This window comes from Manis javanica, chromosome 9 (genome assembly GCF_040802235.1).
Source record: "Manis javanica isolate MJ-LG chromosome 9, MJ_LKY, whole genome shotgun sequence".
NCBI classification, from domain to species: Eukaryota; Metazoa; Chordata; class Mammalia; order Pholidota; family Manidae; genus Manis; species Manis javanica.
This window is the reverse complement of record NC_133164.1, coordinates 72,856,763-72,917,710: the sequence shown is the minus strand read 5'-3', so window position 1 is coordinate 72,917,710 and position 60,948 is coordinate 72,856,763. Positions and strand designations below refer to the sequence as shown.

At 41.2% G+C, this 60,948-nt stretch overlaps 1 protein-coding gene and 1 long non-coding RNA gene across 7 annotated transcripts; one reads left to right on the top strand and one right to left on the bottom strand.

The window, feature by feature from the left end:
* The first annotated feature begins 1,222 nt into the window (after positions 1-1,222).
* Positions 1,223-24,824, top strand: LOC140843403 (uncharacterized). The gene is made up of 3 exons (XR_012121131.1): positions 1,223-1,351; positions 5,505-5,582; positions 24,690-24,824. It is a non-coding gene; the product is annotated as an uncharacterized lncRNA (long non-coding RNA).
* LOC140843402 (bromodomain adjacent to zinc finger domain protein 2B-like) lies at positions 9,749-43,147 on the bottom strand. Of its 6 annotated transcripts, XR_012121130.1 has the most exons (7): positions 42,814-43,147; positions 40,721-40,786; positions 32,549-32,688; positions 24,672-24,926; positions 22,901-22,975; positions 21,901-22,106; positions 16,827-17,320 (listed from the first exon to the last, which is right to left on the bottom strand). XR_012121130.1 is itself a non-coding variant. In XM_073212775.1 (5 exons), the coding sequence occupies exons 2-5, from the start codon at positions 24,841-24,843 to the stop codon at positions 10,020-10,022; spliced, it is 318 nt and encodes a 105-aa protein (XP_073068876.1). In that variant the 5' UTR covers positions 24,844-24,926; positions 32,549-32,556; the 3' UTR covers positions 9,749-10,019. The 6 variants fall into 6 exon arrangements, 3 of the variants coding, with proteins under 3 accessions (XP_073068876.1, XP_073068877.1, XP_073068875.1); XR_012121128.1 differs by lacking the exons at positions 40,721-40,786; positions 42,814-43,147 and adding an exon at positions 16,661-16,771 and having other exon boundaries at positions 17,258-17,320; positions 24,833-24,926; positions 32,549-32,556; XR_012121129.1 differs by lacking the exon at positions 40,721-40,786 and having other exon boundaries at positions 16,829-17,320.
* Between the last annotated feature and the right edge of the window lie 17,801 nt (positions 43,148-60,948).

The window sequence follows — 60,948 nt, the reverse complement described above, 5'->3', positions numbered from 1 at the left end:
AAAATTTACATGTTGCAGCTAAATGTGCTCAGTGGACCATGGAAGAAAATATATGCACCAGTTCCAATCTATGCATACATACCTAATTATAAAGATTTCTATGTGGAACTGTCTTTAGCTAAGGATGAGTTTATATAGATGTCTCCAGCCTCATCCAGTATCACATGGATATTGTCACCTTCTCTCCTTTTGTTTATCTGTAACTTCCCACTCCAACAGGAGAAGCCCGGCTTCTAAAGTCACAGGAGCAAAATGAAGTCACTTATGCTAAGTCTCCATGTCAGGGAACCAAGACTTAATGCCTAACCTAACTGCAGTTTTGCCAGGCCCCCAGTCCCTCCTCAATTGCAAAGTATAACCTTTAACCAGCCATATTGGAGTTTCCTGGTCAGCACTAGGGGGAAATCTGCTGACAGACCCCTTCTATTCCCTGTAGGAGGGTGACCTTGCCTAAAACAATACATTCTTTGCTTTTGTGTTTCCCCTCCCTGCCTTTATAAACTTGTCCTTTCCTGCAGCTCAGTGGATTGCCCCTCTACGTGCTAGATAGGGTTCTTCCCGGTTTATGACTCTTTTAAATAAAACTAATTTGAAATTTAAATTTACATTTGGTTTTTGTATTTTAAACATATGTAAGATTCATCTGTGTCTGGATGGGTTGGTGATTCATTTCTTTCTATGGCTGAATAGTACTGCATTGTATGTGTAGGGGAGGAAAAATAATTTTTCCTTTACTTTTCCAGGTTCTTGGCTGAGACCCTCCATAATAAAAGAGAGATTAATAGTGAGACAGGGATGGCAGGTGTAGTCAGAGTAGGGTGATGGCCTGTGGGGGGTGGGGAAGCAGGGTGGAATATTTACAGTAAGATCAATGTAACAATGGGCAAAGAAGTTCCTATTGAAAGTCTGTGTTAAGCATTATACAAAGTCAAGGTCACACTAATTCTCTAGGGTAAAGATATAGACATCTTCAGTGAGATCAGTTAAAGGTCAAAATGCCAGGAGCAACTTGGCCTGGAATGTTTGAGTGTTCTACAAGGGTATCATCATAACCCATGACTGTGCTGTCAGCCCTAGCAATCAGAGTATGACCCAGCCCACCTTGAGGACAGGGCAGGTGATGCAAGTCCACACCCCTAAGTTTTTTTTATGTTCTCGCAAAATCCTCAGCTGCCTATAAAACCAACTTGACAATGCACCACTACAGGCTCTCTTGTCCCCTCCTGGCATGAGCCAGGAGTTCTATTCCCTCACTTTATTTCTAAATAAAAGCCTATACCTTACTCTCCAAACCTTGAGTGTTTGTGAAGCTCATTCTTCAGCTTCGTGAACAAGAACCCCAGCATCAAAGGTAGGAAAAAAGTCTAGAATTTTGATAACATGAATACTGGCTGTATACACGGGGGATTCCCAGGAAAACTAGTGAACTCCAGGAAATGGCCCAGGCCATCACCTTAAATAGGATCTTCAGGTAAAAACAAAAGGAAGTTTTCCAGGCAGAGAGCCAGTTGAGGGAAGTTATCAGGCAAAGCACAGTAAATAAGGGCTTAAGTCCAGGCCTCAGGCCTCCTCTGTTGGCATGAATTTCTAGGGATTTATTCATCCTTGTATTCTTGGTACAGAGAGGGAGACACTGTACAAATGGAGATGTCCTTTATTAATGTAGACTTCTCTCACAAAAGGGCAACTTGTAGTCACTTTTTAGTGATTCCTCTGTGTCTGCTGTTTTTTAAAATTAATCAGCCCCAAATAATCCTATGCCCAAGAGGCATATTTTAGGGTGGCATATTCTGGTCCCTTTCACATGAATGTACCACAATTTACCTATTCATTCTGAATTTATTATCTACTTATTTCAAGTGTTTAGCCATTATGAATAGAGCTACTGTGTATAATTGCATGGTGGTTTTCTCAAAGCAGTTGTCTAAATACTGGAGGCATGATTCTTGGATCCTAATGTGAGACTTGTGTTGAAAGAAACTGGCAAACTCTCTTCCGAGGGACTGTCCATGCAGTGGAGGAGGCTCCCAGTGCTCCTCGCCCCACAGAGGTCGGTGTTGTCATGTTTCTGGAGCTTGGCAGTTCTCCTAGGTGTGCAGTGCTGTGTCTCCTGATTTCCCAAATCCTTTATCAAATATATACTTTGCAGATATTTTCTCCCAGTTTGTGTCTTGTCTCTGGGTTCTCTGAACAAGGTCTTTCATAATAGAAAATTTTAATTTTATAAAGCCAAGAAATTATTTTTCTTCTGTGAACATGCTTTTGGTGTAGGATCTTAACAGTTATCAGCAAATACAAGATTGTGTAGGTTTTCATTTTTTATCTAGAACTTATAATTTTGCATTTAAAATTTGCCTATGTACAATTCTGAGTGAGCTTTGGTGTAAGCTGTAAAACTTGTGTCTGTAAGATAAATTCTAGCTGAAATAAGCAGGCAAAGAGAGACAACAAAGGGCCAGGTAATTTATACGAATGCCCCCGGGTGAGGTTCTGCGGTCTGGCTATCACACACCGGGGAAGTCACATGAAAATAGACAGGCAGCGAGTTTTTAAAGAAGGTAGGGGGTGGCAGAGCTTAAATTTACAGCAGCGCAAGGATTGGCTAGCCTAAGGCACATTTTTCAGGTTGGGAGGGGGCAGCAGCTGGGGATTTTGGCACGTCATCAGTGTCTGACGTGCTCACCCCTCACTCCAGTGCCTTCAACCTTACATTTCAGCCTTTTGGTCACAATGGGCAATGACTTGATCTGGCTACTTCTGGCTGACAAGGGGTGTTGTGGGGAGGTTTCGTAGCATGTAGTTACATTGCTCTGACTGCAAATATCTTGCCTTACCTTTTCTAGAGGCTCCTACTCTACACTGCCTAAGCTCATGATCCCTGTCTCATTTTCTCTTCTATAGATAGAGGCTTTAGCTGCTGCAGGGAAAAGGGGCGATGACACCTCTGGCTGCTTCATGCTGAGAAGGGGCACAGTAAAGGGTGCAGCTAGGTTTTTATTACTGGTCAGTTGAGAGGGCTTTGGAAAGTTGGCACTTCTATTCTGGAAGGACAAACTTGATGAGATTAAGAATTCATGGCTGAATATGAGAACTAGAAATATGAAGAGTCTAATTGAGAATCATAGCCAGGTATTATGGGGAAACTAAAATTCTGGATTGAGTTTACATCTCAATGACTAGTATTAGAATGTAGTATAGAAAAGACTGGATTATTGAAACAATACTTTTTTCTAAAATCACCCTCATTTTTATTAGAAGCAACCAGGTCAAGAAAATAGTTAACACTTGGCTTAATTATTTGCATAAGTGCAGAAAGAAGAGCAATTGATTACATGGGCTCTTTTAAATGTGCTTTGCTGGAACTTTTTGTAAGGAATTTCAGATTGAACTTTTAAAGCCTCTGGAGGCCAGAAAGCCAAGCTAGACTTGCCATCACGTTGTGCCTGCAGTCCCAGGTTTTTGCACCAAATGTTAAGATAAATTCTACCCGAAATAAGCAGGCAAAGAGAGGCAACAAAGGGCCAGGTAATTTATTTAAATGCCCCCAGGAGAGGTTCCGCGGTCTGGCTGTCACAGTCTGGAGAAGTCATGTGAAAGTAGACAGGCAGAGAGTTTTTAAAGATGGTAGGGGAAGGCCAGAGCTTAAATTTACAGCAGCGGGAAGATTGGCTAGCCTAAGACACATTTTTCAGGTTGGGAGGGAGCAGCAGCCGAGAATTTTGGCAAGTCATCAGTGTCTGACGTGCTCACCCCTCCCCCCCAGTGCCTTCAATTTGATTCCTTATGGTGTCCAACGAATTGCTCCTTGACTGTTCAGAGAACACGGGGAATTCCAGCCCATTGCAGTTTGATTTTCCTGTCTGCGGGAGGACACCGCCTATTCCGAGCTGTGAGCGCTCGTCCTGCACAGCCCACTAAGGCCCGCAGGGGGGCGCCTCTGCTCACCGCGCGGACCCTTGGGGGCGCATGCGCATCCAGTCCCCGAGCGTTGCCTCAGCATCCGGCTGCCAGGTGACGGATTTGCTCAGAACCTGCCGCCGCTCTGGGACCCCGCCCGCAGCGTCTGCCAGTGACAGCTCGGTTTCCTTGGGAGCCACAGGAAGGAAAGATGAGGAGAGGCTCCCCGTGCGCCGCCTGCTGAGACGCTCCTCTTAAGGGACCGGGCGAGCAAGGGCCTGCGGCCGCAAACAGGGTGTTGGCGGAGTTTGGAGACGTGGCGGGGCGCGCGTGAGTTCAGGCTGCGAGCGCGGGCAGGCCGGTGCTCGGGGCGAGTTCGGGGCGTGGCTGAGTCCTCGCCAGGGCGGGTGTGCAGCGCCCACCGCGTCCTCGGGAGCCCGTGTCTCCGCGCTGTACGCCCCGGGCTCCGTGCGGCAGGTGGATTGGCCGCAGCTGCGGGACGCCATCCGGGCCCCAGGCATCCTTCCTGAACGAGGCTCTGAAACTGGAAGCGGGGGCGGAGGGGACTTGGTTGCTGAAGCGGCCTGGGAAGTGGGGCGCAGGCCTTGCTCTGTGCCGAGTGCACGGGGCGGGTTCCTGGGAAGGGTCCGCGGGGTGGAGGCCGCCTGGGAGGCCCCTGGGGTGCAGCGTGGCGCTGACCCAGCCCAGCTCCCTGAGGGTGGCGCCCCACCCGCGGCCGGGACCCAGGGCCTCGTCAGCCGCCTCCTCGGGGAAGGTTGGGGGGGGGGCGGAGGGTTCCCGGTGTCTGTTTCCACGCCTGCGTCTGCTTGGGTGCTGTGACGGGTCACGTTTGCTGCAGCCCCGCAGTGTAGTGGGAGGTCCTGGTGCGATGTCCCGGCTCTGCTTTCCCAAGACGTCTGTGGGGATAGGGGTCCTGTGCGGTTCTGTCCAACCTGTAGGGTGTTTGCTTCTGTGAGATGTGGACGAAATTTTGGTGGGGGTTGCACCTAGTCTGCACGTTGCTGTGGACAGATGGACTTGTAATAACCTAACCCTTCCCGTCCACATCCTCAGTATCCAGTGTTTTGGAGCTGAGGCCTCCCACCTTCCTTGGTTACATTTGTTCTTAGGTACTTGTAACTCTGGGGGAAAATTCCGGGGCAAAATACCTTTGAACCGAAATCAGTCAAAGTGAGAAATAAAGTGGGAGAAACCTGTTTCTTGCTTACTAGCCAGTGTCTCGCACAACGCAGCTGCAGAAGGGAGGTCCCACCCAACTTCTCCAGTCCAGATATGCTCTTGCTCACCCTTGTAATTACCTGTTGATAGAGATGGACTACTTCTCTCCACCCTTTGGAAACAGCCATTGATACAGAGATGCACCAAGGCCAGGCGAGAGATTCTAGAAATACTGCAGTTTTACCCACAGCACTTTATTCTCTATGATGCAATTGTAAAGAGCATTGTTTTCGTAATTTCTGTGATGGTTATTAGTGAATACAAGCAACCAACTTTTGTACCTTACAAGTTTATTTTTAGTTCTAAAAGGTCTTTGGTGGAGTGCTGTGGGAAATTGGAATTCTAAAATCCCACTGTTGGTACCTCAGGTCGTCCCAACGCCCAAGGCCCAGTGGCTACAGGGGATCCTCCCTCGTGACTTCTAGTGACCCCTGGACCCCTGCAAGGTGAGTAGCGCCCCCATCAGGTGAACTGGATGGGGAGGCCTTGGCCTCTGTTGACGGAGTGTGATGTCTGCTCTGCTTTTCTCATGGTTGTTTGGCAAAGTAATTTACTTTCCAGAAATTTCAAACATACAGAAAACTTGCAGTGTCAGTACAAATTCTCATTTTACTGAATTCCCCAGCGTCTCACTTTACCACAGTTGCCACTTCACACAAAATGCTGTAGCATCTACCCCAAACAGGGACATGATCCCAGGGAGTATTAGGGTCTCCACATGGTGATCCAATGCACAGACCCACGGTAGCTGTCACCACCCGCACCAGCTGTGTGCACACGTCTTTCTATCCTGATGCAGTTTCCTTTTTCTGGAACAGTTCCCGAGATTCTACCTCAGTTGGGCTCTCAGGGACCTTGGACAAGTGGGATCACATAATATTTGTCCTTCTTTGAGGGGCGCATTTCACTGAGCAGAACGACTTTAGGTTCCATCTGTGTAGCAGGTTCTAGGACTCCTTGTTTACTCCACTGTGTAGAGACCACATTTTTTTCATGTGTCTGTGGATACCTTCAGGCTGTTGTGAGTAATCCAGCTCTGAATATGGATGTGCAAATATCTAAGCCCCTGCTTTCATGTCATTTGGGCAAATGCCCTGAAATGGAATCGCTAATCATATGTTAATTCTATACTCTAGCTTCTGGGGATGCCCTACACACACACACACACACACACACATCACACATCACACACACACACTACACACTAGCTTCTGGGGATGCTCTACTCTCTCTCTCTCTCTCACTCTCTCTCTCTCTCTCTCTCTTCAAAGCAGCTTTGGACCACTTTATTTCTGTATTTGGCAGAATAATGCAGTTTGTGGGTCAACCCTGTTTTGTTCATCCGTTTACCCCTTAATGGGCATCAGGGTTGTTTCTGCCTTTTTGCTGTGGTGAGCAGTGCTGCCAAGAACTCTTAGGCCAGTTTCTGTTTGAACAACGTTTTCATTTCTTTGGGGTATGTATCTAGGAGTGGGTGTTAACCCACAATTAGGTAATTGCATTATATATTATGAGGAAATGGCAAGCTGTTGTACACAGGCTGCATGTTTTACATTTCCACAAGCAAAGGGTAGGGGCTCCAATTCCTCTACATACTTGACAGCATGTGGTTTTGAATTTTCCGGAGTATGGCCATTGCCGTGTGCTTGCAGTAGGTGGTCACTGTGATCTAATTTGCATTTCCATTATGACTAATGCTGTGTGATGCCTGGTCACGTGCTTGTTGAATGTTTGTGTCTTAGCTGGAGTCTTTTGTCCACTTTAAAATTTGGGTTGTCTTGTTGCCCTGTACGAGTTTGTGGTGTTTTCTGGATAACAGGCTCTTGTAAGACGTACAATGTGCAGATATTTTCTTCCATCCTGTGGCTGTTTTTCACATTATGGTTGGTGACTTTTGATGCAGAAAAGTTTTTAATTTGGGAGAACTTTATGTTTTTGTTGCTTGCCCTTTGGTGTCATATCTGAGAAACCATGGCTAAATCCAACATCATGAAGGTTTCTCCTCATGTTTTCTTCTAGAGTCTATAATTTTACATATTACATGTAAGTGCTTTATCTTGAGTTAATTTTTATATGTGGTATGCACTAAGGGTCTAGTTTCATTTCTCTGCACCGGGACAGCCATTTGCCCAGCACCATTTGCTGAAAAGACCATTCTTTCCCTAATTTAATGTTGTCCACCCTTGTCAGAAATTAAATGACTGTAGATGGTTGTGGTCATTTCTGGGCTTTCCTCTCAGTTCTGCTGATCTATACATGCAGTTGACCTTTGAACTACATGGGGGTTTGTGTAGCTCACATCCGACAGAGTCAGAATCCACATGAAACATCTGACTCTCCCAAAACTAAAGTATTATCCTAAAACTGGTTGCCTATTTTGACTGGAAGCCTTACCAATAATATAGACACCCAATTAACGCATATTTTGTACACTATACATATATTTTTGTCCTGTATTCTAACAGTAAGGCAAGGTAGAAAAAAGCAAATGTTTCAAATTGTCTTAAGTCTTTAAACACTTTTTCTATATATTTGTGGAAAACAATCCACTCAAGTGGACCTGAGCAGTTCACACCCCTGCTGTCCAAGGGCCAACTGTGTATGTTTATGCCAGTGTCACAGTGTTTTATTTACTGTTACTTTGTACTAAGATTTGATCTTGAGGGCCATGAGCCTCCAGCTTTGATTTTCTTTTTCAAGATTGTTTTCAAGGGCTCTTTGGGGTCCCTTGATATTCCATGTGTCAGGATCAGCTGGTACATTAAAGCCTGTGTGAATTTTCAAAAAAATCATGTTGACTCTGTAGGGTGTATTTGAGTCATTGCCACTTTAACAGTATTTAAGTATTTCCATCAACATGAGTTCCCTTTAAATGTATTTAGCTCTTTTTTAGTTTTTAAATTATCAATGCTTTATTATTTTCAATGTACACGATTTGCTCCTTAAGTCTATTCTTAGTATTTTATTAATGTTCACATTATTTAATATGGAATTTTAAAAAAGACAGGCTTCCCCTCTGATCACAGGGCTCTTTCCATCACCGTGGGGGAGGGGCCTTCTCTCCCCACCCAGAGCTGCAAATGGACAGTTAGAGAAACTGCCTGTCAGACCCTCACATGGCTCTGGAAGCTGACACTTGTCACTGTGGCCACATTGGCCTTTTAGTTGGAATCTCAGTCCGTACATCTTGGGGTCACAGATTATATATTTTGTATAACTCAACTTAGTTTCTGTTTTATATCCTCCTCCTCATGGGAATAGTGGAAAAACGAATTCCCAACCCTCTCCCTGGGATGCGCCATTATGAACACGGGAGTACAATAGAAAACATGCATATTGGTCTGGGCCTCGTTCCTGACATTGGGTTCCTAAAGCCCTGGGGATTTCCTGAGTAATAGTGGCATCTTTTGTTCTAAGTAGGTGGTTCTGGGTGGGTTCTGCTTGGTTGTCTGACAGGCAGAAAGCCCAAGCCATGATGAGAAGTTTGGGATTTTCAGCGTCACCCCTCCATTCTCCAGAGAAAGGGGAGGGGATAAAAATGGAGTCAATAATACACCATACCTGTGTCTCAAAATATGGAATTTGGAGAGCTTCCAGGTTGGCGAACACATCCATGTGGTGTACTGGGAGGGTGATGGCGCTCCAACTGCACAGGGAAGAATGAAGCCTTCTGCTGGCCCAAGGCTGATGCCTTCGTAATCCCAAAGAAGCTGTTAGAAACCATTTCTCACACCAGACCTGTAACCTCCAGTGATCAAGGCACCAAATTCACTGGGCAAATCACTGTACATTTCATTGTACAAGTTGTAGTGAAATGTTACGGATGTACCCCAGTTTGCCAAAGCATTCACCTACTGAAACACGTCCTGATTTCTTTAGGTTTTTAGCCTTTCTGAATAGAGCTATTGTGTAAAATTGCATGGTGGCTTTTGTTGGGGCATAGTTTTTCAAAGCAGTTGTCTAAATACTGGTGATGTAATTCTTGGATGTTAAGGTGAGACTTTTTTTAATTGTAAAATATTTGTTATGGCTCATTTTTGTTTTATGGATTTTTGTATATCTTGAGTACAAATCCTTTATCAAATATGCATTTTGAAAATATTTTCTTTCAGTTTGTGTCTTGTGTTTGGGCTCTCTGAACAAGGTCTCTTAGAGTAGAAATTATAATTCTTTTAAGCCCATGTGATTATTTTTCTTTTGTGGATAGGCCTTTGGTATTGGGTGGTGAAAGTTCAGTAAAGTTGTGTAGATTTTGCTGTTACCTACAAATTCTATAATTTTGAATAAAAAATGTGCCTATTGAGAATTTTTTAATGAGTGTATTAGAAAAAAATTTTAATTAAGGTATTATTGATATACACTCTTATGAAAGTTTTACATGAAGAAACACTGCAGTTACTACATTCACCCATATTATCGAGTCCCCTCCTTAACCCATTGCAGTCACTGTCCATCAGTGTAGTAAGATGCCAGAGTCACTACTTGTCTTCTCTGTTCTACACTGTCTTCCCTGTGATCCCCCACACCATGTGTGCCAATCATAATACCCCTCAATTCCCTTCTCCCTCCTTCCTCACCTGCCCTCCCCTCCCCTCCTCTTTGGTTAACCGCTATTACCTTCTTGGGGTCTGTGAGTCTGTTTCTGTTTCAGTCCTTCAGTTTTACTGTGCTGTTGTACTCCACAAATGAGGGAAATCATTTGGTATTTGTCTTTCTCCACCTGGCTTATTTCACTGAGCATCATATCTTCCAGCTCCATCCATGTTGCAAGTCGTTGGATTTGCAAGTAGTATTCGATGGCTGAGTAGTATTCCATTGTGTGTATGTACCACATCTTCATTATCCATTCATCTACTGATGGATATTTAGGTTGCTTCTTGCTTCTATATCTTGGCTATTGTAAATAGTGCTGCAACAAATATAGGGGTGCATATGTCATTTTCAATCTGTGAAATTATATTCTTTGGGTAAATTCCTAAGAGTGGAATTCCTGGGTCAAATGGTGTTTCTATTTTTAGTTTCCTAAGGAACAGTGTAAGTTGTAAAGCCTGTGTCTACTTCATTTCATTCCTTTCACTCTCAAAGTGCAGAAGACACAGGAAATTTGTGCGCATTGGGGCTTGAATTTCCAAAGATTTGTGGTTCATCAGTTTAGCCACAAGAGGGCACCACCTTCCCTGAGCTGTGAGCGGGGTCCTGCACCGCTCACTGTGGCCCACAGATGGCGCCTCTGCCCTCTTTGTGAACCAGCGGGGCGCATGCGCGGTCATGTCGCAGGACTTTTCTCCCAGCTCTGACTGGTGCTGGAATTGCTCCGGCTCCCCTGCAGCTCCGTGACACCGCGGGTCGCATCTGCAATGACAGCTCTGTTTTCTGAGGAGCTGCAGTAGGGAAAGGTAAGGAGAGGCTCTCCGTGCACCGCCTGCCGAGCGCTCTTCTTCAGGGCCTGGGAGAGGAAGGCCTGCGATGGGAACCACATTTGCAGAGTCTGGGCTGAGGCAGGCGCAGGTGAGTTCGGGGTATGGTGGGTGTGACTCAGGGCGAGTTTGGGGCACAGGCCGAGACTGGGCTGGGGCGGATGTGCAGCGCCCAGTGCGTCCCCGGGAGCCTGTTTTTCCGTGCTGCGCACCTCGGGCCCCATGCAGCGGGTGGATTGGCTGCACCTGCGGGATGCCCTCCAGACTGCAAGCGTCCTTCCTAACAAGGCTCTGAGATGGGAAAGGGGACAGAGGGAACTTGGCTGCTTAAGCGACCTGCTTACCCGGGCTGCAGCCCTTGCTGTGTGCCCTGCACATGGGGCAGTTTCCTGGGAAGGGTCCCCGAGGTGGGGTCCGCCTGGGAGGATCCCCGGGCACAGCATGGCACACAGCCCAGCTCCCTGAGGGTGGCCCCCACCCACGGCCTGTGCCTGGGGCCTCGTTGAGCCGATTCTTCAGCCGATCAGGTTGGGGGATGAAGGGCACCTGGTGTCCTGTTTCCACACCCACTTCTACTTGGCGCCTCACAGGGTCTCGGTTGCTACAGGTCCACAGTGAAGTGGGACGTCAGGGCATGATGCCCGGGCTCTGCTTTCTCAAGACGGCTGTGGGGATGGGGTCCTGTGCGGTTCCATTCAGCCTGTTGGGTGTTTGCTTCTGTGTGAAGTGCGGTGGAGTTTCGGTGGGGGTTCCCACGGATTCTGCAGGTTGCTGTGGGTGGAGGGGACTTGTAATAACCTAACTCTCCCATCTAGGTCTGCAGTGTCCTCAGTGTTCAAAGCTCAGGCCTCAAGCCTCCCGCATCATTGGTTAGGCTTGTCCTTAAGTACTTTATTCTTTATGATGCAGTTGTAAAGGGCATTGTTTTCTTAATCTCTTTCTGGTGGTTGCTGATTGGTGAACAGAAGCAAACAACTTCTGTATATTGATTTTGCATCCTGCAAGATTCTTGATTTTATTTTTAGCTGTAACAGGTTTTTGATGGAGCGGTGTGGAAATTGGAATTTAAAAATCCCACTGTTCCACTCCAGGTCGTCCCAACAACCAAGCCCAGTGTCTGCAAGGGAATTTTACCATGGGCCTTGTAGTGACCCCTGCAGGCTGAGTAGCGCTCCACTTTGGGTGAACTGAATGGGGAGGGCTTGGCCTCTGTGACCGGGTGTAATGCCTGCTCTGCTATTCAGGTGCAGGACTGACATGGCTGTTCTGCAAAGTAATTTACTTTACAGCAATTTCAAGCATATAGAAAACTTTCAGTGTCAGTACAGTCTTTACACTGAATTCCCCAGAATCCCACTTTACTACACCCACCACTTCACACAAAATGCTCTTGGCCTCTACCCCAAATAGGGACAAGTTTCCAGGGAGCCACCACCTGACCCTAAATGAGAGAAGCATCAGGGTCTCCACATGATAATCCAGTGCACAGACCCTGCACAGCTGTTCCCACCTACCCCAGCTGTGTGCAAATGTCTTTCCATTCTGATCCCATTTCCTTTTTCTGGAACTGTTCCAGAGACTTGAGCTCAGTTGGGCTCTGCCAGATCTCACATAAGTGGGATCACATAATATTCATCCTTCTGTGACTGGTGCATTTTACTGAGCAAAATGGCTTTAGAGTCCATCCACGCAGCAGGTGCCAAGACTCCCTTGTTCACTCCACTGTGTGGAGACCACACTTTGTTCATCCATTTGTCTGTGGACACGTGGGTCTTCTCCACCTTTTAACCATTGTGAGTCATGCAGTTGTGAACATGGGTGTCCAAATATCTAAGTCCCTGCTTTTGTGTGGTTTGGGCAGAGACCCTGAAGTGGAATTGCTGCTCATACATTAACTGTATGTTCAAGTTTCTGGAGACACCCTCCCCCCTTCCTACACTGTTTCAAATGAGGCTGTGGACCATTTTCCTTTGTTTCTTTATATGGCAGAAAAATGCAGTTTATGGATCAACCCGGTTTTATCCATCCATTCACCCCTTGATGGGCACTCAAGTTGTTCCTGACTTTTTGCTGTGGTGAACAATGCTGCCAAGATCTCGTGGGCCAGTTTCTGTTTCAACATCATTGTCATTTCTTTGTGGTATTATCTAGGAGTGGGTGTATAACCACAATTCAGTAATTGTATTTTATCTTTATGAGGAAACACCAAGCTGTTATACACAGGCTGCATGTTTTACATTTCCACAATCAAAGGTTAGGGGCTCCAATTCCTCTGCATCCTTGTCAACATGTGATTTTTCAGTTTTCCTGATTTTCAGTCATTCCCATGTGTGTGCAGGGAACTGTGTGACACCTTTCCATGTACTTGTTGTGCTTTTGTATGTCTTGGAGTCTCTCATCCATTTAAGAAATTGGGATGTTGTCTTCTTGCAGTATACAAGTTCGTGGTGCATTCTGGATAAGAGGCTCTTGTCAGATGTACAATGTGCAGATATTTTCTATTCTGTGACTGTCTTTTCACTTCTTGGTTGGTATCTTTTGATGCAGAAAAGATTTTAATTTGAAGGAAATTAATTTAATCTTTCTCTTGTTGCTTGTACTTTGGTTTCAGATGTGAGAAACCATAGCTAAATCCAAGGTCATGAACATTTATCCCCATGTTTTACCTATTACACGTAAGCCCTTACGTATTTTGAGTTAATATTTGTATGTGATATGAGTTAGGGTTCATTTTCATTCTTCTGTATGTGGACAGCTGGTTGCCAAACACCATTTACTGGAAAGACACTTTTTCTCCATAACTTAATGTTGTCCACCCTTGTCAGAAATCAACTAGCCATTGGTTAGGGCCATTTCTGGGCTTTCCATTCAGATACGTTGATTTGTATATACAGTCAACCCTTGAACAACATGGGGGTTAGTGGTGCTGACAATCTGCAGAGTCCCAATATACATAAAACATCTGACTCCACCAAAACTTTATCCTAAAACTGATCGCCTGTTTTGACTGGAAGCCTTACCAATAATATAAACACTCGATTAACAATATTTTGTATGTTATACATATTATGCGCTGTATTCTCACAGAAAATAAGCTATAGAAAAGGTAATGTTTCAAATTGTTGACTTAACATTTTTCCAATATATTTGTGGGGGAAAAAATGATTTAAGTGGACCTATGGAGTTCACATGCCTATGGTCCAAGGGTCAACTGCGTATCTTTCTAACAGTGTCACAGTGTTTCATTTAATGTTAAGTTTGTACTAAGATTTGATTTTGGGAAGCCTGTGCCTCCAGCTTTGATTTTCTTTTTCAAGATTCTTTTCAAGGGCTCATTTGGGTCCCTTGCAATTTCATATGTGACAGGATCAGCAGGGTGCATTTCCTCCCAAAAGGCTTTGGGAATTTTCACAGGAACCACGTTGAGGCTATAGGTTGCATTTGTGCCATTGCCATCTTAGAGATATTAAGTCTGCCATCACCACGGCAGGACCTTACATTTACTTAGCTTTTCTTTATTTTTCCTATTATCACTGTTTTTTAATTTTCAATGTATAATACTTGTACTTTAATTAAGTCTGTAGTCTGTTCCCAAGTATTTTAGTAATGTTGACATTTAGTAGAGAATTAAAAAATTCCTTTTGTGATTATTCATTGCTAATGTATATAAAGAAAACACGTTCGCATAATATTGTTTTTTCCTGTAACTTCACTTAGTTAATACCGATGCTTACGTTTGGAATTTAAGGGTTCAGAGCTTTGGGATTTCATAATTTAGATATTTAGGACTAAAATAATGCCTAACATTTAAGAGATGGACGATTAGAACACAGTGAAGTGTAGGGTTTGTTATAGGGGGTTTGTTTGAAATCAGGCTATAGGAAGAGAAGGAGTGAGAACTAGGGATAGGGTACAAGAACAGGTTAGGGTTAGTGTTAGGATACGGGAATGGGTTAGGTTTAGGATATGGGAACGGGTTAAGGTACAGGAACAGGTGAGGATTAGGGTATGGGAATGGGTTAGGGATAAGATTAGGATATGGGCTGGGGTATGGGTTAGGATTAGGGATCGGGTTAAAGTTAGGGTACAGGTTAGAGGTCAGGGTACAGGTACAGGTTAGGGGTTAAGATTAGGGGTTAGGATATGGGTTACGGTATGGGTTAGGTTTTAAGGTATGGGTACAGGTAGGTTACGGTAGAGTTAGTGTTCCTACCCCTGTGCTCGCCACATGGGACCCTTCATCTGCCATGGCTGGAGAGAAGGGAGGATGTAGAGTTAGTCCAAAGTGTCGACTGTGACAGACAGTAGCCCCTAAACGGGAGTTGAGGAGAGCCCCTAAGGCACCCAGGGCACACACAGAAAGGCGGGAAATGAAGGGGCGGCAGGAGCTATCCTGCGTCCACAAGCCGCAAGCTATTGGCCAGGGGGCTCAGCTAATGCCTGAGTTCTAATGGGCAGGACTACAGTGCCAGAAGCCCGTGGCCGGCCAGGCCTGTGTCCCCCTTCCTGCTCCCCCCAGCTTCTCTGGCCCTGGCTGGTGCTCCCTGGTGCCCAGCAGCTTATGTGACGTCTGCTCTTAGTTTCCCCATGATTCAGACGTTTTCTGACATCTGCTGGCATCCACTCCCTTGGCCACTGAGCTGTGTCATGATTGCTCACACCCCAGTGTCTGGGTTCCTGCAGCCTCTTCTCAGCCGAGCCAGGTGGGCTTGTGACCCTCGCGGGCCTGCACAGCCAGGGCGCCTGACTTGGCTACCCAGTCCTGACTTGCCCCCAGATCTCCCAAAGAACTTCCTCTCTGGCACTGTCTGCATGTCTCCAGGAGCCTCCCACCCTCCTGGTGGGCCTGGGCTTGTCTCACGCCTGCTGCTTCGCCATCACCCTGGCTCTGGTGGGGAACCTCCTGGGAGCTGTGTGAGGAAGTGGCACCTCCCAAGTGGGACATTCACCACTGCCTGTTTGGAGGAGGTGTGGTCCCCACTTGGCACCTCCTCTCAGCCACCCAGCCTCCTGCTGCCAAGCCCGGACTTCCAACTCGATGCCTCCATGAAGCCTGCTCTTTTTCTCTCAGGCATCTAGGGTGCTCTCATGTCCTACGTGTGGGATGTCAGAGGACGGATGCTCTGGTCCTTCCCACCCGTGCTTGCCACGCGGGACCTTCCAGGCAGGAAGCGCACCCCTTGGGCCTCCATGGCAGTTTCCTCCCCAGCCGGCAGCACCTGGGTAGGTCTCAGGGGGTCTGCCGACGCTGGCTCTCCAGAACTCCCCATCTACCTTACATTCACTCTTAGAAAGGCCCCTTGGACTCCAGCATCCCACCTTCTGTTGGCATCCACGCTTTGCTCTCCTGTGTCTAACTGCTGAACTCCTGTGAGTCCCCGGGTGCCCTGGCAGTGTGGCCCACCCTCTCTGATCCCAGCTCTGCCACCAGTTTTCTGGGGAGCCTGGCAGCTACTGCCCTCTGCACACCTGTATCCTCCTGAACCTTGCTTTGCTCCGTGAGCCCCTTTCATGAAGGGTCCCGATCCTTGTGGCAGTGGGAGCAGGACAGCCACCAGGAAGTGCAGTGCCCAGTGGCCTGGTGCCAACCCGGCACAGCAGTTCTGGTGGGGAGCCCAGATTCTGGCACCTTGGCCTTTCCCAGCATGCCAGTGCTCTGGGGCCAAGAGAAGGGCTGGGCTCAGCCCAGTGTGTGCCTTCCACCACGCTGCTGGCAGGGCCGCATGAGACCCCAGCTTCTGCTGCACAATGGCTTGGCGGCTACGGGCTTGCAGCACATTCTCAACCATCACTTGAGTCCAGGCTGAGAGGTGCTCAGCCCTCCCTTGTGCTCGTTTGGCCTCACTCTCCTTCTCCTCAAGATGAGTTGGCGTCAGGTGCCAGGCCCCCACCATCCAACAGTCTTGGAGGCTAATTCTCTTCAGTTTTCAGGAACTTGATGGGAAATTGTGACCCTATCACTAGCAGTGCCTGAATTCATGGCTTTTTCCATTTAACATTCACTCGAAATTTCTGCTTGATCTGCTGGCAACACCCCTGCCCATGCTGTGCAAGCCACCCCCGGTGTGAGCATCCCCACACCTGGGTACCCCTGGGACCTCACCTGTGTTGCCACCAGTTCACTTGATGCTCTTCCTTGAGGAGCTCAGGGTCATACCAGACATGCTGCAAAACTTAGGCAGCATATGACTGAATTTTGGAATAACTGTGTGATGAATCTAATAATGACATAAAATACAGATATCTCATAATACTAATGCTGAAATACTTCACTAATGCTACTGAAATTCCATTTTACAGGAGAAGTACATATATGTACAGTTTCCAGTGCAAATAAAACCTACAAATACACTAAAGAAAAATAAAACTCAGGATGCTGAAACTATTACCATGAAATCTGACTGAATTTAAAAAGTAATGAATTCCAAGAAATAAAACCAAGCATTTATTGATATATTGTATTTAAATAAAGAGCTAAAGAATATAGCTATTGATTAAGTTAGCACCATGTCTTAAGAGGCAGGCCTTTAACATTGGCAAGAAACTTTTATGGTTCAGTTGTGAGAATGTTTCTGTAGCTCCCCATTATAATTACTTACAAGAAGCTTGCTTTTATTTAGCAGTCAGAAAAAAGGAATCCCATACAACGTGGATTTTTAAAACATTGCAAAAATGATGTAAGCTGTAATCTGTAAAGTGCTTACTTTACTCAGCTTTTCAGTCTGTTTTTCTAGCTCTTCAAGACTTGCTGCTTGGTCACCTTCATCCTATACACGAAAAACTACAGTATGATTTGCTGGTTTTAAGATTTATTCAATCAATCAGTGAATATTTGATGAAGGCCTCCTATATGCAAAGCACTAGGATAGCCTCATCTCTTGGTTCTTTGTAAATTAATCATCTGGTAGGGAGACACATGCACATCACACTAAGAAAATAAAAACCACTACACAGAGGAAGCCATAGGGACCCCAAAAGAGGTAGAGTTTAAGAGTCATGGAGTTCAGGAGAAGGTGAGATTACTTTTAGTGGGAATCCTTACAAAGAGAGGCTACATGGAACAAGTTGTGTCTTAATTAGCTACCAAAGAGTGGTTCGGATTCGATGGATCAGAGGAAAGAGGGCAGGGCATTCCAGAAAGAGTCTGATGTATCTTGACATGAAAGGTACAAGAAGAGGTAAAACAGGAAATGAGGCAAGGATGAGTTCAGGGTTAAACGATCTAGAGCTATAAATGCTTGACCATGGTCAATAACATGATCTTTTGAGGGAGGTTAAACATGAGAACTATGCTTACAAAGATAATACGGCAATAGTTCTAAAATACTGGTACCATTCACTGAAGGAGTCATTTTTAGGGCAAAGAAGATGTTATATTTTGAACACATTGAGCTGTTAGAAGAAAATTAATACCTCCAATATATACTACTAATTTCCAAAGTGGTATTTTACTAGTGATTACATGAAATCTTTCATTCTAGAAAACGAATAGAGAAAAACAACCACGAAATTATATGTTTTAGAGGGAAGAAGCATGAAGTAAAAGGTACATGTATTTTCTTTGTATCTTAGCCACGCTACTTACTTCCTATGGGCAAACTACGTAACTCATCTAAGACTATTTCCTTATCTGTAAATTGATAAGAACATTTCCTGTAACATGGGGGCATTTGTGAGGGCTGAGAAGAACAGATGTGAAAGTAACCAGCAAACGTCCAGGCACACAGTATGCAAACTGGTTACTTTCCCTCTTTCTGAAAATTGTACCTAGAAAATGCAGGTACCTCTTAGGTTTAAAAAAATAAAATTTGTTTCTGGTGCTCACTTTCTAGAAGCATTTTTAAAAAGCCACACTGACACCAACCACTCATGACCAGATATTTCTGGATGAGTATAGTTATCTCCCCAACAAAAGGAAATGAAAAGAAAGCCTCATGAGCTTTAGTATTATCTATCATTTATCTACTTCGCATCCAATTCAGGGGAGCAAGTTACAGAGGCATTTAGGCATATTACTTGTGCTAACAGTAACACAATTTCTACTTCAGGAAAGAAACCTTAAAAGAGAACAGGCCCAATGACCCTCAAATAGATAATTACATAATTACATGTCTGTATGATTCTAAAGTGACCTTTTGACTCGCAGGGCAAATGTTTGATAATACGCTTATACAAAAATACAATTCAAGCAACAGTAATAAAAAATACTTACAAAAGACATCAAAGTAACTGTGTATCAGTCAAATAAACTTACTGCTGTTTCTAAGACTCTCCCTAAGCTGAAAAGGAAGTAAAGTGTCTACTAAGGTTTGTTTAAAGCAAAGGCGTTTTGGCTAATAGTCCTTATAATTTTAAGACATGTGTAGAACTTGACAGGTCAGAGAGAAAAGCAAGGAGACTAGGCACAAAGAACCTGTCCCTGCTGTGGTTCTCCATGATTTCCCAACCCAAAGAGAGGCCATTGTATGTCCCTATGTGTCAAAGTTCAATCATCCACATAACCCGTTACCAGGCCAACTTGTGAAGTTAAAGCCTACATAGGTTTCAACACAATTCTAAGGTTTAGGTATACAGACTCCATGTGCTGAAGGAATGAGGAGTGTGGAGAAGAGGGAATCATCTTTGAGACAAAGGGGGATGACTTAGTCAAGGGCAGGACCTTCTAACTGAAAGCCAGCACATGGGTCTCAACAGAAAGAATCCCTGAAATTAATCTTCTAGGGAGTTTTAATTCCTGGCACTGTCTCTAAACTTTAATCAAGAATCTAAACCTGCTTTTTGAGGAATAATGTATCTATCTTATCATTGGGCTCATTAAATAGTTAACATTTTTTAGGCAATTGATAAGTGGCTACCAGTTCTTCATCATAACAAATAACTCTAAAATCACTTAAAATAAATGTCATTTTGACTTGTTAGGTCCTAAAATAATTATCTTAAGAAGTTTTTAAACTGTTTTCTCACATTAATAACATATACATTTGCCAGGATTTTGATCAATGAAACCCTATAATCTAACTCTGTAATTCAGTACTCATAAAAAAGTCACTTTAAATGATACATGTGGTTTAAGAAACATTAATGATGTTTAAATAATCAGTAATAAATTTTAGTAGTGTTTATCTACCATGGCCCATTATTTTCTTTATCTCTTCAACCCCCTCTCTTACTGACTCTTTCCCTTCAACCCGAAATCAAATTTAGCCTTTCACATCTGAGTAATCCTTGGTATCTGTCCCCCTTTAGGAACCAACTTTTCCTCTGAGGCACAATGCTTACAGAAGTCATCATCACCTCACCTTCTATTGCTCTTGATCCATCACCACCCAGCTCCTGCTCGGACCCATCTAACAACTGTGCTGCCTCTGGTCCCCAGTGACCTCTGCCTTGCCCAATCCAACAGACACTAGACTCCTGCTGAATTAACATTGTTTATCACTCCCTCCTTTTTGAAATGTTCAGTGTTCTTGATTTTTGCTACTACTACATGTGTAGAAAAGAGTTGAGATTGCAGATCTGACTGCTCTCCTTTGAAAGGCCCGCGTACAAGGCTGGTTCCTGGCTGGTGTCTGGGAACTTGTCTTTCAGACGGTTTCCTCCCACGCTGATAAGATTGGCTCACTGGAACCCAACTGTGCTAACAATGGGGTGCATACTGAACACCTGTTTTTCTCCTGGGAATTTTATACTTGTCATAACCCATTCCTAGGGGACTTAAGGCCATCCTGTGTGACTCTACTTGGAAAAGACTTAACATTGTGGGTCTGGTTTCCTCTGGGCCGTGGCTCACATGCCTTTTCTCTCTGCTGATTCTGATGTGTGAGCCTTCCTAGTGAGTCACTGACTCTGGAGATGGCCTCAGAGATCCTTGACCCATTACAGACATCTCCTACCTCTACAACTGCTCCTTCTTCAACAAGGAGCCCTATGGGGTCTTCTTAAATACTGACATCCCCCGAGGTTCCAACTTCAGTCTGCTACTCTGTTCCCTAAACCAATCCAACTGTACGAAAATCACCCACCTCATGATTTTAAACTATTGTCTGTGTGAATAACTTTCAGATCTATATTTTCATGACTGAACTCATCTTTAGGCTTCATATTCTTATATCCAACTTACTGCAGAACTGCTGCATAGGCACCTCAAACTTCACATGTCCAAAATAAACCGACCATTATTTCTTGTCTCCCGTTATCTGTTCTGCACTCCCCTCCTCCTCTATCATCTATTTACTCTGTTCCTCCTGATTTCTCTAACTCAGTTCATGGCAAGAATGCAAACCAGATGGTTGGGAATCAATCCTACCCTTCCATCAACCTACCAGTTCAAATACTACTCATTCTTCTTCCTATGTATTTACTGAAATCTTTTCCTCCTTCTTCCCAACTACCATCAGGCTCATTTTGGACCCTACAACTCACTAAACTCTTGCAACATCTCCTGACTGATCTTTCCACATCTGATCTTGCCCTACCCCAAATCTATTTCTATTTTCCATGGAGCTGCCATAGTGAGCCACTAAAAAAACCCAAGTGTGACTCTGTCATTCTGTTACTTACAAAGAGGAAGCAATGGTTTCCTCTTACCAAAAAAGTATAAATACCAGTTCATAGTTGTTGCTAGGAGGCTCTCTAATAACAATGAGGCACTTGTCAGTCACTTAAAGCGCATCGTGCTCTCAGATTTCTACGTCCGTTTATGCTGTTCTTTCTGCCTGAGCACTTTTCTACCGGTTCTTCCCCAGGTTAACATTCAGCCCACCTTTTAGCCTCAGCCAATGGGCCCAGAAAGCCTTCATGAGGACCAATTTCTCATAAAGGTTCAATGCCCTTCCTTTCTGCCTGCCTAGCACAGAGTAAATACCACCAGCAAAGCAGTTAACATGTAGTACATTACATTTTCTTATGGCAAATCTTCCTCAATGAGACTGCAAGTTGAGAGAGGACTTTCAATACCTTACTCATCTTTAATCAAAAGTGCCCAGAGCTAGGCACATAATAAAGTGATGCTTGAGAAATACATCACTTTCACTAAATGTGACAATACTTTCAAGGCAGGAAGTATTGTACACATATAAGCTAGTATTTTACCAGAATGAAAGAGGATATATGAAATTAAGAATCTGCATGGTTCTTTGAAGAACTCTCAATATGTTCTATACAAAGAAAAAGTTGACTTTGTTTATTCAGTGTAAGTCCATCCTACGTGTGGGCAATTATTAAACCATCACAAAAAATTTTATGAGGTGATTGTTATAAATATTCAGTTTTCAGATGAAGAAACGGAGGCAAGTAAGCGTTCAAAATGGACTTAAAACCCAAATCCACCCAAACTTGATTACTTCACCTTCACAGACATCGATTTTCTTTCCTTTTTTGTCTTCCTTGTCTTCCTCCTCCTCCTCCTCGTCGCCGTCAGCATCACTGTCCCCGCCCTTCCTTCTTCGCTTGCATTCTGCTGTGGGGGTGGCCGACACGTGCTGCTCTTCTTCAAGATCGACACCACCTTTAGTGTCTCTCTTGCCTGCTTTCTTAGCATGAATGATTCTGAGCCTTTAAATGTAACAAAATTATTATGCACAAGAAAAGCTTCTCTTCATATTTTGAGAGAGAATAATGTGAGTTTTAAGCAAAAATGCCTTATGGGTGAGTAATAAGTCGATGGCAATAAAATTAGAATTAAGGAAATTTAAGAAATATGTTTCCAGAAATTACAGAATATATTGACTTTTAACAATTATTCTGGATCTCTTTGGGATCAGAACATATTAAAAAAAAAACTTAGAAAGCTGATAAAAAGTAACTCTAGCAATGACCAATGATAATTCTTGATCCCATGCTATCAGACTGTATAAATTTCTGTTCAAATTATGCAAAGAAATATCTTCTTACATAGAAATTGACTAATTTCAGCATTATATTTCCTGGCAGAAAGCTAAGTTTTAATTCTGAATACATTTGGATATTTTAGACTCTATGAAAGCAAACTTTAATTAGAAAGCAATTTTAAAAAGAGGTAGTTCTAAACAGATTCTACATATGACAAACATAACTTGATAGCAACAACAATCTAAGAAAACGCGATTGCTTGACTGTGAGATCAGAAAGGGAAACTGACTTTCTTCTAACTTTGAAGCATAAGATGTTCAATGACTCTAATTACAACTTTTGTCCATTGCAGACTCTCACCCTGGGTTTTATTAATTTCTTAGTTCATCTTAACTAAGCTTTAACTTTTTTTATTTCTTAGACAAATAAAGTTTAAACTCTATCTTTGCAATTTATGTTTTACTGGCGAATTTGGACAATGGGAAACAATATACTAACTTTAATAAAACAGGACTTACTTGTGGAGTTGACCTTCTACCACCCGTTTATCTCTCCTCAAGTTTGACATATAATCAATGTTCTTGTCAATTTCACTGTCAATACAAAAATTTATTAGAAGACAGAAATGGATTAATTTCTCACCATGTGAACTGTTGCCATTTCTTGCTAAGTAAAAATGATGTCAATGAGTAGCAACAACAAATAAAAAATTGTATCAATACAGTAACGCAGCTAAGAGATGTACAGAAGACTTAATATGTCCATCAATGGTAGAAATGCATGGCTCTGAAATATATGGATTGGTCCTTTTCCTAGAAAGGTAAAGAGCTAAAAGTAACATAATTAAGATAAGTAAAACAATGAATAGCAAGAACAAGGTGAATATGGATTTGTCCACCAAAACTTGAAATACTAGAGTGCAAAATTTACTTCAACTCTTAAATGTAAGTTTTTAAAAAGTACAATACATCAATAAACGAATAATATTAAATAGTTATTAGCACATAAAATAAAAAAGCTGGATAATTCTATTAATGGCTGCAAAGGAAGATCAGGTAGTTATTTATCACTGAAAAATGTCAAAGAAAGAAAAAATTCCGGGTTCTTGCAAAGGTGCTACATTCCGGTGCCATAGTAAGAAAAAACTATTTTTTATGTTTCCTTATATGAATAATTAACAGAATTATCAAGTAAACAAAATGGTTGCAAAGACAACATGGTCCTCAGGCTTTCAGTGAGCTCAGTCTGTCCACAACGGGCTTCCATAAAGATCTGCAAGGTCTCAGAAACATTGTCTCGATTCACACCAACATTCAGCAAATGTTCTCCAAGGGCTGTTTCGGCCTACAAAAGTTTGGCATTTTTGTCAGTACTAACCCTAACCATACAGAACATAAAAACAATTAAGATTTTAAAATATTGTTATTATATTATCTATATATTACTGAAAAGGGCTTTATTCACACTTTACATGAAGATAAAATAGGCAACAGATAATAGACAAGCATTTGAGTACTTGCATCTTTCCATTCCTTCTTTAGACCCTTGGTTTAACACGCGGGAAGGAGAGTATGTAAACAGATGAGTAGATACCATACCTTCTTCGACTACAGAAACTATCTCAAGCTTTCTAAGGCTTTATCTAGGCGTTCTATCAGTAGTGGTTGCGGGAGTTCCAGGGGCACTATTGTTGTGTTTTCCAGCTCTAGAGTGTCATGGACTTTATTGTCTGGTATACTAAATAGGAAAATGGAAGAACAAGCAACTGATGCATCTGGGAACATCTCTCTCCACCATATTATCTACAGCAAAGCTGACTGAAATGTGTATCTTAGCTGGAATTATGATAAATTTGAATTTCTTGAGTATCCACTGAGAGGTACAGAGCCTTAACATGCTGATCTTAGAGGTGCTGCCATTAGCCTCCATTTATTCACAGTGATTGAGAGCACACAGCATAATTTCAAAAGGCATACATAAATTTTAATTCTTTATGATCTATAAATTCTCTTTTGCTGAATATCACTTTCCTTAAGTCAGCTTGGTTTTGGCCAAAAGCTAGAGGAAAATTAGAGTAATTTGGGAATATCCACATTCCCTAGGCCTTATGAACCAGGTTTTCCTAGATGTGAACCATTTGCAACTGAATGCAAATCTACACTTAACTTTGTGAGATGTGGAAAAAACTGGATCAGTGTGTATACACTCTTCTGCTAATATGCTAAAGCCAGCTATCAATGCACTGAGGGTACAAATTAAAATTAGCTTTTGTATTTTGTTTTTTTTTACCTTGTATCCTGTAATTAGATCTGGATCACATACAGCAGCTGAGAGAAGCCTCACAAGCAAGTCTTGTACTTCACCTATGCTGTCCCCTATATTTAGCAATCCCTCTTGAAGAACACTCACGCATGGAACATCAATATTCACATCAAAGCCCAAAACTTTACCAAAGTTTCATAAGAACTGCACCACCATGAGACAGTCTGAAAATGTACTTCCAGAGAGAACAAGTCCTGGAACATGAGGCAACTCTGGCAAAGGCTGAAAAATAAAATAAAATAAAAAGCTAATTAAGTAAAAAGGCTATGACTTCAGATCTTCTGAAATAGAACAGGTTGCTATCTTTCTTTGCTCTTGAGTTCTACCAGTGGTTTTCTGTCTAGACTGTGGGTTCCCTGAGGACATTTCTGCAACCCCATAGTACTAAGCACAGGATTTTGAAACCAAGCAGCCATCAATAAATTTCAGTTGAACTCAATACGAACTCAGAACTCTGAAAAGAGAACACAAATTTTAATTAACATATACTGATAGAACATGGGTTACATGACTGGAGCAACATAAGAAATGAGTATTTCAAATTACTCGGACATGGACATCTAAGTAGGGCATGTGTACTAATTTCTTCTAATGATGGAGACTGATTAATAATTCACACTTTGTTGGTAGCTTAGAAACTACCGTGCATCTATGGGCTGATGGGAGAATGGTACCAACCTTTGGCTAATTAATGCAGATAAATTATTTGGTCCACATGACCAGAACCCATGATCCTATCAAGAACCCAGTTACACTGCAACTAATAGTCTCTAGGCTTGTAGCAAAACACTAATATTGAATTTCAATACTACAATTAGAAAGCGGCCTCTTTTGCTACTTCTCAAGTATGCTCACATATGAACATTTTAACGACTAAACTGTAGTACCAGTTGTCATGGATATTTAAGAAGTAAATAAGGTAATAAGGTCCATGAATTAGATTTAATAATAGTATCTTAAATCTTGATTTTAAAATATGAACTTTAAAATATTTCTATTTCACTGGTCTTTGTTAAACAATGTTCCTCCACCCTGCACTTACTGAAACAACTAACCAATGACCTTTTCTACTAAATACTGTGTGGAAACACAGAACTATGGATAATATCTGATAACATACAAACCTTTTATATTCCATTTGATAACCATCTAAGTCTGATCATCTTTTTAAACCATATCAGACAAACACATACCATATGATTTAAAAAATTTATATAACAAAGCTAACAAAAGTAAGGCATAACTGAGGCAGGCCACACTCACAGCAACCGTGGAGCTAAACTCCATAGTGGCCGGGCAAGAATCAGAAACCCCATCTGCACACAGCTGCCAAGCACAAGCCGCTAGAGGTCGCTGTTCTCCCAGGAGAGGAAGGCCACAAACCAAACAAGAAGGGATGTGCTCCCAGCCATCACTTGGGCCAGCTCTGCAAACTATCTCTATTGCCATGAAAAGGCAGAAGAATTTGATAAAGACCAAAACCACAACCTCTGAGGAGATAGACCTAACCAGTCTTCCTGAAAAAGAATTCAAAATAAAAATCATCAACATGTTGATGGAGCTGCAGAGAAGTACACAAGAGCTAAGGGATGATGTCCAGAGGGAGATTTCAGAAGTGAAACAATCTCTGGAAGGATTTATAAGCAGAATGGATAAGATGCAAGATGCCATTGAAGGAATAGAAACCAGAGAGCAGGAACACATAGAAGCTGAGGCAGAGAGAGAGAGAGACAAAAGGATCTCCAGGAATGAAACAATATTAAGAGAACTGTGTGACCAATACAAAAGGAACAATATCCGCATTATAGGGGTACCAGAAGAATAAGAGAGAGAAAAAGGGATAAGAAAGGGCCTTTGAAGAAGCAATTGCTGAGAACTTCCCCAAACTGGGAGAGGAAACAGTTGCTCAGACTATGGAAGTGCACAGAACTCCCAACAGAAGGGACCCAAAGAGGACAACACCAAGACACATAATAATTAAAATGGCAAAGATCAAAGACAAGGACAGAGTATTAAAGGCAGCAGGGGAGAGAAAAAAAGGTCAGCTACAAAGGAAAACTCATCAGACTATCATCAGACTTCCCAACAGAAACTTTACAGGCCAGAAGAGAATGGCATGATATACATAATGCAATGAAACAGAAGGGCCTTGAACCAAGGATACTGCATCCAGCACGATTATCACTTAAATATGAAGGAGGGATTTAACAATTCCCAGACAAGCAAAAGTTGAGGGAATTTGCCTCCCACAAAACACCTCTACAGGGTTTTTTAGAGGTACTGCTCTAGATGGAAGCACCCCTAAAAAGAGCACAGAACAAAACACCAAACATGTGAAGAATGGAGGAGGAGGAATAAGAAGGGAGAGAAATAATCATCAGACTGTTTATAACAGCTCAATAAGCGAGTTAAGTTAGACAGTAAGGTAGTAAACAAGCCAACCTTGAACCTTTGGTAACCACAATTCTAAAGCCTGCAATGGCTATTGATAATCACCCTATATGTAAATGGACAGAACGCACCAATCAAAAGACACAGAGTACTAGAATGGATAAAAAAGCAAGGCCCATCTATACGCTGCTTACAAGAGACTCACCTCAAACCCAAAGACATGCGCAGATAAAAAGTCAAGGGATGGAAAAAGATATTTCATGCAAACAACAGGAAGAAAAAAGCAGGTGTTGCAATACTAGAATCAGATAGAACAGACTTCAAAGCAAAGAAAGTAATGAGATAAAGAAGGACACTACATAATGATAAAGGGCTCGGTCCAACAAGAGGATATAACCATTATAAACACATATGCACCCAACACAGGAGCACCAATATATGTGAAACAAATACTACCAGAATTAAATGAAGAAATGGAATGCAATGCATTCATTTTGGGAGACTTTAACACACCACTCACTCCAAAGGACAGATCCACCAGACAGAAAATAAGTAAGGACACAGAGGCACTGAACAACAAACTAGAACAGATGGTCCTAATATACACATCGATACAACTCTACACCCAAAAGCAACAGGATGCACATTCTTCTCAAGTGCACATGGAACATTCTCCAGAATAGAGCACATACTAGGCCACAAAAAGAACCTCAGTAAGTTCCAAAAGATTGAAATCCTACCAGCCAACTTTTCAGAACACAAAGGTATAAAACTAGAAATAAATTGTAAAAAGAAAGCAAAAAGGCTCACAAACACATGGAGGCTTGACAACATGCTCCTAAATAATCAGTGGATCAATGACCAAATTAACATGGAGATCCAGCAATATATGGAAACAAATGACAACACAACGCCCCAACCTCTGTGGGACGCAGCGAAAGCAGTCTTAAGAGGAAAGTATATAGCAATCCAGGCATATTTAAAGAAGGAAGGACAATCCCAAATGAATAGTCTAATGTCACAATTATGGAAATTTGAAAAAGAAGAACAAATGAGGCCTACAGTCAGCAGAGGGAGGGACATAATAAAGATCAGAGAAGAAATAAATAAAGCTGAGAAGAATAAAACAATAGAAAAAAATCAATGAAACCAAGAGCTGGTTCTTCGAGAAAATAAACAAAATAGATAAGCCTCTAGCCAGACTTATTAAGAGAAAAAGAGAGTGAACCCACATCAACAGAATCAGAAACGAGAAAAGAAAAATCACGAGGGACCCCACAGAAATACAAAGAACTATTAGAGAATACTATGAAAACCTTTACGCTAGCAAGCTGGAAAACCTAGGAGAAATGGACAAATTCCTAGAAAAATACAACTTTCCAAGACTGACCCAGAAAGAAACAGAAAATCTAAACAGACCAATTACCAGCAACGAAATTGAAGCAGTAATCAAAAATCTACCCAAGAACAAAACCCCCAGGCCAGATGGATTTACCTCAGAACTTTATCAGACATACAGAGAAGACATAATACCCATTCTCCTTAAAGTTTTCCAAAAAATAGAAGAGGGGCGAATACTTCCAAACTCATCCAATGAAGCCAACATCACCCTAATACTAAAACCAGGCAAACACCCCACCGAAAAAGAAACTTACAGACCAATATCCCTGATGAACATAGATGCAAAAATACTCAAGAAAATATTAGCAAACTGAATTCAAATATACATTGAAAGGATCACACACCATGACCAAGTGGGATTCATCCCAGGGATGCAAGGATGGTACAACATTCGAAAATCCATCAACATCATCCACCACGTCAACAAAAAGAAAGACAAAAACCACATGATCATCTCCATAGATGCTGAAAAAGCATTCCACAAAATTCAACATGCATTCTTGATAAAAACTCTCCACAAAATGGGCATAGGGGGCAAGTACCTCAACATAATTAAGGCCATATATGATAAACCCACAGCTAACATCATACTGAACAGTGTTATTCAACATAGTACTGGAGGTCCTGGCCATGGAATTAGACAAAACAAAGAAATAGAAGAATCCAGATTGGTAAAGAAGAAGTCAAACTATCACTGTTTGCAGATGACATGTTATTATACATGAAAAACCCTAGACTACACTCCAAAACTACTAGAACTAATATCAGAATTCAGCAAAGTTGCAGGATACAAAATTAATACACAGAAATCTGTGGCTTTCCTATACACTAACAATGAACTAATAGAAAGGGAAATCAGGAAAACAATACCATTCACAATAGCATCAAAAAGAATAAAATACCTAGGAATAAACCTAACCAAGGAAGTGAAAGACCTATACCCTGAAAACTACAAGACACTCTTAAGAGAAATTAAAGAGGTCACTAACAAATGGAAACTCATCCCATGCTCCTGGCTAGGAAGAATTAATATCGTCAAAATGGCCACCCTGCCCAAAGCAATATACAGATTCGATGCAATCCCTATAAAATTACCAACAGCACTTTTCAATGAACTGGAACAAATAGTTCAAAAATTCATACGGAAACACCAAAGACCCTGAATTGCCAAAGCAATCCTGAGAAGGAAGAATAAAGTGGGACGGACTCACTCCCCAACTTCAAGCTCTACTACAAAGCCACAGTAGTCAAGACAATTTGGTACTGGCACAAGTAACAGAGCCACAGAACATTGGAACATTATAGACACCCCAAACATTAACCCAAACATATATGGCCAATTAATATATGATAAAGGAGCCATGGACATACATTGGGGAAATGACAGTCTCTTCAACAGATGATGCTGGCAAAACTGGACAGCCACATGTAAGAGAATGAAACTGGATCACTGTCTTTCACCATACACAAAAGTAAATTTGAAATGGATCAAACACCTGAATGTAAGCCATGAAACCATAAAACTCTTAGAAAAAAACATAGGCAAAAATCTCATGGACATAAACATGAGTGACTTTTTCATGAACATATCTCCCCAGGCAAGGGAAACAAAGGCAAAAATGAACAAGTGGGACTGTACCAAGCTAAAAAGCTTCTGTACAGCAAAGGACACCATCAATAGAACAAAAAGGTATCCTACAGTATGGGAGAATATATTCATTAATGACAGATCCAATAAGGGTTGACATCCAAAATATATAAAGAGCTCACACACCTCAACAAACAGAAAGCAAATAATCAAATAAAAAAATGGGCAGAGGAGCTGAATAGACAGTTCTCCAAAGAAGAAATTCAGATGGCCAAACAGACAGCTGAAAAGATGCTCCACATCGCTTGTCATCAGATAAATGAAAATTAAAACCACAATGAGGTATCACCTCACACCAGTAAGGATCGCCATGATCAAAAAGATAAACAACAAATGTTGGCGAGGTTGTGGAGAAAGGGGAACCCTCCTACACTGCTGGTGGGAATGTAGATTCGTTCAACCATTGTGGAAAGCGGTATGGTGGTTCCTCAAAATGCTCAAAATAGAAATACCATTTGATCCAGGAATTCCACTTCTAGGAACTTACCCTAAGAATGCAGCACTCCAGTTTGAAAAAGACAGATGCACCCCTATTGTTTATGGCTGCACTGCTTACAATAGCCAAGGTATGGAAGCAACCTAAATGTCCATCAGTAGATGAACGGGTAAAGAATATGGGGTACATAGACATAATGGAATAATACTCAGCCATAAGAAAAAAACAGATCCTACCATTTGCAACAACATGGATGGAGCTAGAGGGTATTATGTTCAGTGAAATAAGCCAGGCGGAGAAGGACAAGCACCAAATTATTTCACACATATGTGGATTATATATAAGAACAAAGCAAACCTGAAAGAACAAAACAGCAGCAGAATCACAGAACCCAAGAATGGACTAACAGTTACCAAAGGGAAAGGGACTGGGGAGTATGGATGGGAAGGGAGGGACAAGGGTGGGGAAAAAGAAAGGGGGTATTACGATTAGCATGTATAGTATGGGGGCACGGGGAGGGCTGTACAACACAGAGAAGACAAGTAGTGATTTTACAACATCTTACTATGCTGATGAACAGTAACTGTGAAGGGGTATGTGGGGGAGACTTGGTGAAGGGGGGAGCCTAGTAAAGACAATATTCTTCATGTAATTGTAGATTAATGATACCAAAAAAAGTCAAAGTGTACACCTAAAAACAAAAGAGATAATAAAAAAAAAAGTAAGGCTTAAGATGGACTTCCATATTTGATTTATTGCATATGGATTTAAACGGAAGTAACAAATTCAAGGAAAATAAAAGTCATTTAGGATTTTTAAAATTTCTCACTGTGAGCCTACTAAATGTGTCAACTGACCTATGTACCCTCCCTGGACTTCAGAAAACTTAAACATCCAGTTTTACTAAAACTAGTATTTATACTTTTATTTGTAGTTAAAAGCATTTGTGCTAAGTAAGAATATTATAACTAAATCCCCACTGGGATATTGTTCGCTTTATGTGCTTTAGAAAAAGCTGTAAAGAGACACTCAATTATTCTTTGTATTATCAGTTGAATGTGGCATATAATATAGATGCTATTGACTATAGTATTATTGACAGTATTACAGAAATAATATGCATTATTGATTTTCTAGAAATACCATCTTAACTGTAGTCAAACATAATTGATTTTTTCTGGTAAGTATGTAAATCATGCCAGTTAACATGATTATCTCGCTCTTTCCAAATTTTTACTTTTACGTATTTTAGCAACATCACACGTCTGTGGAAACAACAGGAGAGAAATCACATGAGGTACTCTGACTGGATGCATTTCTTGGCTTTCAAGGTGATAAACAGTATGGACCCTGGAGTTTAACAGATTGGAGTTTAGATTCAAGGTGTGTCATCTTGGGCAAGTTCCTTAACCCTTTGTGTCAAAGTTTCTCACTTGTAAATGGGCATAAATACCTGTTCTACAGGATTGTGGTGAGGATTAAATGGGAGAATTCATACATAAAAGCACTTAGCACAGTGCCTGGAAAGTAGTCAACATACTCAATGAAAGTTAGCTAACGAGTATAAAGCACTGAAGGAGGTTACAGATTATAAATCCTGATTTATTTAAATATCTAAGGGGGTTTGGGGAGAAGGTAGATCTTTATGTATCTAAACATCTGGGAAGGACCAAATGAAACACAGAAATCTTGTCTACTTTTATCATTCACCCTTGTAGATTTGTACAGTGTTTTTATTTCAATGAAAAAGATTTGAAGCACTCCACTTATATATTTAGAACTTCCATTTCCAGCTCAGGTCAAGAGACTTATTGGTGGACATCCAGGAGAAGCACACTGACGTAGACTTGGAAATCCACTGCTCAGCTGAAAGTGAAACCTTTCATCCTGGCAGCTCCGGCGGGCGAATGAGGTGAGAACACAGGAGAAATTAAATTTATTAAAGAAATGGTTTACATGATAAATTACCTTTCGGTCTGCTATGCACATGTCTTCATTAGACTTCTTTAGTTCTGTTGCCATTTCTATCTAATCTTCATTGCTCTACTTTATGCTCTTTCTTTAATCTTTTCTCATCATGTTTTTTCTTGCTTCAACCGTTCTTTTCCCTTAAAAAGAAAACCATGTCCACATAGTCTCTTTAACCATTATTACATTTGAAAAACCTTTAGTTAAATTTAAAAAGTGATCTGTGTATGTACATGAACAGAGCTGTGATAGCAGGTTTAGCAACAGACTAAGGATTGCATAGAGTTAACTTATTTTGCTTTTCAGTATTGTCACTCTTTGAGTTTCAAAATAATCTTATGTCTGTACATATTTTTGTGCAGTTGATCCTTGAACAGCACAGGCTTCAGCTGCATCAGTCCACTTATATGCAGGTTTAAAAAAATAAATACACTCAACTTTTCGGAGATCTGCAACAATTTGAAAAAACATTTTCTTTTCTCTAGCTTTATTGTGAGAATTCAGTATATAATACATATAACATACAAAATATGGTTGATGATCTGCTTATGTTATCAGAAAGGCTTCCCAGTCAGTGGTAGGCTACTGTAAGTAGTTAAGTTTCTGGGGAGTCAGGTGTTATATGCAGAGTTCTGTTTCCTTAATGTCACATTGTTTAAAGGCCAACTGTGTGTTCTGTGCGTGTGCGCATGTCTATTCTTGGGCATCATTTTTAACTAGTGATATGCAGTACTTTTTCCAATTAAAAAAAAACAGCTATAATATGGAACAGAAGGTAAGAGTGTGGTCAATTTTTAGGATAAAATGGAGATTTCCAAGAAATCTTTGAAATTAGTAGGATACTTAATACTTAGCGACAGGCATCCATTTTTGTTTACTAATACGGATACTTCAAGGGAAACATGGTGTCTCTAAATTCAGTAAATTTAGTGAACTTATTCACTAATTTAATTTATTATTTAGTCAAAGTATTCACTAACATATTTAGTGAATTTTAAAGAACTGTATTGGACTAATACAAATCCTGTTGTTCTGGTGTAAGATGACTCAAATAACCAGTTTCAAATGGCATACAAAGACAGTCACAATTTAGCCCCACACAAGGTCTGTCTCACATCTTATTCTCAGTGCATTCACCATGCCCTAGTCACACTGTTTGACACAGCTGGGTTGAGAAAAGTCTGCGTGACAGTTTGAGGCACTGCTTGGATGATGATGTGATGATGATGAAAATGGAGGAGGAGGAGAAAGAGAAGGAGAAGCAGCAACAAAGCTGAGACAGGTGGACACACAAGGTAAAAACTGACTCCCACTGCCCCTTCATCTTCCCCACCCCAAGGGGCCTACTCAGTCATCAGGCTGTACCTTTGTGTATGTCATCCCCGCCCTGCTTTGAATTCATAGCTCCTCCTCCACACATAAGTCTTTTCTTTTTTTACTCTTCCCACAACTACCTCAGGGACTTTAATATTTCTTTTTTGGGCTTCCACATAACACAGAATTTACTGCACTCTGGGACAATTATTTGTTTAAAGTTGATGTTACTCATGTCACTGTGAACTTAGGTCAGAAGAACTAATTTATTCACCCGGTTCTTTTTTTTTTTTTTTTGAGAGGGCATCTCTCATATTTATTGATCAAATGGTTGTTAACAACAATAAAATTCTGTATAGGGGGGTCAATGCTGAATGCACAATCATTAATCCATCTCAAGCCTAATTCTCGTCAGTCTCCAATCTTCTGAAGCATAACGAACAAGTTCTTACATGGTGAACAAATTCTTACATAGTGAATAAGTTCTCACATGGTGAACAGTACAAGGACATTCATCACAGAAACTTTCAGTTTTGATCACGCATTATGAACTATAAACAATCAGGTCAAATATGAATATTCGTTTGATTTTTATACTTGATTTATATGTGGATCCCACATTTCTCCCTTTATTATTATTATTATTTTTAATAAAATGCTGAAGTGGTAGGTAGATGCAAGATAAAGGTAGAAAACATAGTTTAGTGTTGTAAGAGAGCAATTGTAGATGATCATGTGTGTGCCTGTAGACTATGTGCTAATCCGAGCTAGACAAGGGCAATAAAACATCCATGGGTGCAGAAGCTTTATCTCAAAAAAGCGGGGGGGGGGGGGGGTGAGGTTCTAAGCTTCACCACTGTTGTTCCCCGATTTCTCACCTGATGGCCCCCCTGTGACTGTGCCTGTCTTAGGTTGTTCCTCCCTTGAGGAATCTTACCCGTCTCTGGCTAACCAGTCATCTTCCGTTCACCTGGTTCTTTATGCACCTATTCAATTCCCAGCTGTACAATTTGCCAGGCACAGTTTTTAGTGATTTTTTATCCTTTTCCCTGACTCTCAAGTCTGTATTGTTTCAACATTCCTCACCCACTGGTATAAATATTGTTTTTATTTCTGACTATAGTAATTATCATCTGACTGTAATGGACATAGTTGGTGTGCTTTAGCATATAAAACTTATTTAAGCATGAATTAATGATTAATTCTACAAACGTCACATAAAGATACATAACACCTGTACTAGTAGTCATTGAACATATTCAATAGACAGTCTTTTCTCTACTTTTTATGTTTTATATCATGGACAAACATAATTGATGTTTTCAATTTTCATTTATACACAAACCTTGTATCCAAAAGCAGAGATGAACACATTTGTTAATAATACTCAGGTTATATTTAGGAATTTTTAAGTATCTGAAATATATTTCTCACATCTACTTCAACATTTCAACAATTTCTTAACCACTTTAATTGCATTATGATTTCATGTGCTTGCAAACAGACCTCCCCCATATCAAAATTAAACAGACTTTATACTCTCTAGAATTTTTCCAGAACTAAAGTTAAAGGTGCAGTGCTACTTTATGCCAAATTTAAAGATGAAATCTGTGTAGTAGTCTCTCTTCCAGACTTGGTATACTTCTTCAAAGAGCAATACATTTACCTTTTCTTGACAAATTAAGTTGCCATGCTTGATCCTACATCTAATTTCTATATTACATTTTGTTGCTATGCCAAGTATTAAAGATTTCACAATGGACCATTCTGATTTTTTAAGGTTAGTTCACAATAGGCCTTTGACCTACCAGAGGTAAAACTAATTAAACCTATCATGATATAAAAGGAATGTTGAGACATATTTTAAATTAATATTGGTTAATGTTAGGGCAATAACTTAGAATTCCCTCAAATGACTACAAAATATAGCTCTTGACTATTTTTATTTTTAGATTGACTGTAAATAATTACAAGCAAATAACTATGCCTCCTCCCATTTTTTTTTGGCATTCACCTCACCTCCCCCATAGTTTCTAGAGGTAGAAATTCTTGAAATACATTTGGATTTCTGAAACGAAGTCATTTGTAATAATATGCCTTTTTTATCATCTTAATTATAGTAATGGAATTTTCTGTATAAAATATTACTTTTTATTAGTTAAGAAGTCATTTGAATTTGATTTCAAAGTTGGAACATCTTTTGATAGCCAATGCTTTAAATTTAGATTATATGAAACAGCCCCAAATAGACAGAGTGAAAACTTAAAAACTAGTTTTCTACTCCCAGAAAAGGTTTATTTTAGGGACTCTAAAAGCAAAAAATGGAAGTATTTCCAGAAATCTACAGTATAATAATGAATGTATGAAGTAAACTTATTCTATTTTAGAATTATAAAAGTTTAAAAACCAAACATGAATATAGTAGAATGACCTGTTACTGTAAAGTTTTACAACTTCTATGAGATTACAAAACAGGCTATTTTTAAGAGACACTGTTGCGAAGATGCCCGTATATTTTTGCATTTCACGATTTTACCGGGTCTCTTAGGTGTCTGTTCTGGGCGTAATTAGGAGAACACATTTCTTTTGACAGCAACTTGTACTTAAATTTCAAAGACATAAATATAATTTAAGACACATGGATTTAACTCAGGGTGTAGGAAGAATGCAAGTATAAATAAGATTAATAATATAAGCCATTTATAGGAGACAAGTATAGAGAGTAAAAATGATGCTGAGTATGGGTAAAACAATCAGGGTAATATTTTTAAAAAGGCCCACTATTACATTAAAATATTATGAAAATTAACAAATGAAGAAACTAGGATTGAGAAACCCTTATATTTTACATTTTAACAAAAATTTTACTTTATAGGTATATTTAATAATATTCCAGTCATATTTTCTTAAAAATCCACCAAAGAATTACTCAAAAATCTATACTTACTTTAGATTAAATATCTTTAAAAACTTCGTAGAATAGCTACTGTTACATAAATGTTTTCTAAATTAAAATCACAATTGTTAATAATCTTGAGTCAGATACTTTAGTACCCTAAATCGGTAACAATTCTTTCCAAAATGAACTGTTACATATTTAACATTTTATTGTATAGTTAATATAAAATCACTTCACGTTTGTTTTTAAAGGCAACTGAACTTTAACACTGAGATTGAGTACATTATAAATACATTGTGTTAGTATAATATACAAGCATGTCGCATATGTACATTGTCTTCAACTGAAAAATAGGATTGCTTAAACCAAACTGTACATGTAAAATCCTACATTTATTTTTATTCTTCACTGATTCATATAAATATAGGATCATAAAATATTCTCATGACTTGAATAATTGGGAGGGGTTATACTTTTTTTCTGCTTTCCAATTATTTATTAGATGACTTCTGAAGTCTGACCTACTCTCTTCTGTTTTAAGGTTTTGCGTCCTGAAGTGCTGACACAGTCATTCTGTGATAGATGCATATTTAACAACCTTTGTAGTATATTGATCCTTGGGGAGGCATACCAATGACTCTTTTACAATTACTATGGTTGATTATTTAGTTATTATGAGTAAAGTGCTTATATATTTGTGACTGGTATGGTTTGAGATTCTGTATAAATGAAACAGGAGATTAGAGGTACTTATGGTGCTTAGTCTAAATTTCCAGTCTAAAATTCCAACAATGAAAGCAGATATACTTCACACTATTATTTGAATTATACTAGGCAATAAGCCTTTTTTATTCACTAGGCTAAGGACTATTCTTTCTTACGCTTAGGAAAATATTTATGAACTATGATGATGTATCAATGACCCTTTAAAATTAATATAGTGAGTTGAAGACAGGCACTTGTTCATCTCCTAGTAGATGGATGAGATGACCGTTTCAAGGCAGGTCACACTCATCTCAGTGGTATGGTCCAGTATATTCAGACCATTGTCTCAAAGGATTCAATCATGTTCCAGGTATCAACAAGATGGAGGTTGCATTGTTTTTGTACAATGCTGTTGTTTTGTGATAAGACTGTTGTATAAGTTAACAGTCGTATCACATCAAAATTCTGAGCACGCATTTCTACAAACAGCTGCCTCTTCTCTGCCATGGTCTTCAGTCCCAGTGGCCGCAGCCTCCGCCAGCAGGAGCCAGTGGGGCTGCTGGAGTGCAAGGGCGCGAGGGCGCAGAGCTGTGCCACAGGACAGCACCGCTTGCGTGAGTGCAGCTGGGCCATGATTTTGTTTTCTTCACACTTTGCCACTCAGCTCATTCATTCATACTTTCACTCAACTCTGATTTTCTAAGCACCTATTATATACTTGGTTCTAATCCAGACACTGGTGATACCATGATAGATAAGACAGACAAGATTCCTGCCTTATAGATATTTCATTCTGGGAAGAGATAGACCACAAACAAGGAATATATGAGTAAAATGATGGAATGGAGTTTGGGAGGTAGGTCATAAGAAAAGGCAAAATCAGGTGTTCTGGGAAGACCCTTTTGACAAGTTAACATTTGTTATGACTGAACCTCTTGAGTATTTGATGGAAGAACAGCAAGGTAAAGACCCTTTGTCCAGGAATAATAAAAATACAAAATGACTGGAATATAGTAATAAGGGACGAATTGTATGAGGTAAAGACGGAGTAGAAAGCAGAAGCTGGAGCATGTGGGGCTGTTATGACATGGCGAGGAATGTGAATTTGTTACAATTGCAAAGAAGTCACTGGACAGTGTGAAGATGCAATCTGGTTTCTTTCAGAAAAGATCACCCTTGCTGTTCTATAGAGAATGCGCAGGGAAAGCTGAGAAAAATAGGAATGAAAGCAAGGAATCAGGTTCTTAAGTTATACTTTATGTATATATGCACGTATTTACTTCTTTTGCTTTTATATTTTGCATGGTTGGTTTGACATTTCTGATTACTTATGCCTGATGTGCACAGCCCTAGTAGGTACTTGTACTGCTCCAATACAGGTGGGGTAATTTTCCTTTAGTTCCCTTATCACTCTCTCTGCTACTTGGTTTACAGTTTTAAGTACTTCAGATTGAAGAATGAGTTTTCTATACTATTCATGCTTTTTTTCTGAGGACAGAGAGGCCAGGAGAGGCAGAGAGCTGTGTTGGTTTCTCATAGACCTTTCCAGGTTTTACTGGAAGCACTGTGACTGATTCACTCTTTCCGGCAAAGGGTCATATGCTTTTCCCATGAGAGGGACGCTTGGGCTTTGATGCGTTCCTTAGAGACAATTTTAATTATCTTCACTTAACCTGCGGCTGCTACCTTCTACTCAAATCAGGTCTTTCATGCCTCTCTTCAACAGTTTTTCCCCACTTTCCTCCCAGGCCACATGGTCACATATAAAAAACCAGTGGAGGAGGTCCTACCTTTTGGGTCTTTTGCATACCTCTCAAACTGGGCACTTACTCCCTCAGATGGTCTTATTCTTACTATTCTCTTTGGTCTCCCCTTCTACTTAATCCTAGCATGTCTGGATGGAGTGCTACAGGTACTATACACAATATAAGATACACAATCTTATATTGGTTTCAAATGTACAACACAGTGGTTCAACAGTTACCCTTATTAAATCCTCACCCTCTCTAGTGCGGCTACTATCTATTCATGTACAAACATGTCACAGAATCACTGACCATATTCTCCATGCTGTACTACTATCCCTGTGACCAACTTATATTGCAATGGAGAATTATTGTGCCCCTTTATCCTCCTCCTCTTCCCACTTCCCACCCCTCTAACCCCACCTCTCTGTAACCATGAGTCACTTCTCTGCGTCTGTGAGTCTACTGCTATTTTGTTCCTTCTGTTTTGCTTTGTTTTTATACTCCACAAATAAGTGAAATAATATGCCATTTGTCTTTCTTCACCTGGCTTATTTCATTGCATGTCATACCCTCTAGATCCATCCATGGTGTCACAGATTTCTTTCTTTTTTATGTCTGCATAATATTCAGTTGCTTATATGTACCACTTCTTTATGTGTTCATTAATTAATGGACACTTTGGTTGCTTCCATATCTTGGCTATTGTAAATAATGTGGCAATAAAACACTGGGATGCATATATCTTTTTGAATCAGAGAGATTTTGTTCTCTTCAGGTAAATTCCTAGAATATGGTATTTCTCTTTTTAGTTTTTTGAGGACCCTTCATACTGCTTTCCACAGTGGCTGCCCCAGTTCACACATTCACCAATGGTGTAGTGGGGTTTCCATTTTCTCAGCATCCTTGTCACTACTTGTTATTTCTTGTCTTTTGGATAGTGGCCATTCTGACCGGTGTCAGGTGATATCTCATTGTGGTTTTGTTTTGAATTTCCCTGATGATTAGTGATATGAAGCATCTTTTTATATGCCTGTTGGCCATTTGTATTTCTTCTTTGGACAAATGTCTATTCAGATACTCTGCCTACTTTTTAACTAGGTTATTTGTATTTTTTTGGTTCTGAGGCTTATGAGTTCTTTATATATTTGGGATGTTAGATCCTTATTGGATATATCATTTGAATCAGGACACAAAGGACTTTTCTAGGCATGCTGTAACTCTGGTTATGGTAATAAACAGGTACTTTTAGTTAATGAATGTCATTCACTACATTCAAAAAAGATGATTAAAATTTCAGCTAAAAAATTAACATTTACATTGGAATCCTTCCTATATCTTTTATGTTCTAGCAGTTATTATTTATAACCTTTGGCTTGCTTATTATCAAAGCCAGTAAATCATGAGAAACCCACACTCTGAAAAATTTCCATTTTGAAGAGCCACTGCTTGAGGAAGAAAATATTAATTTATGACAGGTTAAATAGTTTCCTAGAAATATACACTGACTTCTGCTTTTTTACGAGCTTCCAGAGCTTTCATAAACATTGTATGTTGTCTCCTTCTCTCTCGTTCCTATTAGGCCAGATAAAATTAGGAAAATAACCATAGTCAATACTTTGATTTTCAAATCTAAAAACAAAACAAAATGAAACTCAGTATATCATTTCAGCATTTATAGACGAGTCACAGTAGATACTAAATATAAGACAAGAATGGCCAGTCTGTGCATGTTTCAGTTCAGGTTTAGAAAGCAAATACAAGAACAATCAAAAGGAAAATGGTAAAACAATGAACATGGAGACAGTGTAAACAGAAGCATACAACATTTACTTATGGTCAGTTGTGATGCTCCTTCAAAAGCTGGCAGAACAAAAAGCATAATGGTTGGCTGTAACAGCTCAGTCACCTTACATCTGCTATTAGAAAAACCAAAAATACATACTAAACTAAAGGTTGTATTGCTCTTGAATTTTTAGACCAGGCAGAAACTTATTTATAATCACTTCCCTTCATGGTTTTAGAATGAGTTTTATTTATTTCAACTACACTGTCATTTTATAAATCCAATAAGTCACCACCAATTAGAAAGTTTTTTTTAAAGCTTTTACACAAATTCGGTTAAGCTAGCTATGGTTCATATACCATACCAGTGAAATGGGACACTGCTGTTTACTGATGTCTATCAAGTGATGCACCATTTAAAGCCATAAAATCTGTACCATCGGCCATAGGGGCATCTTGAAGCCACAGTACGAAAATAAGCACCAGCACCAGCTTAGTTTGATCATCTCATATCACTTCAAAATTTAAAAATCAAAGTTGTAACATCTAATCAATTCTTTTAATATGCCAAAAGGGGTATTTCTGTTTTTTTTCTTGGTATCGTTAATCTACAATTACAGAAAGAACATTATGTTTACTAGATTCCATCCTTCAAGTCCCCCTGACATACCCTTTCACAGTCACTGTCCATCTGCGTAGTAAGATACTGTAAAATCACTACCTATCTTCTCTGTGTTGCACAGCCCTCCCAGTGCCCCCACCCCACTATAAACACTAATTGTAATACCCCCTTTCTTTTTCCCCAGCCTTAGTCCTCCCTTACCACACATCACCCCAAGTCCCTTTCCCTTTGGTAACTATAAGTACATTCTTGGGATCTGTGATTCTGCTGCTGTTTTGTTCCTTCAGTTTTCCTTTGATCTTATACTCCACATATGAGTGAAATCATTTGGTACTTGTCCTTCTCCGCCTGGCTTATTTCACTGAACATAATACCCTCTAGCTCCATCCATGTTGTTGCGAATGCTAGGATCTGTTTTTTTTTTATGGCTGCATAAAATTCTATTGTGTATATGTACCACATCTTTATTAATTCATCTATTGATGGACATTTAGGTTGCTTCCATACCTTGGCTATTGTAAGCAGTGCAGTGATAAACAGAGGGGTGCATCTGTCTTTTTCAAACTGGAGTGCTGCATTCTTAGGGTAAATTCCTAGAAGTGGAATTCCTGGGTCAAATGGCATATCTATTTTGAGCATTCAGAGGAAACTCCATACAGCTTTCCACAATCGTTGAACTAATTTACATTCCCACCAGCAGTGTAGGAGGGTTCCCCTTTCTCCACAACCTTGCCAACATTTGTTGTTGTTTGTCTTATTGATGATGGTGATGCTTACAGGTGTGAGGTGATATCTCATTGTGATTTTAATTTGCAATTCTCTGACGATTAGCGATATGGAGCATCTTTTCATGTGCCTGTTGGCCATGTGGATTTCTTCTTTAGAAATGCAGCATACCAGTTAAGAAAGACATCTGCACACCTAGATTTCTGACAGCACTATTCACAATAAGCAATCTGCCGTTATATGAGCACATATATATATATATATATAGTGTGTCCGGCAGCGTGCACGGGGAAGGCAGAATAACACAGCGATGATCAGCAGCACTTCTACAGCATATTCCTGGGCTGATGGACAGCGACTCTCATGGGCTACGTGCTGAAGACTTCACAGTGGGGGAAGTCTAGGAACTGTAACGTTGGCCATCTAACTCTTCAGTAGTGACAAAAAAATAAAAAGAAACACACAGTACCTGGGCTCTGGATTCCATTTTCCCTGATACTGTCAAGTTGGTCAGCATCCACCTCACAAGAATCACAGCTGCTCCTCTCAGCATACACATTCTGTCTCTGTGACAGAGGCACCACTGTGACATCATGGAATCTCCAGGCAACCGTGCTGCTCTTGCAAACTCCACCCACAGAGGCAGGGGAACTGTTCACTGGTGGGGAAGTGCATCACCTTGGCGAACATTAGTGCTTCTTGCCTACATATATACATATAAAGAGATTTCTCTCATCATTACAGTCTCAGAATAATGAAAAAACTGAAGAAAACAGCAGCAGTCTAAAAAAACCCAACAATGGACTAAAAGTTAACAGAGGAAAAGAGACTGGAGTGAGTGGAGGGAATAAGGAGGGGGGGAACTCAGGACACATGAGAAAAAGCATTTATAAATACTGGGACGGGGGTCAAAGGCAGGGCTGCAAAACACAGAGAAGACAAGGAGGGATTCTACAGTACCTTACTTTGCTCACGGGACAGTGACTGCAATGGGGTATCTTGGGGCACCGGCGTGATGGGAGGAGTCTAGTAAACATAATGTTACAAATCTAATTGTGCTTTAATGACAGAAAGACAGATACACAGGTAGACAGACAGACAGATAATAAATGAATGAATGAATGAATGGATGCATGGATGGATGAATACATACATACATACATACAACCATATGCAAAAAATGCAGCATACTGGCGGAAGAAAGAAATCTGCACCCCTAGATTTATGACAGCACTATTCACAGTAAGCAATCTACAATTATATAAGCAACATTAAGGTTGCTAGAGTGCCCGGATCATCAAGTCACCCCCATATACCCCAGTACACTCACTGTTCACCAGCACAGTAATATGCTACAGAATCACTGCTTGTATTCTCTGCAATACACTGCCTTCCCCAAAGAACTGCCCCCCACATTACGTGAGCTAATCGTAATGCCCCCTCACCAGACTGCTACCATGCTTCCCAGTCCCTCACCCTTTGCTACGTTGGTGACGGGGGGAGAGTACTCAACATAATGACACACATGTAAGTGTAGATTAATGCTAGATAAATAAGTGAATAAAAAAGAATGATAAATGAATGAGAAAATGCTGCCCTTAGTTTTGAAGCGACATGTGCACCCCTATGATTACCACAGCACTATTCACAAGAGCCAAGCTCAGTGTCCATCAGTAGGTCAACAATTGAATATGACTCAGCCATGTGAAAACAACTCCCACCGTTTGCAAACACATTGATATGATTGAGAGGCCATTATGCACAGTGAAATAAGGCAGGCAGGAGGAGAAACCCAGATATCAAATGATTTCACTGGCCTGTGCAGGAGGAGAACCAAGAGACATGTGAAGAAGAAAAGAAGCCCAGATTCACAGAACCCAAGAAGGGACTAAGAGCTACCAAAGGGAAAGGCATGGAGGTGGACAGGTGGGAATGGAGGAATAAGATGGGGCAATCGGGGCAGAATGTGCCTGTTACCATTGGCATGCAAAAACTGGAAGGGGGCCACGGGGAGTGCTGTACAACACAGAGAACACAACTAGGGATTCTACAGCATCTTACTATGATCATGGACAGTGAGTGCAAAGAGGTATCTGGGGGCATCTCATGGACGGGGGCTGTTTAGTAGACTAAATGTGACTCACGTGGTTGAAGACTAAGGATAAATTTATAAATAAATAACAAATAAATAAGTGACTAACCAACAAACTAACTACATACACTCATACATCCACCCATCCAAAAATAAACACTAGAATGCAGCAGCCCAGGTTAAAAAGGACCTGTGCACCCCAATGACTATCACAGCAGGATCCACGATAGCCAAGGTAAGTGTCCATCAGAGGATGAAAACTGGAATATTACTCTGCCATATGAAGAAACAAATCCTACCATGTATAACCGCATGGTTGGAGGTACAGGGTATTATGCTCAGTGAAATAAGTCACGCAGAGAAAGACAAGTGTCAACTGATTTCACTCACCCGTGGAGTGTCAGAAAAAAGAAAAGGAGTGACAGAACAAGACAGTAGCCGACTCAGCGAACCTCAAGAATGGACTATGGGTTCCCAAAGGGAATGTGAGTGAGGAGGATGGGTTAGAAGGGAGGGACGAGAGGGAAAATGGGGCACTACGAGGGGCAAACATAGTGTGTCCGGCATCGTGCATGGGGAACGCAGAATAACACAGCGATGATCAGCAGCACTTCTACAGCATATTCCTGGGCTGATGGACAGCGACTCTCACGGGCTACATGCTGAAGACTTCACCGTGGGGGAAGTCTAGAAACTGTAACGTTGCCCATCTAACTCTTCAGTAGTGACACCAAAATAAAAAGAAACACACAGTAACTGGGCTCTGGATTCCATTTTCCCTGATACTGTCAAGTTGGTCAGCATCCACCTCACCAGAATCACAGCTGCTCCTCTCAGCATACACATTCTGTCTCTGTGACAGAGGCGCCACTGTGACATCATGGAATCTCCAGGCAACCATGCTGCTCTTGCAAACTCAACCCACAGAGGCGGGGGAACTCTTCACTGCTGGGGAAGTGCATCACCTTGGCTAACATTAGTGCTTCTTGCCTACATACATATATATATGTGTACATACATATACATATGTGTATATATATATATATACACATAAATATACAAAAAGATTTCTCTCACCATTACACTCTCAGAATAATGAAAAAACTGAAGAAAACAGCAGCAGTCTCACAAAACCCAACAATGGACTAAAAGTTAACAGAGGAAAAGAGTCTGGGGTGAGTGGAGGGAATAGGGAGGGGGGAACTCAGGACACATGAGAAAAAGCATATATAAACTGCGACGGGGGTCACAGACAGGGCTGCAAAACGCAGAGAAGACAAGGAGGGATTCTACAGTACCTTACTTTGCTCATGGACAGTGACTGCAATGGGGTATCTTGGGGCACCGGCGTGATGGGAGTAGTCTAGTAAACATAATGTTACAAATCTAATTGTGCTTTAATGACAGAAAGACAGATACAAAGGTAGATAGACAGACAGATAATAAATGAATGAATGAATGCATGCATGGGTGGATGAATACATACATATATACATACATACATACAAACATATGTAAAAAATGCAGCATACCGGTGGAAGAAAGACATCTGCACCCCTAGCTTTATGACAGCACTATTCACAATAACGAATCTACAATTATATAAGCAACATTAAGGATACTAGACTGCCCGGATCATCAAGTCACCCCCATATACCCCAGTACACTAACTGTTCACCAGCACAGTAAGATGCTACAGAATCACTGTTTGAATTCTCTGCAATACACTGCCGTCCCCAAAGAACTGCCCCCCACATTACGTGAGCTAATCGTAATGCCCCCTCACCAGCCTGCTACCTTGCACCCCAGTGCCTCACCCTTTGCTACGTTGGTGACGGGGGGAGAGTACTCAACATAGTGTCACACATGTAAGAGTAGATTAATGCTAGATAAATAAGTGAATAAAAAAGAATGATAAATGAACGAGAGAACGCTGCCCTTAGTTTTGAAGCGACATGTGCACCCCTATGATTACCACAGCACTATTCACAAGAGCCAAGCTCAGTGTCCATCAGTAGGTCAACAATGGAATATGACTCAGCCGTGTGAAAACAAATCCCACCATTTGGAAACACATTGATATGAGTGAGAGGGCATTATGCACAGTGAAATAAGGCAGGCAGGAGGAGAAACCCAGATATCAAATGATTTCACTGGCCTGTGCAGGAGGAGAACCAAGAGACATCTGAAGAAGAAAAGAAGCCCAGATTCACAGAACCCAAGAGGGGACTAACAGCTACCACAGGGAAAGGCATGGAGGTGGACAGGTGGGAATGGAGGAATAAGTCGGGGGAAGCGGGGCAGAATGTGCCTCTTACCATTGGCATGCGTAAACTGGAAGGGGGCCACGGGGAGGGCTGTACAACACACAGAACATAACTAGGGATTCTACAGCATCTTACTATGATCATGGACAGTGAGGGCTAGAGGTATCTGGGGGCATCTCATTGACGGGGGCTGTTTCGTGGACTACATGTCACTCATGTGGTTGAAGACTAAGGATAAATTTATAAATAAATGACAAATAAATAAGTGACTAACCAACAAACTAACTACATACACCCATGCAAACATACATCCAAAAATAAACACTGGAATGCAGCCGCCCAGTTTAAAAAACACCTCTGCACCCCAATGAATATCACAGCGCGATCAACGATAGCAAGGTAAGTGTCCATCAGAGGATGAACGGTGGAATATTACTCTGCCATATGAAGAAACAAATCCTACCATGTGCAACCGCATGGTTGGAGGTACAGGGTATTATGCTCAGCGAAATAAGTCACGCAGAGAAATACAAGGGTCAACTGATTTCACTCACCCGTGGAGGGTCAGAAAAAAGTAAGGGAGTGACAGAACAAGACAGTAGCCACCTCAGCGAATCCAAGAATGGACTCTCGGTTCCCAAAGGGAATGTGAGTGAGGAGGATGGGATAGGAGAGAGGGACGAAAGGGAAAATGGCACACTACGAGTGGCAAACATAGTGTGTCGGCAGCATGCATGGGTAAAGCAGAATAACACAGCGATGATCAAGAGCACTTCTACAGCATATTCCTGGGATGATGGACAGCGACTCTCACGGGCTACGTGTTGAAGTCTTCACAGTGGGGGAAGTCTAGGAAGTGTAATCTTGCCCATCTAACCCTTCAGTAGTGACACCAAAATAAAAAGAAACACACAGTAAACGGGCTCTGGATTCCATTTTCCCTGATGCTGTCAAGTTGGTCAGCATCCACCTCACCAGAATCACAGCTGCTCCTCTCAGCATACACATTCATTCTCTGTGACAGAGGCGCCACTCTGACATCATGGAATCTCCAGGCAACCATGCTGCTCTTGCAAACTCCACCCACAGAGGCAGGGGAACTGTTCACTGGTGGGGAAGTGCATCACCTTGGCGAACATTAGTGCTTCTTGCCTCCATATACATATATAATATATATATATATATATATATATATATATATATATATAAAGATTTCTCTCATAATTACAGTCCCAGAATAATGAAAAAACTGAAGAAAACAGCAGCAGTCTCACAAAACCCAACAATGGACTAAAAGTTAACAGAGGAAAAGAGACTGGGGTGAGTGGAGGGAATAGGGAGGGGGGAACTCAGGACACATGAGAAAAAGCATATATAAACTGGGACGGGGGTCACAGGCAGGGCTGCAAAACGCAAAGAAGACAGGTAGGGATTCTACAGTAGCTTACTTTCCTCACGGACAGTGACTGCAATGGGGTATCTTGGGGCACCGGCGTGATGGGAGGAGTCTAGTAAACATAATGTTACAAATCTAATTGTGCTTTAATGACTGAAAGACAAATACACAGGTAGAGAGACAGACAGATAATAAATGAATGAATAAATGAATGTATGGATGAATACATACATACATACAAACATATGTAAAAAATGCAGCATACCGGTGGAAGAAAGACATCTGGACCCCTAGCTTTATGACAGCACTATTCACAATAAACAATCTACAATTATATAAGCAACATTAAGGTTACTAGACTGCCCGGATCATCAAGTCACCCCCATATACCCCACTACACTCACTGTTCACCAGCATAGTAAGATGCTACAGAAACACTGCTTGAATTCTCTGCAATACACTGCCTTCCCCAAAGACGTGCCCTCCACATTACGTGAGCTAATCGTAATGCCCCCTCACCAGCCTGCTACCTTGCTTCCCAGTCCCTCACCCTTTGCTACGTTGGTGACGGGGGGAGAGTACTCAACATAATGTCACACATGTAAGTGTAGATTAATTATAGATAAATAAGTGAATAAAAAAGAATGATAAATGAATGAGAGAATGCTGCCCTTAGTTTTGAAGCGACATGTGCACCCCTATGATTACCAAAGCACTATTCACAAGAGCCAAGCTCAGTGTCCATCAGTAGGTAAACAATGGAATATGACTCAGCCGTGTGAAAACAAATCCCACCGTTTGCAAACACATTGATATGAGTGAGAGGGCATTATGCACAGTGAAATAGGGCAGGCAGGCAAGAGAAATACAGATATCAAATGATTTCACTGGCCTGTGCAGGAGGAGAACCAAGAGACATGTGAAGAAGAAAAGAAGCCCAGATTCACAGAAACCAAGAGTGGACTAAGAGCTACCAAAGGGAAAGGCATGGAGGTGGACAGGTGGGAATGGAGGAATAAGTCGGGGGAAGCAGGGCAGAATGCGCCCTTACCATTGGCATGCATTAAGTGGAAGGGGGCCACGGGGAGGGCTGTACAACACAGAGAACACAACTAGGGATTCTACAGAATCTTACTATGATCATGGACAGTGACGGCAGTGAGGTATCTGGGGGCTTTTCAATGACGGGGGCAGTTTAGTAAACTACACATCACTCATTTGGTTGATGACTAAGGAGAAATGAATAAATAAATAAGAAACAAATAAGTGACTAACCAACAAACTAACTAAATACACCCATCCATCCATCCATACAAAAACAAATACTAGAATGCAGCATCCCAGTTCAAAAAAGACCTGTGCACCCCAAGGACTACCACAGCGCGATCCGCAAGAGCCAACGTAAGGGTCCATCAGTGGATGAACGGTGGAATATTACTCTGCCATATGAAGAAACAAATCCTACCATGTGCAACCGCATGGATGGAGGTACAGGGTATTATGCTCAGCGAAATAAGTCACGCAAAGACAAGTGTCAACTGATTGCACTCACCTGTGGAGTATCAGAAAAAAGAAAAGGAGTGACAGAACAACACAGTAGCTGCCTCAGCGAACCCAAGAATGGACCCACGGTTACCAAAGGGAATGTGACTGAGGAAGATGGGTTAGGAGGGAGGGAAGAGAGGGAAAATGGGGCAGTACGAGGGGCACACACAGTGTGGCCGGCAGCGTGCACGGGGAAGGCAGAATAACACAGCGATGATCAGGAGCACTTCTACAGCGTATTCCTGTGCGGAGGGACAGCGACTCTCACGGGCTACGTGCTGAAGACTTCACAGTGGGGGAAGTCTAGGAACCGTAATGTTGTCCATGTAACTCTTGAGTAGTGTCACCAAAATAAAAAGAAACAGACAGTACCTGGGCTCTGGATTCCATTCTCCCTGATGCTGTCAAGTTGCTCAGCGTCCACCTCACCAGAATCACAGCTGCTCCTCTCAGCATACACATTCTGTCTCTGTGACAGAGGCACCACTGTGACATCATGGAATCTCTAGGCAAACGTGCTGCTCTTGCAAACTCCCCCCACAGAGACGGGGGAACTGCCCACTGGTGGGGAGGTGATTCACCTTTGCTAACATTAGTGGTTCTTGCCTACATATATAAATATATAAAGATTTCTCTCATCATTACTGTCTCAGAATAATGAAAAAACTGAAGAAAACAGAAGCAGTCTCACAAAACCCAACAATGGACTAAAAGTGAACAGGGGGAAAGAGACTGGGGTGAGTGGAGGGATGAGGGAGGGGGGAACTCAGGACACATTAGAAAAAGCATATATAAAGTGGGAGGGGGGGCGTCACAGGCAGGTCTGCTAAACAGAGAGAAGAGAAGGAGGGATTCTACAGTATCTTACTATGCTCACGGACGGTGACTGCAATGGGGTATCTGGGGGAACCGGCGTGATGGGAGGAGTCTAGTCAACATAATGTTACTCATCTAATTGTGTTTTAATGACAGAAAGACAGATACACAGGTAGACAGACAGACAGATAATAAATGAATGAATGAATGAATGGATGCATGGATGGAGGAATACATACATACATACAAACATACAATCATACGTAAAAAATGCAGCGTACCAGTGGAACAAAGACTTCTGCACCCCTAGATTTATGACAGCACTATTCACAATAACAAATCTACAATTATATAAGCAACATTAAGGTTACTAGACTGCCCGCATCATCAAGTCACCCCCATATACCCCACTACACTCACTGGTCACCAGCATAGTAAGACGCTACAGAATCACTGCTTGAATTCTCTGCAACACACTGCCTTCCCCAAAGAACCCCCCCCCACCATTGGGTGAGCTAATCGTAATGCCCCCTCACCCGCCTGCTACGTTGCTTCCCATCCAGGCTGCCTAGTCCCTCAACCTTTGCTACGTTGGTGAGGGGGGGAGTGCACTCAAAATAATGCCATAAATGTAAGTGTAGATTAACGATAGATAAATGAATAAAAAAGAATGATAAATGAACGAGAGAACGCTGCCCTTAGTTTTGAAGCGACATGTGCACCCCTTTGATTACCACAGCACTATTCACAATAGCCAAGCTCAGTGTCCATCAGTGGCCCAACAATGGAATATGATTCAGCCATGTGAAAACAAATCCCACCGTTTGCAAACACATGGATGGAGTGAGAGGGCACTATGCACAGCGAAATAAGGCAGGCAGGAGGAGAAACACACATATCAAATGATTCCTCTGGCCTTTGCAGGAGGACAACCAAGAGACATCTGAAGATTCACAGAAACCAAGAGTGGACTAAGAGCTACCAAAGGGAATGGCATGGAGGTGGACAGGTGGGAATGGAGGAATAAGTCGGGGGAAGCGGGGCAGAATGCGTCTCTTACCATTGGCATGCATAAAGTGGAAGGGGGCCACGGGGAGGGTGTACAACACAGAGAACACAACTAGGGATTCTACAGCATCTTACTATGATCATGGACAGTGACTGCAGTGAGGTATCTGGGGGCATCTCATTGACGGGGGCAGTTTAGTAAACTACACGTCACTCATATGGTTGAAGACTAAGGATAAATGAATAAATAAATAACACACAAATAAGTGACTAACCAACAAACTAACTAAATACACCCATACATCCATCCATACAAAAACAAATACTAGAATGCAGCAGCCAAGTTCAAAAAAGACCTGTGTACCCCAATGACTATCACAGCGCGAGCCACGAGAGCCAAGGTAAGTGTCCATCAGCGGATGAACGGTGGAATATTACTCTGCCATATGAAGAAACAAATTCTACCATGTGCAAGCGCATGGATGGACGTACAGGGTATTATGCTCAGCGAAGTAAGTCACACAGAGAAAGACAAGTGTCAACTGCTTTCACTCACCTGTGGAGTATCAGAAAAAAGAAAAGGACTGACAGAACAAGACAGTAGCCGCCTCAGCGTACCCGAGAATGGACCCACGGTTACCAAAGGAAATGTGACTGAGGAGGATGCGTTAGGAGGGAGGGAAGAGAGGGAAAATGGGGCACTACGAGGGGCACACACAGTGTGGCCGGCAGCATGCATGGGGAAGGCAGAATAACATGGCGATTATCAGCAGCACTTCTGCAGCGTATTCCTGGGCTCATGGACAGCGACTCTCACGGGCTACGTGCTGAAGACTTCACAGTGGGGGAAGTCTAGGAACCGTAATGTTGCCCATGTAACTCTTCAGTAGTGACACCAAAATAAAAAGAAACACACAGGACCTGGGCTCTGGATTCCATTTTCCCTGATGCTCTCAAGTTGGTCAGCGTCCACCTCCCCAGAATCACAGCTGCTCCTCTCAGCATACACATTCTGTCTCTGTGACAGAGGCACCACTGTGACATCATGGAATCTCCAGGCAACCGTGGTGTTGTTGCAAACTCCACCCACAGCGGTGGGGAGGGGGACCGTGCCCAGTGGTGGGGAGGTGCATCTCCTTAGCAAACATTAGTGGGTCTTGCCTACATATATATTTTTTTAATTCCGCATGAGTTATGTATTCCCACCTAACAAATTACCCCAAAACTGACTGGTTTCAAATAGTAAGCATTTGTCATCCCATAGTTACTGTGCGTCAGGTATCTTTGAGTCATTTAGCTGAGTACTTCTAGCTGAAGTTCTGTTTTGTGGGTATACATAGGATGTTGGCCAAAGTTACATTAATTAGAAGGCTTGACTGGGGTTAGAGTATCTATTTCCAAAGTGGATTTTTTGCTATATTTTGGCAAGAGGCCTCTGTTCCTCATCATATGGATGTCTCCACAGGGCTGGTTGTGTATCCTCCCAATATGACTGCTGGTTTTCTCCTGAGTGTAAGGAAGAACCTACAGTTTCTTTAGTACCTAGTCTAGGAAGTCATACACTGTCACTTCCACAATGTTGTATTCTGTAGAAATGAGCCATTAAGTCCAGTCCACATCCCAATGAAGGGAAATCTCATAATGAGAGGCGTATCAAAGAGTTTGTGTCCATATTTTTAAAATGCTGCAACTGTCAGTGAAGATACAGGTATCTTTCAGGCCTTGGTATAGGCCATGGATTGTTAGCACAACATAAAAAGGATTGATTCTAATTAAAGGAAAGGATGATAAACTAGACTATATTAAAAATTAGTAGCTTTTACTCTTCAACATTTAGAGCAAGTTAAAGGTAGAAAGTAGAGGGAAGCTTTTCAAAGTAGAGATGGAAAAGGATTCATATCAGGAACTTTTACCATTTTGTAAGATAAGCTCAAACAGCCTAGTAGATAAATGGCCAAAAGGAAGATAGGAGACCAATAAACCTATGCGCAGACATTCAGCATCACTGTTCATCAGATAAATACAAATCAAGACTGTAATGAGAAATTACTTCACACCCAATTCATTAGTGAAACTTGAAAAATCTGATGGTAAGTATTGGAGAGGGTGTAGATTCATAGAAATGTATACTCTGCTAGTGGGGTACAGATTGGTGTGACTACTTCACAAGATAATTTCAGACAATGATAAATACTAAAAGAAAATAAAACACAGTGATGGAAGACAGTAACTAGCAAGCCAGCACAAGGTAAGGACCACATTTGCAACGTGTTGCTGGTAACGGAGGCAAGATTTAGTGGGAGACATTTGAATATCAAGAAGGAGCCAGGTGTGCATTTAGGTATGACTTACTATCTTGTTCCTCGTTTTCTAACATCTGGCTAACAGTTTCTTGGCTTTCTCTTTTCGGGAGTTTTCAATTTCTCTTTTTCATCACCCTATTTTTCATCACTCTGCTGGGCTACTTGTTTTTCCACGTAAGCTTTATAAATCCAGATCTCCTAATCAACATACTACCCAAGATACTTCCTCTTTGAATCTCTCACACTTCAGACTGAGAACTTGTTGCCCCACTAATCCCCAAAAAACATCCTTGGAAAAAGAAGGCAAGTGGTACTTGACTGTGAACACTAGGAGATGGTGGAACTTGTAGAGGGAAGATGTTTTCTTCAATTTTTCCCTTGAGGTTAGCCTACTGATTACCTTTCCTCCCATGTTGTCTTTCCAAGATTGACCTTGCCCAGTAAACACCTCTGTCAATAGATTTCAGTGGCTATAGGATAAGCTAAATAGTATGAAATAGTAAACAAAGTAGACCATTTTCAGAATAATGCCATAGATGCTAAGCAAAGTTGGAGTCCATCAATACTTCTAGATAATCTTAAAAATGTAAGAGACTGGATCTCTGCCATTCAGATGGCTCACTACTGATAATTAGAACTCTATAGCAGCAAGTGACCTTAACTTAAGCTAACTTAAATATTACAGCAAGATTTCAAAAAAAAAAAAAAATGGCCTTATGGAACTAAAAATCTGAGGTTTCAGGCATGGCTGAATCCAGAAGTTTCACCAGTGTCCTCAGGGCTTCATCTCTCTCCCTTTCTCTGAATGGGCATTGCTCCTTCAAGTGGCAATATCCTGCCATTCACCTAAATCCCACGCTACCAGATTAGCAAATTCAGCACAATCAGTCTTTTCCAATAGCTACAGGAGGAAAGACCAAAGAATCTGTATTGGCTGAGGTCAGCTGCCTATCCCTGTCCCATAATCAGCTGATCATGTGTCAGCAAAGTCATCCTTTAATGAAAGGCTTAAAGGCATCTTGTACCACAGATAAATATTTCAAACAGAAGTAACCAAATGGGAAAAAACTGGGCAACTTTCTTAATCTGGTAAATTGCCTAGAATGAGTAAATTCTTTCTTAACCCCAGGCGTCAGAGAAAACAAAACCCCTTTCTCCTGGCAATTGCTAGAGTAATGTGCAAATATGCATTGTCTGACAATACAAGTCACTGAGTTTTTACCTGGCACCCTAAATGGAAACACCCTCCACCATCTCAAAGAGAAGCACTGCATGCATGGCTTATTCCCACACTGAGTGGCAGTGGCATTCTAGGGTCGAGTAGAATCTGGCAGTTTCTTCCCAGTAGGTGTGGCCTTAATAGGTGTTTCATTAAACCAGGCTTCGTTCTTGGCACAAGGGGAGGATAAGGTATGGGCAGCTCCCATTTACCATTGTCCTGCCACATGATAGAGCAAGAAATCCCCTTCTCTGCACTCATGAATTTGAGACTTGGAATCATGAAAGAAAAAGTATTTTCACACATTGTGATTTCAGACTCACTTAAGAAAACTTTAAAATTTTTTTCCTTTCATGCATACTTCATTATTCATCACTATGTTTTCTCTGCTGTAGCTAAGTGAAATAATGCTGAGAAAAGAGTTCAAAAGTTGTTAGGAAGGACACAAATCCCTAATAACATCTTGAAGTCCATAACTGCCCTTGTTGTTGGTTAAAGTAAAGGTAAATGTTGACTATATCATTCAGGGTCACACCCAGAATACAAAATTGAGAATGAGAATTCAGAGAGTGGAGAGAACCAGCAAGAACAGTTGTTCCCAGAACGTAAAGTGAGTCAGCAAAAAAAAGTTGCCACTATGTGACATCATTCCTGTAGACGGAGATTCTGACACCTTTAGATGGTTTTATTAAAAAGATGATGATGATGGAGGGGGGAGCAGGGAAGGAAGGAAGGAAGGAAAAAGAGAAAGGAAACAAGGCTGATCCCGTAGCAGTGTAAACTTCCGACACTGAACTGCTCTTCTGTTCTACATGACTACTTCACTGCAGCCGTTGACTGTGCTTCCTTCCTTTAATTTTATAATACTGAGAAGTTTTCTAAAGACAAGCTTCAGTGGTTAAAATCACTGTCGTAAAAATTCCTTCTGCTAAGGAGCGAAACTAACGGAAGCTCTTCTGTGCAGTGAAAATAGGGAAGGAGCATTCACATGCAGTGCGGGATTGGAGCCTAGGAACAGATGTAGGGGAGGGTCAGCTGCTGTGGCTGGGCTGTCTTGATTCTCCTGCTGAATATTTACAGCTGAGACTGGCTGCAGGTGTCAGGAGTTGGCCTCCCAGTATCTTGACCATTGCAAACGAGGAGCAGCTTGCTTTGTCTCTGGAGCAGTGCACTCTTCCCTCATGATTTGACCATGGCTGAATGGCTCCCTCAGAAACAGCAGAGGGCACTGTTCCATGGTAAATGCAGGCTCTCCTCAGAAGCTGTTTCTTTACCATAGGTATATATTGTGTACCCCTGCAGAGTGCCAACCAGATGGGGGCAGGTCTGTGATAACAGCACTACTATCCCATTTTTCACAGGGTCAATGGCCAGATCTGGGTTTGAACATCGAGAGCACAGATGATATAGTCTCCTACCCCAGGTGCTGAGTCACTACCTACAATGATCATCTGCCTAGTATCTTCAGAATATGTGTTCTAAGTGGAAGGATTTCCTCACATGGTCTCTGCCCTTATATGTATGCCCACCATGGAGCAGAATTCCTCAGTTTGATAAATTCCAAAAACAGATATCGCTCCACAGTGCTATTTATATTAAGTTTTATAAATAAATAAATTTAAGATTCATGGAGACAGGAAAAGGATGTATGTTGCTATTTGCTGTACAGAAAGTGAATCACACCCCTCTTGGTCATGTTTATCGTTTCAAAATCCCCTTTCCTCCTGACTCTGGGATCCATCTGCCTTCCTCTTCCTGCACAGCTTTAAAAAAAAAAATTGCTGCTAAAGCCAGTCAGCTCTCCCTCTCAGACTGTATTTTCCACTCAACAAAAACCAAAGCTTGGGAGTTGACCTGTAAAATAAGCTGAGTTCGTCTGACCACACACACTAAGATGTCTCTCTCATCAGACCCAGAAAGAGTTTGCCATGACACTTATCCAGCCCCTTCATTACGTTACATGGTGTTAATGACCATCAATTCCATTTATTGAGCACTTATTATGTGCCAGACACATCACTAAGTGTGTTTCACTTGCATTATTATTTTAAATGCTCAGAGCCTTCCAAGGTAGATACTATTATGCCAGTTTACAAACAAGGAAGCCAATTCAGAAAGCACATAAACGGAAGTCATGAGTTGAAAGAACCAGGAGCGGTGCCTGAGTCTGGCTCCAAAGCCTCACCTGTAAAAAACCTCTATTGCATCTTGACAGTAGACGTTGACCGGATAGCTGGCCAGGGAGAGGTTGGTATACAGTCCAGAATGGTGGGATGTTCACCCACCTGTGAAGGGGGGAATCCCAGCCACAGCTGCATTTATAGAATTACACACCAGAGAAACTCTCAGACAAGTCATTGAGTTGTAGGATTGACAGGGAATTTAGAGACTGTTCGGTCATTCAGACCCAGAAAGATACTTATTTACCCCACAAATCATATGACTTGCTAGTGACAGAATCAGGATAAGAACCTGGTCTCTTGAGTCTTTTTTTCAGTAGCCCTTACAAGGGCTGGCTGGCAAGTCTGCTGTAACACCTGGCATTCTGAAAGAAGTAGGGACAACTGGACTGCCACTCTTCTAAAAAAGTTTCTACAAGGATATGCTGACTGCCTGGGTTAAGGCTCTCCAGTCACCCAAGAATCCTTTCCTAAGTAACCCTTACCACAGTCCTGCCCTTCCCGAGGCTCCTTGCCACCTGCACACAGCAGGAGCCAGGGTGATGGGAGGGAGACTGGACCTTGCGACGCGGCCTGTGGTCCTAGCTCTCCAGGGGATTTGGGCTGTAATACACCAGATTACACTAGGGAGACCGAATTTCCACAAAGTTCACTTTCAATATCATGTCTAAGGAATAATTAATAAACAGATTAGGACAAACATATCCTTTTTAGGCAATAAAGATTTTAGAAAAGCTTCCAGAGACGGACTATGTAGACTTCTGTTAGCTGCTTATTAGATACAGGAATGTCCCCTTGCACACAGGCAGTACTTCCACAAAGAACCAGGTAGGCCCATTACAGGAAACAACCCAAGTCTTCCGGGAAGATACCACTAGTACTCAGGCGACAGCCATGAAAAGATGACCTGCCTTTCAAACACTGTGCATCACGACACAGGACCGGGCAGGGAACCATCGTCACCACCAGCGTCTTGCTCTCCTCTTCCCAATTTCTGACACCCTGAAAACTCTCCATTTGGGGTACAAGACACATAATTGAGTACTGAGTCCATTTCCAACCTCAGTAAGTTGTGTTCTAGGATGTGAGGAAAGGGAAGGTGTGAAGTAAGTGAAAGAACCTAACAATTAAGATAAAACATCCAAAGAAGTTAAGAGTCCAAAAATTGGCACTTTTATTAGGACTGATAAATAATCCATCACTCACATACAAGTCCCCTGTTCAATATCAGGTATAACATTTTGCAGGAGAAGCCAACAGAGAAGTATTAGTATCCCTAATAAGGCACCTAAACTATACTAATGAATATTATAGATTCATGGAGTCCCCAAATAAAGTTTGGAATAATAAAAGAGAGCCTTCTAAAAGATACTAGATGGCCATCAGAGAAAAGCTGTATGGCAGAAAAAGAGATCTCAGTGTACCTGAGGACAACAAAATTGACATTTCCTTCCTTCTAAAATGTAGCCTGATGTCGTGAAGAAAAAAGTCCAAACCTGCAGAAATCTTCTGAGAACTCTAGAAAAAGCTTATTAGGCAACAGATCCGGAGCTGACTCGGTAATGAAATTCAAACTTCAAATCAGTGCAAGAGAGTAAGGAGATAAAAAGAACTCTGGACAATCTAGGAAGAAAGAAGAAACATAGTAAGACAGACCTGGGAAGAGTAACAGGCAAACAAAATCATTTTTCCTCGGCTGTCAAGTTCACCCACGCTGAATGCTGTATGGGAATAGGACAGTGTTCTCAGAGCAGGCCTAGGTCACAAATACACCTTGAACACCATTCCATCCAATCTGAACAGGGTCACTGGCAGCAAGGTGTGAGGCAGCATCCTGGAATGACTCACAGAAGTGGTAGACTTGGAGAGTATGTCAGAGGCACTAATTTTAGCCCTGTCTTCTTAGTGGGCCTGGAGAAGCCTTCAAAGTGAATGAAAATGTTGTATCAATTGATAAGGGGAAGATTCTTCATATTTTCATATTAACCTTCAAGCCTATTTGGATAGCTTTTGGTTTAGGTTTTTTTTTTTTTTTACTATGCAAAAAGTCAAAGCAACCTCTAGAACAGAACCTCTCAGTAAGTGGCAATAAAGACATTAACAAGATAAAGACAAAATTATATCTACAAAAATATTAACTCCAAGTACTAAGTGAAAACGAAGACTTGGAAAGGTATTCTTCCTAGGAAAAAAAAGTATTTTCTCTAAAAAACTTATATCTGACTTTCACATATTATTAGTTCCATAAAAGTCTAAGGCATTAATAAGTCTACTAAATGTGAGTCTGCTTATGTATCAGGGATTAATTTGAATATGGGAGATTAGGTGTGTTTTTTAATCAATGCACTAAGATACTGGGAATCAAATTAGATCTAGGATTCATTTGATGCTTCCTACCATGTGACAAGTAATCTTCTAAACTGCACGATAAAAGAAAAATGGAAAGAAGAAAATGAGAAAGGACAAAGTTGGTAAGAGGTCTGACTAAAAGTTGAAATACTTTTAAAATTTGTTGAGCAGACTAGCCTTTCCTTATTGTGTATTCTTGGCATTGTTTTCAAGTTTCAGCTGACTGTATGTGTAGATTTATTTCTGGGCTCCCTATTCTGTTCCATTGGTCTATATGTCTACCTTTACGTCAGTATTAATACTATTTTGATTACTGTACCTTTGTAATACATATTGAAATCAGAAAGTACGATATCTTCACCTTTGTTCTTCTCTCTAAAGATTGATTTGCTATTTATGATCTTTTGTGGTTACGTAAGAATTTTAGCATTGTTTTTTCTATTTCCGTAAAAAATCCCATTGGGATTTTGACAGGGACTGCATGGAATCTGAACACTTTTGAGCAATACAGACATTTTAACAATATTATCTTTTAATATCCTTCCTCTTTAAGTTTTGATCCCTTTAAATTCTTTATTATCTTACCAGTAATGCCACACATTGTTCTGGCTCACACCGAATATTAGAATTTACACTTTTAAGACTCATCTTTAAAATGTGCACTGAAATACCTCATCTTCTCTCTCAGACTTTTATAAAATGCTAATGTATATGAAGTAAATAAATTAATATAAAATGACTGAAAAGAATATACTGGGAATATCTTCTAGGTAGATATAATTAAGACTTTACTTTATAATGTAAAAAGGACAACTAAAAAATAAATATCTTAAAATTGGGCAGAAAGTTACACTAATTACTTATGGAAACTTCTTTACCTATCCTCTTACAACAGATTCCTAGGGTATGAGAAATAGAAATTTGATAACCATGTTCTACAAAATATTACATATAAAACTGAGATTACATACAACCAGAAGGCTTAATTATTTAATTAAAATTCACTTTAAGAGGTGGCTCTTCATACATACAAATGTTCTCATGAATACCATACAGCTTTGTTTACTTTTAAAAATAGTGTGTGGTTTGTGCTGAAGCTAGTATTCATTCCGTCTAACCTTTCACATACTCTGTATCTATAGCACAATGAATAAAAAGTAATGCTTGATGCAGTCGCTGTTCTAAACAGTTTGACAGTCCCTCCAAAAGCTAAACATAAAATTACCACAAGACATAACAATTCCACTCTAAGGTACACACATACCCAAAATAATTGAAAGCACAGATTTGAAGAGATATTTATATGTCCAAATGTCTATCAACTGATGAATGGATAAACCAATCTGATATACGCATATGCATACATACATATATATGCACCTGACCCTTGAACAACATGAAGGTTAGGGGTGTTGACATCCCTTGCCAT

Excerpts from the sequence above, each read along its gene's own strand:
- LOC140843402 (XM_073212774.1), bottom strand. Across the intron at positions 22,107-22,900 it reads GTAGAAGGTCAACTCCACAA|GCTCAGAATCATTCATGCTA; the intron begins GTAAGTCCTGTT and ends TTACATTTAAAG.